Source organism: Schistocerca nitens, chromosome 1 (genome assembly GCF_023898315.1).
Source record: "Schistocerca nitens isolate TAMUIC-IGC-003100 chromosome 1, iqSchNite1.1, whole genome shotgun sequence".
Taxonomy (NCBI): domain Eukaryota; kingdom Metazoa; phylum Arthropoda; class Insecta; order Orthoptera; family Acrididae; genus Schistocerca; species Schistocerca nitens.
In genome coordinates, this window is record NC_064614.1 from 872,035,797 (window position 1) to 872,107,885 (window position 72,089).

A 72,089-nucleotide genomic window follows, 5' to 3' on the forward strand; every position below is an offset into this window, starting at 1 on the left:
TTCAAAGTTTTCTCACCTCCCGCTTGACTCTCATAGTGCTTGTAGTGGATCCTGGTGCAGTTTAAAATTCCTGTGTGATGGTCTGGATAGATGTCTGCCTATTGCCCATTACGACCGTCTTCAACTGTCGGCGGTGTCTGTAAGTCAACAGACGAGGTCGGCCTGTACGGATTTGTGCTGTGCGCGTCCCTTCACGTTCCCACTTCACTATCACATCGGAAACAGTGGACCTAGGGATGTTTAGGAGTGTGTAAATGTCGCGTACAGACGTACGGCACAAGTGACACCCAATTACCTGACCACGTTAAAGTCCTTGAGTTCCGCGGTGCACCCCATTCCGCTCTCTCAAGATGGCTAATAACTTCTGAGGTCGCTGATATGGAGGACCTGGCAGTACGTGGCAGCAAAATGTATCTAATATGAAAAATGTATGTCTTTGGGAGAGTCTGGATACTTTTGATCACATAGTGTATCTTTCACGTACAATACGCTGCAAATGGAATCTCCAGACCACGTGAGAACAGATTAATTGGTACTGCCAAGTTATTAGGTCTCGTGAACAGATATTTTCCAAAGGTATCATTTGCCAAGATACGCCTCTACATCTGTTCTCTTCTGTTTTTTCACTCTGTCTCTCTCTCTGTCCCTCTGTTTCTCACTACATCCAGTAATGTCCAAGACAGCATATTTTAGGAAACTTTGGCTCCTCTTGTGGACTACGGTTGCATCAATACCAAATGTAACTGAAGCAGCTGGAAGTTTGGGAGTGGAATGGAGCTTTGGATTGTTTACCACTGGTCAGTCTGTTGGACTGGCCAGTTTATTTTCTAACTTTTTATATTTTCTCTCAAATTTCATTAATAAATATACAGATGGGACGTCAGCTTGGAACGCTCGACGTTCTTGGAGTGGGCCAGATGCCAGATGTGAGAAGCTGGCCCCGCTGGTCCAGAGCGGCGTCAATGGGAAGCAACCCTCAACTAGTGAGAGCGTCTGAAACTGGGAGCTGAACAACCACGTGACCTCACCTCAACCAAAATCACCACTGTCTAACGATATAAAACCACACCAAAAGATTCAGTCCACCTGTGCACTAAAACATGACCAGAACAATATCTACGGGGGGATTTCAACATTTCTGGCCTCAACGAATATTAATCTAGACGTCAACACGTAGTATGATTAAGGAAAAATATTCACATCCAAGAAGTTATATATTTAACGTACTTTTGAACGTCCCGAGTTAATAATGAATGTTACTAGCATTGGTATACAATAGGAGCTACTCTCTAAGCCTCATCCAATTATTTAAGCTACAGCTTTCACAATTCATTAACTTTAATGGGCCTTAACGTCGCTTACAGCTGTGCCCCTAGAGCTTACGATCTACCATCACCAAACTAATCGGCACTAGCTGTAACTTAATTTACATTTTTCAGTACACAGCAGTTACGTAAGGCGTCTATAAAAAACAGGCACTAGCCTGATCAACACTAATAGTAAAAGCCAGCATACGGCTGTAGCCTTAAAAGTAACCATCGCCATAGGCTAATTTATCATTAAAAGAACTATAACAGGTCTTGCTGTAATACTTTGAAGATGAGAGCTGAAGATAGCCACATGGAAAAGTGGACATCGTCGACGACGATGTTGTGCATTACGCAACCCAGGGCACAACTTAATAAATATGGACATGTCCATAAAAGAACCTGCTCGGAAAAGTGTACCAAATGTTCAGGTAAAACAAAAAATGGTTCAAATGGCTCTGAGCACTATGGGACTCAACTGCTGAGGTCATTAGTCCCCTAGAACTTAGAACTAGTTAAACCTAACTAACCTAAGGACATCACAAACATCCATGCCCGAGGCAGGATTCGAACCTGCAACCGTAGCGGTCTTGCGGTTCCAGACTGCAGCGCCTTTAACCGCACGGCCACTTCGGCCGGCTCAGGTAAAACAACCAACAATGATGTCGTTCCTCAGAACCAGCCAAAGCACACAACGGCCAGCCTCAGGTGACAGGTTGACCAACAAATGTTAACGGTTTAAAGTAAATGCGCGAACGTTTGTTCACCACACAGTATCAACCAACCTATGTCGTTAGATCAATTTTTGACAGCCCGCAGATACCAGTGGTGGCCCGCCTGCGTGGAATATTATCGGCTGTTGGCAGGGGGCAAACTAATTTTTACATTTATCTTTTAATTAATTTAGAAAGTACACAAGTTGGTGAAACGCTTTGAAGTCCCGAAGCCGTTACGTTTAAAATTTTGAGTTGAAGTCACGCCTCTGAGGAAGTACATTAATTCCTCCCTGTTTCAGAGAACTAGCACCCAACCAGGTGTACCAACTTGAGAGCAAAAAGACCGCGCTTCTCCGTTGGGCTCAGCGAGGCTGCCTCAGTGGTTCCACCTTGACCTCCTGTCATGTTTGCAACGGGGACCTGTTTGTTTAAAGCAGATGCACACCGTCGTCCAGCATCTTAGGTTATTCTCCAGTCTCATTCGTTTGTCGACCATTACGCCCTTAGGTCGCCGTTGGTATCGAAGCAGTAGTCACCAATTTCGTATGCAGTGGTTTCCTTACATTGTTGTTGGTGCAGTCTTGTAATAAGGCCATCCAATTTCGCCAGCATGATCCACGATGGGAGGCTTACAGCAACCACATTCGTAGCGTCAGTGCATTCACGTTGTTTCCACTGCAGGTATTCAGCATCACTATTCCACCGACTATAATGTAGTGAGATCCCTCGTTCGGCGCCAGGCTCCGTATTCGTAATTTGGAACCAAAAGCTAGCATTTCTCATCCTCTTAATTCCTTTCAGTTTAATATCCCTCGCTCTCCAAATGGTTCAAATGGCTCTAAACACAATGGGACTCAACATCTTAGGTCATAAGTCCCCTAGAACTTAGAACTACTTAAATCTAACTAACCGAAGGACATCACACACACCCATGCCCCAGGCAGGATTCTAACCTGCGACCGTAGCAGTCCCGCGGTTCCGGACTTCAGCGCCAGAACCGCACGGCCACCGCGGCCGGCTCGCTCTCCAAAGGGACTGGATATATTCTATGATAGTTTTCATTGTGTTACGATGTACTTTATATTACATTCTTTGGCTAGTAACCTAATGGCTCAGAAATGTGAGTGCTCCCTATAAAACATTGTGACAGGTTTACCTCACGTCTGTGTCTTATTCTGCAATCGCACTCACAATCATTGAACTGTAACTACCAATTAAGAGACGAAACACGTGTTAAGAGTACAAGCCTAGCACCCATACGTTCGAGGGAAGATTAACAGGTGATTGTAACTCGCTGTCTGTGAGGGAAACAGTGCTACGCAATATATTCTTACATTCCAGTCATCTGGCGTTACACCTATGCTACTACTTGTTCTCAGGTCTGATATTAAGTTTTAGTCTTGTCACAATTTCGAGTGGAAATTTAGTCTGGAAAATTTTGCCAACGCAAATGTCATCACTACGACTTTTCAGTTACAGAACATATTAATGTCCTTTGACAGCCAGTGTAGAAAAAGTGGTTGGGTCTGTAGCTCTATCGACTTAAGATTTTGTGTTTCTCAATTGTCGTATTCGTCCTGAAAATGCCACTCAGTATCGTCAGGCAACAATGGATAACGATGAATATGTTCGACTTTATGATCGGAGCAGTAATAAAAGTAAAAACGTAGCATCGAATGCACAACTAAACTACAACTGATTTCCTCAATATTTCATAGAGTATACATCGACTGTCTTAAGGCCCGTGAAGTGGTTATTCGTCAGTACACTGCTGCTTTAAATTTTGCATTATACAGGATGTTGTAAAAGTATGATCTGGTTTCTTAACTCCAAAATTCAGATGTGTATGAATTCCTAAGGGACCAAACTCCTGAGGTCATCGGTCCCTGTAATTACACACTACTTAAACTAACTTACGCTAAAAACAACACACACATCCATGCCCGAGGGAGGACTCGAACCTCCGGCGGGAGGGGCCACCCAATCCGTGACACGGCGCCTCAAACCGCGCGGTCACACCACGGGGCCTAAACTCCACATTTATTGACAAAAGTATACTACGAATATGGGATGGATTGTAAAACACTTACAAAATCTTAAAGTTTTAGTTATGTTATTACAAATGCTCGACGTGTCTATCAGCAACTGCAAGAACAACATCTAGACGATAACTAAATTCCTCATAAACTTTACCTAATGTATCTGCTTTTACAGAATTTTTGGCGGTTGTTATTCTGTTCTTCACTTCCCCTATGTCATGGGGTTAAGAAGAGATGAATACATGTGCCCACAAGAAAAAATTCACATGAATCATATGTGGGAAACTGGGAGACCAAGAATGCAGGGCAGGGTTTCGTGTTCCCTGTACGCCCTAGCAAGCGTTGTGGCAGAGTGACATTGACAAGCCAACGCACGCTGTTGTGCCACTATTGTGGGGTTCCATTCTGTTGGAAAATGAAGTCATCAGAATGCTTGTGGGAAAAGCCAACTCAGCAGCACTTGAAGAGAGGTCATGCCAGTCATAATGTTTTTCTCAAAATAAAAAGGGACCGTACCCTTTCTCACGAGAAATGGTACAAAATAAGATCACTTTAGGTGAGTCTCTTTCGTGCTTGGTAACGTCTTGAGGGTTCTCGAGTCCTCATAAGCGCACGTTATGTCGTTTACTTCACCACTAACATGAAATGTTGCTTCGTCACTGAAAATTAACCATGTTAAAAATGTATCGCCTTCCGTGCACTCAAGCATAGCATTGTTGAGCTCAATCCGTTTCCTTCTATCACCAACCCGAAGAGCTTGCACTAATTATAGTTCGTATGATTTATAGGCGAAACGACCCCTTAAAACCCGTCGGATAGTAGTACAAGGCATTCAAAGTTCTGTGCTTGTCGAACGTTTTTCACCATCTCATCAGACATGCGAGATCATTGTCTTTGCTAAAACGCAGTTCGAGTCCTGTCTGTACGGCGGGTGATCAAACACCATCGAAAACGCTGCAGAAGCGTCTCCTTACGCCTGCAGTATACAGCCGAGGATTGTCATGAAGAAGGAAAAGCATGAAAGCTACAATATGTGGGCTGTGGGTAATCAGGTTTCCAGAAAGGTTTTTCAACAGAAAATGCCATATATGCTTTCACCAGTCAAATTTTGAATGATCTGAATAACCGAACACCACCCATTGGGATTTTTTGTGATCTCTCAAAGGCTTTTGATTGTGTAAATCATGAAATTCTGCTAGACAAGCTCAAGTATTGTGGCATGAGTGGGACAGTGCACAAATGGTTTAATTCGTACCTAACTGGAAGAGTGCAGAAAGTAGAAATAAGTAGTTCTCGTAACATGCAAAGATCAGCACATTCCTCAAACTGGAGAACTATCAAGAATGGGGTTCCACAAGGGTCAGTCTTGGGTCCTTTGTTGTTCTTATTATATATTAATGACTTGCCATTCTATATTCATGAAGAGGCAAAGTTAGTTCTCTTTGCTGATGATACAAGTATAGTAATCACACCTGACAAACAAGAATTAACTGATGAAATTGTCAATACTGTCTTTCAGAAAATTACTAAGTGGTTCCTTGTAAATGGACTCTCACTGAATTTTGATAAGACACAGTACATACAGTTCCGTACAGTGAATGGTATGACGCCATTAATAAATATAGACCTTAATCAGAAGCATATAGCTAAGGTGGAATATTGCAAATTTTTAGGTGTGTCCATTGATGAGAGATTAAATTGGAAGAAACACATTGATGATCTGCTGAAACGTTTGAGTTCAGCTACTTATGCAATAAGGGTCATTGCAAATTTTGGTGATAAACATCTTAGTAAATTAGCTTACTACGCCTATTTTCACTCATTGCTTTCATATGGCATCATATTTTGGGGTAATTCATCACTGAGGAATAAAGTATTTATTGCGTGTAATCAGAATAATAGCTGGAGTCCACCCAAGATCATCCTGCAGACATTTATTTAAGGATCTAGGGATATTCACAGTAGCTTCTCAGTATATATACTCTCTTATGAAATTTGTTATTAACAACCAAACCCAATTCAAAAGTAATAGCAGTGTGCATAACTACAATACTAGGAGAAAGGATGATCTTCACTATTCAAGATTAAATCTAACTTTGGCACAAAAAGGGGTGAATTATACTGGCACTAAAGTCTTTGGTCACTTACCAAATAGTATCAAAAGTCTGACAGATAACCAACAAGTATTTAAGAAGAAATTAAAAGAATTTCTGAATGACAACTCCTTCTACTCCATAGAGGAATTTTGAGATATAAATTAAGAAAAAAAAACAAAAATATTAAAAAAATTAAAAAAAATAAAAATAAAAAATAAAGAAAAACAAAAAACACAATAAAATAAAGTTGTTATATTTACTTAAGTATGTTGTTAAATTAACCTAATTATGTCATGTATTGGAAAATTCGACTCGTTCCATATCATTACGAAATATCGTATTCATGATCCATGGAACTAGTATTAATCTAATCTAATCTAATCTAATCAGGCGAAATCCCTCAGCAGTATTTCACACTTGGTGGAAGACCTATTGTCTATGCTTCTCTACGTGCTCGCTGTGCCCTCGGAACTCAAAAAGGAGACCTGGCGCAATAGAGATTTTCACTGTGTCTTTTATTTCCTCCTAGATCCAATAGAACATTTGGTGGAATAACAGTGACAATGGTACATTAAGAGATTTTGCCACGTTTCATCGTTCGATGATTACAGATACCTTCTTGTGACTCCGTCATAAGCTGCATTAAGAAGCACCTTTTCCATTCCTTGATGGTGGCTAGTTTCGTGTGACAATACAGGCGAAAGCCTATATGCGTAAACTGCCCCTGCAATTGACCAAGTCAACAACAGTAGATGTCTGTATTATGTGGTCTATTTATTGTTGTTGAGTCGGCCATAGAGCAACTTTGATCATCACTCCAGAGCTTTCGCCTATTTTGTCTCACTTACAGTACATATGTTTCGAAAATGGACTTAGGCGTAAAAAATTACTCACCATAAAGAAATAACAAAAATACTTCTTAATGCAACTTATGACGGCGCTACCACAATTTACTTCAGTTTACTATTTGTTTATAATCAGACAGTTACACAGGGAAAAATTATGATTTACAAAGAGAAGTATCCAGATTGAGTAAAAATCCTAAAATGAGACCAAAATAATACTTTTTAAATGAACACACTGCACTGTTGTTTACTAAAGTTCAGGTGATTGAAAACCTCATAAAAGGCCGAAAATTGGGTCGTAACTAAATAAACAACAATACAGTCAAATAGCAGTATGTTAATTTCAAAATTATTTTATGACTGTTGCTCAGCAACATCAGAAAGTGTTTACAAAAATAATAGCTTTCAAGGGGAAAAAGGCTAACTAGATCGAAAATCATAATAAATGAGACAACTACAACAAGTATCCCGCTTCAGTTATCTGGGAAATGATATAGGTTTCAACTAAGGCAAAGAAATTGAGAAGAATGTTAATAAATATAAAGAGTTAATAAATTTGAAGCCATCTGCGGAAATATCGAAAGAACGTTGAACAACGATGGAAGCTTGATCTCAAACAGTGCGATTATTGGCTATGGGGTCATCCCAAAAGTATCGTGTGTACGGATCCCATTCCACATGTGGAGATATTGGAGTAGCCTATTCATGCTGAATTTTAACACTGTTCGGATTCACATACTGTAACCGTGGCGGCATGGTACAGCGCGTAACAGACCACAGACTCTGTAACAAGTAAGACTGAATAAATGGTCTCCAGTATGGAAACCACGCATTTCCGGACATAAGTTGCTTGGATCTTTTGTGCTCCTTTTCCTCTTATCGGTCAGTCTCTATAATTTGAACACGGTGGAAAAGAGTCACCCTCTATAACAAGAGAGGAGGATCCACTTCATAGCCATCACAATGATGTTGGAAAAAGGGCAAAATTTCGTTACTGAGAATGTAGAAATAAACATCATGGTCGATTTTCATGTTAACTTAAACGACCAAATCATGGAAAGAGAAATTTCTCCAAAAGGTCACTGAACTTCTTCTGGCTTCCACTAGATGCACCCTAAACCATCCCCTCTGCACCCTCCCCCATCCGCTCGCTCCCCCCCCCCTCCCCCCCCCCCCCACACACACGCGCACGTAGACATATCATAAATCGTCGTACCATACTATACGCATTCTGTCACGTTCTTCGTGTCTTGTTTTAATCCGACTGGCAATGAAGCTAACTGACAATTATAATTTGTGACACCCGTTTCCGGCCCCTGTCGGCAAGGATGTTCTTATCATCACACCTCTTAGGTGACTTTATGAGGGGTGTGAGAAAAGTTATTAGATTGATAACTCCGTGAGCGATCTAGCAAAGCTGTATTGTTCTACGTGAAGTTGATGCTGCATGATGACACCAGTCCATGTCACGCGACCATTTCCCTCCATCACGGAAATTTTGACCTCAAAAGGCACTCCTGTTGTTCCACAGTCCCCTTATTCACCTCATCTGAGTCTCTGTGATGGCCGAGCGGTTCTAGGCGCTACAGTATGGAACCGCCCGACCGCTACGGTCGCAGGTTCGAATCCTGCCTCGGGCATGGATGTGTGTGATGTCCTTAGGTTAGTTAGGTTTAAGTAGTTCTAATTTCTAGGGGACTGATGACCAAAGAAGTCCCATAGTGCTCAGAGCCATTTGAACCATTTTTGAGCCAAGTCCCTGTGACTATTTTCTTTCTTAGAAATTGGAAAAACTCTTAAAAGGATTTCGATTTGGGACTCTGGAGAACATTCAAAAGAATTCGACCGATATGTCAAAGGAATTACCAGGTGAAGCCTTTCAGGGCTTCTACCAAGACTGGGAGCAACTACTTGGCCGACCTATTCGTGTAACCGCAGAAGGAAATTTTGAAGAGGGCAATATTGTTATTTGAAAAAAATAGAAACTTTTGTAGATAAAAATCAGTCTCATTACGTTCCCCACACCGCTCGTATGTAGTTGGGAGTGGTACACGAAACACGTCGCACGCACCGTATTGACACCAAAAATTAAGAAGTTTTATTCACTGAGTTCCATGGACATGCCGAAATACGATGGCTCGTTTCTGCCATTCTACTACAGTTCTCATTGATCGCCATCCTTCACTGGTTACATATAACTGGCTGCCACATGAGAGCCACCTCACTGTCATGTTAGCTTCCGAAGATCGCACAGGTACCAGTCCCATGCCATTTACAGCGCTTCAAAGCGGTCAGTGTGGTCCTTTAAGTTACCGACTACAATTTTGTCGAGAGAGCTTCATTCTAAGGAGAAATGACGATGTAAGAATCCGTGATCTCAGTGAGAAAGGACAGTGAAATTGTCCTCTGGAAAATGTTCTAAGGTTTTCGATTGCTACTGACTTCCCACAAATGATTGTGCAATAAGGCATACACACCTGTATTCCCTGAATTATGCGTCCCTTGCACTGGACAATGACCTAAACTGAAAAGAGGACAAAAATACACTGTGATCCTCTGTTGATATAAGGCAGTCTTGTGGTGTCACCGCTTGCTAGGTGGTAGCTTTAAATCGGCCGCGGTCCATTAGTACATGTCGGACCCGCGTGTCGCCACTGTCAGTGATCGCAGACCGAGCGCCACCACACGGCAGATCTCGAGAGACTTACTAGCACTCGCCCCAGTTGTACGGACGACTTAGGTAGCGATGCACACTGACGAAGCCTCGTTTCTTTGCAGAGAAGATAGAATAGCCTTCAGCTAAGTCAATGGCTACGACCTAGCAAGGCGCCATAGCAGTTGATAGTTATCGTATGAAGCATGTCTCATCAAGAACGATGTATACAAATGATGGATTAAAGTTAAGTATTCCAGAAGCTACGTACTTTTCTTTATAGCATTCATTACGTATCCTGTTTCAGACCTCACGCCATCCTGCGTGAGTTTAAGCGCGTGCCTTTCGGTTACCCGTCACTGTGGACTGGCTGTCTTGTCAGTCCACAACAAGTCTGACCTCGAAAAACGATACACTGGCCACAGAAAACTAGTTCACGTCCCAATGGCAGACTGACTTCAATCCTTAAGACGTGGAGAACTCTTTCTCACACCTTTAGGTTTGCCCAGAAAGCCGCCCCATCACACAGAAAAGTGTGACAAGGCTTTTTCCGTTGCCAAGAGAATAATGTCAGTAACAATCTTTTGTTACTCGTCGACAAATATTTGTAATAATAAGAAGGAACGTCTCATTTTTAACTTAAAACACACTCCAAGACAAGAACAATTGACCAGAACGGAGGAGATCTGGCGGCCGATGCATGAATGTGTGACGCTGCTGCCAAGGATAATAAACAGGGGGCATTCCGATACCAGGTCACAAAAACTTTTTGAATTCAATTCCGTGTAATCAGTTGAACGTTAACTATGCTTCGCAGATAGGCCCGTGAACAATATGCGCAGATTTTAGCACTGGTTGGCCTCAAAGAAGCCGGTTAGAATAATTGGCGAATCGCTCGATATTTGAAGTTATGTCACTGTTCGACCGTGTTGGCAGGAATGGATGCACCATGGCCGAACACAGTGTCAAGAACGGAGAGGATGATCTACAGGGGGACGACAGAACGTGAGGAACGAGATGTCACCATTATCATCGATCCGATGTGTAGTTGGCGTTTCAGCGACCGGATGAACCATTAACAAGCAGCTGACAGAAAGGGGACTAAGCTCACTGTGCCCCTTGCGCCAAGTACATTTCATCCCTGTACACCAACAACCCCTTTTGCACTGGTGTCGGCCACATTAGGGATATAATCTAATTGACTTGAGTAGAACTGACTTGAATTGTCTTCGATGATGAGTCCCTCCTAGAACTGAGCCCCGATGACCAGGGAAAATGTATCTGGAGACGCCCCAGATAGTGGTGCGATACCAACCTGACTATATCCTACCGTATGTCGCGACAGTATGAACTGATGGTCTGAGGTGTCATTTCATTTCATAGCAGGACTCCTCTGCGGCATCCTTACAGCAAAGTGGTTCAAGGACGATATTCCGGGTCCCGTTTTGTCGCCCTTCATGGTAAGCCATCCCGGACTTACATTCCTATACCACGTTTTGTCGCCCTTCATGACATACTATCCTGGGCTTACTTTTCAGCAAAATAGTGCCCTCCTTCACACAGCGAGCGTTCCTACCGCCTGGCTTCGTGCTTTCGGCCGACAACTTCGCTTGCTCTCTCTCCAGTTGAGAAGGTTTGGAGAATAACGTGCACATGCCTCCAAGCAGCAAAGGACTTTTACGATCTAATGTGCTAACTGGACAAAATATGGCACGGTATCCCTCAGGAGGACCTGCAGCAGATCTATCAATCAATGACCAACGCAATAACTTCTTGGATAAGAGCCCAAAGTGGACCAACCCATTATTGACTTGCTCAATTTGTGAAGCTTATTCCCTTGAATAAATCATTCATTTTTTATGAAAGTGTAATCATTCGTTTGTCTTTACTTGTAAATGTACGGATTTCCGTTCTTCCGTGGTGCACCGTTTTTGTTGTCTCATAGCGTACGTTTTAGGGTTAAATTATAAACAATAAGAAAAATTTAAAGCTGTAAAGCCTGTCACCCGTCATTCGGTTAACAGGCTGAAAAGTTAGAGTAACCATGCAATGGAAAGCAATTGTTTCATAAAAAGCTGTGTTTTCCTTTGAAACTCCAGTGACCTACAGTAGTCGCTGTGAACGAGTTCTTATATTACAGCAGTACTCCTGCTAATTTTCTCCTTTATCTTCATCACATCCGTTTAAAACGAGTCCCGCGAAGGAGTCACGTGGCAGCAGTAATGGTACAGGGCTTTGGAGGGTGCAGTAGGGAGATAACGAGCACTAGGAACGTGCCAACGAATAAAGGAAACTAGGCAATAAAACTGGTGATAACAGAAACAAGGAGCGCATGAGGGACGAAAGTACGCTGATAACCAAGTTTAAATTAATGTTTCCTCTACAAGCTCAGCAGCAAAGGTCTTTAAGTGCCCCGCCAGCTGGGCTCTTCATTACACAAATGAGAAAGAACGCGAATGAAAAGGTCGTCGCTAGTGCAGCGCGAACAAAAACAGCCTGCAGTATCTCCTACACTCTATAATCCCGGAATACGTTTTCTGGAACTACTTTACGCCTACGATTACACAGAAAATTTATTTTAGGACTCCGCCTTACAGCCACTGACTTAGATGAATGAATATGAGGCTTTACAATCATCTACGTCTACATCTGTGCGATCGCTCAGTCATTCACACTGAAATGTCTAGCAGGAAGTTCATTAAACTACTTTTACAATATTTTTCTACTGTTCCACTCTGTAACAGCGTGCGGGATAGACAAACTCTTAAATAACTCCTTGCCCCGAAATCTGATTTGTCTAACATTATTACGATTATAATTTCTTCCTATGTACTTGGGCATCAATAAAGCCTTTGTTGATCGAAACGCAGGTTCTGACCTTTACCAACGAAGAATGGATTCCATCGGTGATTGTGTCTGGCACTACGTTATCCTTTGTTCCACATCTTGAGCAATGTGAAAAATAAAATATGTTTCAGGTTACCATTATTTCCACGGCTGTGTTATTTATTTCTTGCATTTTAACTAATTGACCAACAATATTTTTACTTTACGGTAAAAATTAAGATCTATATTGCCAACCGTAATCAGGGCGGTCGATGGTTTAAACGACTCTTGTAACGAAAAGGTTGTGTTTTATGTTCCTGCACATTGTCACGTCACTTTGGTTTCTTTTAGATTAATTTGTGATGGGGTACAGATATTCACACCACATTATATTAAAAAAGTTAAACATGCTTTCAAACTGAATGAATAACTCTATAACACTCCTTTGCGTCTATGGTACCTCTAGTGAAGAAAGTAATCAGACAGACTTATCAACCTAGTACGCTTCGGGTTTACTATGTATAACACATGAAGTACTTATTTTGTCGACTTGCTATGTCAGGATGAACAAAAAGAAGACAGTTTTTCTCAAACAGTACGTTTTAGAGAATTGAAAACCAAACGTTCCTTCAAATATTAAAATTGGTACAAAAATAAAAGGAATCAGATCGAGACGCAAGGAAAGTGCCCCTTCTGACGCTTTCAACAGCATCATACTAGATTTTTCGTGCGAAAGGAAACAATAATACCATATTAAGCACATGCCATTACCATTCATATCTGTTCTTTCTGAATAGGAAATGGTGACCAAATGAAACTTAGATGGTTAAACACTTTTGAGAGGAATCTCCCGTGGTTTGCGCTGTCAACCGCGACGTATGTTATTCAGACCATTAATCACATCTAGGAGTACATCAAAGTCGGAAAGAAATGAGTGGTCCCTTTATGGGTTCATAATTTCATTTCCCATCTTACGTCGGTGATTGATTGGCTTCGTAACACTATAAACCGACAATATTTATCACAACTGCTGTCAGTATTTTTTTCTCCTTAAGGCCTCGTGTTTTCATCAACGCACTGTATGTAGCAGGACGTACCTCCGACTGTTTAAAACAGTATGTTCATTCCCCATCAAGCACAGCTAGAAACTTCACTGCAGTTATTACGAAAATATTTCGGATTTTGTACATAATTTTTGAAGTTCATGAACTGCATTATTTTTGTTTTCAGTTTCAGTGTAACATGTAAGATATATAGTACATCTTCACTGAATAAAAATAGCCCTACTGCAAAGAAATATTTTTACATTCCAATTACCCATTTTGGTTGACGGACTGCGATTGTGATTTAAATCAAACGGAAAACTTAAATGAGTCGAGCTTTGCATCACGTGTTGCCCATTTTGAATACTCAGCTGGTGATATCAATGACAATCTTTCTGTGCTACACATTGCTTATAAAAGAATGCAGAAGTATCTCCTCGAACAATTAATAATTTATATCCACAAACTTAAATCACCTCAAGAAATCGTTAATCAATAAACTGAATCAACACAGAACTTTTTCTTCGAGAATTTCCGATACATCCTAGCACGAAAACACCAAAAATGACAATAATAACACGTATTCATATTTCTGCAAAAACAATTTTATATTCCGGGCAACAGCAGCTGTTACGAAGAACTCTACTTACACCTGCGAAAATTGTTGTTTATGAAAACTCTTTGTTGTTGGTGCGGACCGCTTTTACCATGCCCTGCACCGAGCAGCTGTCGACACTGATGCAGACAAATTTTAAAGAACAGAGGTCATCTGTTTTGGTTCAAATGGCTCTGAGCACTATGGGACTCAACTGCTGAGGTCATTAGTCCCCTAGAACTTAGAACTAGTTAAACCTAACTAACCTAAGGACATCACAAACATCCATGCCCGAGGCAGGATTCGAACCTGCAACCGTAGCGGTCTTGCGGTTCCAGACTGCAGCGCCTTTAACCGCACGGCCACTTCGGCCGGCGTCATCTGTTTTACCTATCGCTGTACGTAGTATGGACGATATTCACTGAATAGCAAATTTTGACTAGAAGCGGTGGGTATGGCTATGATCTTCTTAACGCCGTGAATATATTTTAGACATTTTTTTATTATTTTAATATTCACATAATGTGATGACACTCTACTTTGCTTTTTACCGTGTAGGTTGCATCTGATGATGCGGTTCTAAAAAGCGAAACCTGTTGTGTGTTAATAAACAACAATTTTACTAGTTGTAAGCGGAGTTCTTCATAACATAATTCCTGCATAAATGTTGTTCTCCTTTTAATGAACAACTATGGAATTCTGTAACTCATAAAAAAAAATGTAATGGCGTTGCAAATATTCCAGTCTATTTGTTTACCTTTCCTATAACTGTTAGCCCATACATTTATATTGCCAATGTGAAAACAATCCTGCAGCTAGCAAAATTTACTTAAATATAGTGTCTGTAAGAGTAATATTTCTGCTGTTATACAATGTATCCTGTGCCAAAGACCATGATGTAATAAAGTGTAATACCTATCATATCCATATTCTTACCTTCTGTGAATCAGTTTAGAGGCACGTGCTGCTACATATTGTGTATATTTGTATACATAGTTTGATAATGTAGAGTATAGGAACAGATTTGATGTGGATACCACAACGTAACGTTCTCTATGTACCCAAAACATAACAAACTTTCGTCATCGCTTAACTACATTTCCCTCATTTCCGCCACCAGCATCAGCTCGGTACCTAGCTACCTTTCATCCATAACATAAAGTTCTTGTAACACCATCTGATGAGCCTGCAGTGGCTCTAAAACATGTTTATGGTAGAATGAATCGTATCAAATAATTTTAAAAAAGCGACTGGTTGCATATTTATTACCAGATAAATCGACAAATTTTCCATTCCGTTCTTAGGTGATATTGTGAGGTTATTTAAGACATACGACCTCAATGTGGAGTTGACCACTAATAATCTCACTAAGCTTCTTTTTATACATAACGAGAGACCTCCTACTGATAAATTTCTAAAATTCGCGATATACAAAATTCAGTGCTGGGTTTTGCCCAAGATTTTATGTAGGACAAACGGGAAGCTCATTAAGACTCGGTCTCGCGAACATTTACTGAATGAAGACGGCGAGAATGCTTATAAATCAACTTTCGCAAAACGTCTTAAAGCTAAGAAGCATTTACACCATCGCTTTCGTTCCTCAATATGGGATCTTGCACTTAGTGGATAAGGGGTGCAAAATGCATCGTTTAGAAGAGACAGTAATTTATAAGCATTCCCGTTCGGGCTCCAGAGATCTGGTGAATGATCAGCTCTCACTTAGAAATATTCTGTTATTTGATTGCATTTTCCCTATTTACAAACGATTTGTAACTTCTTGACAGATTGAAACTGTGTGCCGGACCGAGACTCGAACACAGGACTTTTGCCTTTCGCGGGCAAGTGCTCTACCGATCTATCATTTCCTGTTTTTCATTTTGTTCGATATAGTTCGTTGCGTTTGGTCTGGGCGGACGTCAGAAGACATCCGTACAAGTTGATCGTTAATTCCTTGACTCAGGTTTTTTATTACAAACAGCACGCAGCCCTCTGACCGAACACGCTGAGCTACCGTGGCGGCGCCGACTGAGTTACCGAAGCACGACTCACGTCCCGGCCTTACAGTTTGGAAGGTAGGAGACGAGGTACTGACAGAATTGAAGCTGTGAGGAGGGGTCGTTAGTCACGCTTTTGTAGCTCAGCCGGTAGAGCACTTGTTTGTGAAAGTCAAAGATCCCTAGTTCGAGTCTCGGTTCGTCACACAGTTTTACTCTGGCAGGAAGTTCCATATCAGTGCACACTCCGCCGCAAAGTGAAAATTTCAAAAAAATGGTTCAAATGGCTCTGAGCACTATGGGACTCAACTTCTGAGGTCATTAGTCCCCTAGAACTTAGAACTACTTAAACCTAACTAACCTAAGGACATCACAAACATCCATGCCCGAGGCAGGATTCGAACCTGCGACCGCAGCGGTTTTGCGGTTCCAGACTGCAGCGCCTTTAACCGCACGGCCACTTCGGCCGGCTGAAAATTTCATTCCGGAAATTATTTGTAAATTGCCTATTGGCCTATCCAATGGTTTATGTCACATAGTGCTAACGAACATTTGTATCTGTCGATTCAAATTACTTTTAACCTCCCTATTCGCTTAATGCTTTTTACTGCATGTTAAGAACGACCATTTGCATCTATTGTTTGCTTATTTTTTTCCTGAACTATATATATATATATATATATATATATATATATATATATATATATATATATTGACTAGACAGCAAAGTTCAGGAAAAAATAAGCAAACAACAGATGCAAAGGACCTCCCAGTCACCATCGATTCGGATGTCTCAGCCGGAACGGGCCCACTTCCTTGCGTCGCTGAAAATTCCTATCCAGCGGCCGGCCGCCGCGTCAGGATACTGGAAAGTTCAACGTAGCGCCGCTTCTCCATCGACCCACGGCACCACCATCAGCTGAAAAATAAACCTCATTAGTTCTTCAGCCCTTTTTTACAAGCTATGTCATTTTTTGTGTAAAACTTTAAACGTCTTATTAACATGTGACAAAAGGTGTTAATGGCGTTTTATTTCTTTGAGACCGATTTTCGGTTTAGTTTGACTTCCGTTACAGTCACGAGCGCTCTTGTTGTGCTTAGTCTTCGTAAGCTTTTAGGCACACCAGCGCTCGTTTCTTCATATATAAGTGAAATGTTTTCTAGTGAAACTATATGTCTGCTGGTGCTAATCGTCATATGTCTCGTCTTTTTTTAAATATTTTACTTAAGATCCGAAGTTTATTTGGTCACAATGCCTTCGCATTTTTACATCCTTTTTAACTAATTCCCTACTGTGTAAGTATTTTAATGGAGGTACGTCTATAATCTGTATATTACAGTACACTTATTATTAATGTGCTCTTAATTGTGAGTTAACCCTGGTAATACCTAAATTCTTAATCTATACCCATTTCTGTAGGACTCTATCGTCCAGTGTCAGCTTGACGACTGCTTTCCAATGTAAGCTTAACTGTAGGGCCTGAGGATGGCAGATTAATTTGTCGAAACCAGTCAAGTTAATTTAATAAAAATTTGTGCAGCAGATGACTGATTATTTCTATTCTTAAAATGTTCTTCACAGCTGCTGACTGACAGCCAAGAATAAAGTTCAAATAATCTATTCTCACACTATGTTAATGTTTTTTACTTAGTCCGAATACTTAAAGGTGTTCCTGTCGAACTGTTTTGGTTGTAAAGTTTTAGAGGAACAAATATGTGCTTTTACTTTGGACTTACAATTACTGTAATAGGTTCATTCTTATAATCAATAGCAGGTTTACATCAATTCCCATTTGTGCCTGTACATTAAATAGAATATCACGGCTGATTAATTAATCTGGCCTTTTAAAGTCAAAGACATTTTGTCTTCCACTCAGCATATAACGATTACTGCTTTGTTCTAAAGTGCGCCGGATCTTTTCGGGACCTTCCTCGATATTCTCGACCTAGTCTTTTAAAGAATAAGATGCCATTGTAATCATTCATCTCTGTAGTGTTTCCTATCTTACGCATTTGTTAACTATGTGAAATATCCATTGGTTCTTAAGTAGCAGTTCTGTGCTTTGTAATTCTGCAACAGATTAATTGCTCTTTTAGTTTTTATTGCGTAGTGTCACATTGCGATTCGGAGAAGGATATGGTCCTTTTCGATCTTTTGATTTATTAGTTCTAATTCTGTTACCTGTTCTTCAGGTTTTCTTAAATTATTTGACAAAAATATCACAATTTTTTTTCAACTCAATTTGGTAAAGTTACATTTTTCTATCAAAATCTTAGGGGGTGGGATATTCTAATCTTTGTATCCTCTTTTTAAAGTTTCTACCATGTCTAGAAGATTCATTTCGCTGTTAATTTTTCTACATTTCGTTCATTAGTTTCTCTTCCTTTTTATACCCTTGACTGCACATTTGCTTGTTTGTTCTTAGTAATTGTATTTAATCTTTATACCAGTCCCCTTCTAACTCGGATTTGTTCTATTATCTCCAAGCAGTTAAATGATCCGTCAAAGCATGTTCACAGTTTCTTTCTGTTTTAGATCCCTGCCTTCTGTACATCAGCTGTCCTTTCGCATTCTCAATGTATATCGCTGTGGAGAGAATTAGTTCTGTGAATTTATGTTCTTTTTCTTATAGTGTTTTGACGTCGTATCGAAACACAGCTGTTCGGTTGGTTTCTTGTTTATAGGTATAGCCCTAAACTTTATAACTGAAACACTGATCGGAGTTCATTTTAGTCCCCTTTGATTTTTGCCTTAATTTTTTGTGGGTCTCGCCTGAGAGGTGAAACGACAGAGCCTATTGGGAATTCTCCATTTGCTATTTTGGTTACTTTCTGGATCGGTGTTAAAATTTTTGGAAATTATTTGAAGATTATGGCTCTCACTTAATGAGATGTTTTCCATTTTGTTACCCTTCTCATGTACCAGGAACGGACGAAAAGTAATCCTGTATGTTATCTCCCTACTAAATTGTACATAAGTCGCCCCCTAAGACCTTAATGTAGAGTGTCGGGGCCTTCGCCAATATGGCATCCATTGCATTTCCAGTACTGTGTTTTAAAAGTGCTTCTTTTTCTAAATTTAATATGTACAGGGAAGTTAATAAGATGTATTCCCATCTCATGATTTTCAAACAGAGTCAGCCACTTCTGGGTTCAAAGAATAACGGAACATATGCGTCCCAAAGACCAATAACGTTAAATAAATGAATCTAAATACTTATTCTAACATGTCACTATTGTGCTGTCGTTTATCTCATATTAAACCTAGGGATCGAGACCTCTTAGAGCTGATTCGAGAAATATAATGCAGTGAATAGAGAATACAAAGTGGTATAGTATGATGAAACACCATACAGCACCCAGGGCGCCACTTAAAAGTTCCAGTTATTGTAGAGCACAAATATCGGCCTGCTGTGGATTCCTGCTCATTCTAGGATAAATTTTAATGAACACGCTGACTGTATAACAGGAGAAGCTAAAGGAAGTCCTAGCTATTCAATCACTGCAGAGTGTTAAATTTTACCACGGGTTATGAAAAAAGAGCCTGATAAACGTGGAAAGATAATGGAATGAGCTTAAATGTCATCATAGACCACTAATATATCGCCTGCAGCTCGTTTAAAACAACTTATTATCAACGACATTGTTAGCATACATCTTTTCGGAAGCATATCTGCTCAGAGAAGGTGAGAACAATTGCCAGTGAGACTTCTGCATTGAGTGTACTATAAATTATGTGTCTCTTTGGAAGACAGATCTGGAAGCTTGCGAGATCTGGAGAGATTGAATAAGAGTCTCTGACCGTGCTTTCCGCCAGCTTGCGGGGAGCCACTTGCCCAGGTTAGTCTCTGCATTTACAGAGGGCAAGATCGGTTGTACTGAGAATGATGATAGGCGACACTTCTCATTAATGTATCCTGTTTGGTTATTATTCATATATTTACACATTTACACTATCTTTTACACACTCGACATAGCTTTCTTAATTGTAAGGTAACTTTTCCATCTAGATTCCGAAATATGACACTCATATCCGGCTCACTGGTACGCACCAGACAGTGAGTATTACATAGTCACGGCTAAGTTACACCCGCTATAGTGTACAACATGTCCGGCTCTGAAGAACAACCGAAACAGAGTGACTATTACATATTCACATCTAAGTAACGCACGACGCTGAGATACGTGTCCGACCCTCCAGAACACCTGAAACGGTGCGACACGCGCAGCCGAACTGCTTTGTTTCCCAGGCGCACCAAAGCGACCAGATGGTATCCAAAGCACTTCCGTTGCAATATCGTTACTCTGATGTTTCTCAAAACTATTGAAATTTAATAAACAAAAACGATGGACTTGTAGGGTAATCAAGAGAGATAGTCGTACTAACAAGTGAGTTAAATACAATAAAAAGTATATAAGAGAAGTTTGACGTTATGGTGACTGGCACCCGCACGTGCCGACCAATCAGATGCAAGTTCAGTACATCTGGCGGACTCCCCAAGGGAGCTTCACTCCAAGTTTAAACGCAGCCAAAACCTCTCAGACAAACAGAAGCTAAACGATGTCAAAGTTAGCGTAAGGAGGGCTATGCGTGAAGCGTTCAGTGAATTCGAAAGTAAAATTCTATGTACCGACTTGACAGAAAATCCTAGGAAGTTCTGGTCTTACGTTAAATCAGTAAGTGGCTCGAAACAGCATATCCAGACACTCCGGGATGATGATGGCATTGAAACAGAGGATGACACGCGTAAAGCTGAAATACTGAACACCTTATTCCAAAGCTGTTTCACAGAGGAAGACCGCTCTGCAGTTCCTTCTCTAAATCCTCGCACAAACGAAAAAATGGCTGACATCGAAATAAGTGTCCAAGGAATAGAAAAGCAACTGGAATCACTCAACAGAGGAAAGTCCACTGGACCTGACGGGATACCAATTCGATTCTACACAGAGTACGCGAAAGAATTTGCCCCCCTTCTAACAGCCGTGTACCGCAAGTCTCTAGAGGAACGGAAGGTTCCAAATGATTGGATAAGAGCACAGGTAGTCCCAGTCTTCAAGAAGGGTCGTCGAGCAGATGCGCAAAACTATAGACCTATATCTCTGACGTCGATCTGTTGTAGAATTTTTGGAAACTCAGAATCTACTATGTAGGAATCAACATGGATTCCGGAAACAGCGATCGTGTGAGATCCAACTCGCTTTATTTGTTCATGAGACCCAGAAAATATTAGATACAGGCTCCCAGGTAGATGCTATTTTTCTTGACTTCCGGAAGGCGTTCGATACAGTTCCGCACTGTCGCCTGATAAACAAAGTAAGAGCCTACGGAATATCAAACCAGCTGTGTGGTTGGATTGAAGAGTTTTTAGCAAACAGAACACAGCATGTTGTTATCAATGGAGAGACGTCTACAGACGTTAAAGTAACCTCTGGCGTGCCACAGGGGAGTGTTGTGGGACCATTGCTTTTCACAATATATATAAATGACCTAGTAGATAGTGTCGGAAGTTCGATGCGGCTTTTCGCGGATGATGCTGTAGTATACAGAGATGTTGCAGCATTAGAAAATTGTAGCGAAATGCAGGAAGATCTGCAGCGGATAGGCACTTGGTGCAGGGAGTGGCAACTGTCCCTTAACATAGACAAATGTAATGTATTGCGAATACATAGAAGGAAGGAGCCTTTATTGTATGATTATACGATAGCGGAACAAACACTGGTAGCAGTTACTTCTGTAAAATATCTGGGAGTATGCGTGCGGAACGATTTGAAGTGGAATGATCATATAAAATTAATTGTTGGTAAGGCGGGTACCAGGTTGAGATTCATTGGGAGAGTGCTTAGAAAATGTAGTCCATCAACAAAGGAGCTGGCTTACAAAACACTCGTTCGACCTATACTTGAGTATTGCTTATCAGTGTGGGATCCGTACCAGATCGGGTTGACGGAGGAGATAGAGAAGATCCAAAGAAGAGCGGCGCGTTTCGTCACAGAGTTATTTGGTAACCGTGATAGCGTTACGGAGATGTTTAATAAACTCAAGTGGCAGACTCTGCAAGAGAGGCGCTCTGCATCGCGGTGTAGCTTGCTCGCCAGGTTTCGAGACGGTGCGTTTCTGGATGAGGTATCGAATATATTGCTTCCCCCTACTTACACCTCCCGAGGAGATCACGAATGTAAAATTAGAGAGATTAGAGCGCGCACGGAGGCTTTCAGACAGTCGTTCTTCCCGCGAACCATACGCGACTGGAACAGGAAAGGGAGGTAATGACAGTGGCACGTAAAGTGCCCTCCGCCACACACCGTTGGGTGGCTTGCGGAGTATAAATGTAGATGTAGATGTAGATGGACTGGTACATACTGTACCATCTGTAGCTTGCACCTCACTCCACTTTTGTACAATATGCTACTTGACGTGTATCAAGCTGTATCAAGACAAGCTCCTACCAAAATAAAATACTGGAGGCCACAGCCAGGAATATCATACTACGATCTGCTCAGAGACAGTGTTGTGAGCAATTTGCGGTGACGAATCAGTTGGAAACGAAAATGTTTCAAATATTGCAACAGTTACGGTTGTTGTGCTCAATTACCACCACAATGGTGTATTGACCTCATGTATACCGTAAAGGGGTTACTATAGACAATAGTATAACGTAGTAAATCGCGCCCCTTCGCTGCTGCTCTGGGACTTTCGGAGCTGCGTGTGCCGTTTCTCCTGCAGCTGCATTATCTTGCTATTCTGTTTACCAGCGCCCAGCCGCCACCGATCAGACTCTAGTTAACGAGGATGAGAGGTGCTTTCTGCGTTTCACGCAAAATTTGTTTGAATATTTCGTTACAGTGATGAGCTGTAAGTCTGGAAGTATTACATCGATAGGTAAGATCACTGTGACTAATGTCACTTTTATTCACTCAAGGTTCCCGTAACTGTATATGAGAGCAGTTGATGTAGCTGTAGCGTCGTCGTTAGTCGGTAGCTTCAGTTGGCGGCACTTTTTACTATCAAAACAATTACAAAAAGGTTACCATGGCCAGTAATGATATGAAAGATTATCTCGGGAATGCACTGTGAATACAACATCGTTGCTTCTAGTAATTCTAGAACGTGTGTCAGTTGCGAAAAGCCAATAGACCAAGTGAAACGAATTGCAGGTTACTATCACTGTTTCAGAGCAACATCCTTCCATTTGAAAATTTAGGAAGTTTTATATTCATAAAGAGACACGTTGTCGTATTGAGCAGCACGGTTCAATTCTCTTAGCAACTGAGCGTGTTCTTTCCGTTAACCAATGTATACTCATGTACAATAGCCACAAATTAAAATAGAGGGCGTTGGAACAGGTTACAATATCCACAGCTTCCGATGCGGAAAGTAATCACACATTGCACGAAACTGGACGAGCAGACTCCTTATGGCGTTTCCTCCTTAGTAATCGTTAATTATCAATATACATGTAAGGTATTCTAGGAATATATGATAATGTTTTGTTTTAATCTGCGACTATTTTGTCGACCAGCCTCTCAACTTAGTAAAAATTTCACCATAAATTATAAATACATGAAAGTAGATTCTAAATTGAGCTGTGGTTTTCCTTATGTTTTATGACTATTGCGTATACTCTGTATTAACCTAAAAGCAAGTTTCATGTTTCTTTTGATACAGAGTGACAATGAAAATATGAGGTTAGAAACACCAGTTTAAAAGAAATGAGAAGTAACGTGTATGAGGTCCAATTTCTTGTATGGTATTAGTTCTGACCAATTTGGCCGTTATCATCTTTCTGACCTAGCTTAAAAACTTGAGCTCAAATTTCTGGGTCCCACACTGAAGAACAGTCCAAGAACAATGAAATCAGTATCCGCTGCGGTGAAATTATACCAGGCTGTTTCCGTAACTGCCTGACTCCTGTAATAGTATAGTGGTCGCGAAGAATGGAGCAGCTCTAAGTGCGGTAACAGATTTCATTAAACCGAATCTACTAATTTTAAATGACCAGAACACAACGCATAGACGAATTCCCCGGCAGAAGTATTTACTTCTTTCGCAGTAGTGATCTCTCGCTTCAGTAGGTATCCAGCAAAGTCCGTACATAATGATGAGGGCTGACATCGTCACGTTGACGGTAACAGCGATCCAGTATTTGAGAATAATCAGAAACCGAAACAATATTTGATCGCGAATTGCAATGGCAGCACAGATATTTCACTTGTTTCCTTTACTAAGTTTACAGTGAATCGATGTTACTACTGATACTTTATCATAATGTTCCTACTCATAAGTACTCATATCAGTCATTCAACTGAATAAAAGAAAATTGTGATCTAGGACTGTTTTGGTCAACGGAGACCGAAAGCTCCGCCTACGGAAGCCCAGCACACTAACAGGCCGAAGGCAGAGCAGCGGCGCTGGAAGGAACAAGCTGCAGTTTCCTCACAAAGTTCAGGCACTACACATAAACTTACTGATTTGGCATGGCACGTCAATCATATAGAAATGATTACGGTACACATTGAGATAAAGTGTTGTTAGATCGCCAGTATTGGCAACCACCTTACACAGACATATCCCGATGTCAAACGTCCACAGTCAGTTTCAACCGATCCTGAACTAGGGAGCTCTGGTTCAGGACGTTGAGAACAAACCACGATTGACAAGCTATGAATAGGTTTCTTACTCATTGGTCCCTCCGAGTCGTCAGCTTGACAGATCCTCATAGGGGTGCCCCGGTTACATTCCTGGCATTGCCATACTGGTGGGAGGACTGGTCCAGGCCAGCCTCGCGATGGAAAATGATGGGCTACCTGTTTGACAGGTAGCGGCTCGAAGATCGGAACGTGAACAACGACCGGGAGTGCGGTGTGTTGCCCTGTAGTTCACGACATCATTAGAGACGGAGGAGAAACTCGGATTGGGAAAATATAGGGAAGGATATCAGCCATTTGCATTTCAAGCCAACTGCCCAGAGATTGCCCATGAGCGATTTCGGGAAGCACGGAAAACGTATTACTGAAGGACCAGAGTGGGATTTCAACTGCCTTCCTCATGAATGGGTGTCCAGTGTCTGAGCACCGCATCGCATAGATCGCTGTAGGGAAGAGACTACTTGTCCTCACACACTCGACTTAAACGGCGGGGGAAATTGCGCCGTGTTTCGGTTATGGGCAATGATTTCCACCCTGTTACACAGGTAACGTTAGTAGCTACCGAAATGGGCCGTTAAACTTGGCGAAAGGTCCTCGAACTACGCGTACGCTGCGACAGTTTCCGCTTACGGTGGCCCTCACCTCAGCAGTAACTTACTTACTCTTGGAGCCGCAAGCGATTAACCATTCAAAATTGATCCTTGTGGATGACAAGTTAATTTATTTCCGTTTCCTGCCTTTTTTGAACGCAATTATAGTTGAAACCCGTCACTAATCTACTCCAGATTTTCTTATTAAAATCACATAATGGACACCTGACATTGCCAACAGGTGAGCGATCTTTTACTATGGAAGACTTAATCTTTCAGAGGTTACATATATGGGCCACTAGTTTCGGAAAATTTTAATTTTCATCTTCAGATCATCTACTCACAGCAGACTCTAGGTAGACCACTGTTGTCTAGTGATGATGAAGATACAGGAGCTCAACTCGCTGGATCAACGCGCTAGTACCGTGACATGATCAAGTAATACCTTACGTACCAAACTTATTTCATCAGAAACTTTTGTGAGTAATTACCACAGTTACGTTTCTTTTGCTTGATATATGACGCTACAGTTGCGCGTCTGATCCAGCGTGTTGATCTGCTTTATGATGAAGAGTAGATGACAGTGCACTACACAGAGTGGCACAATATTTGATGTATGTAGATGATCTGATGGCAGTTAAATTTTGCCCAAATTAGTAGTCCATATTACTGGTATCTGGGTAAATGAAACACCTCTGACAAGATGATTATATTTCCCAAAATCATGTAAGATGGGAAAGTGAAATTAGGTTAACTTAGATGCATGAATCTGCGAACCAAACTTGTAAGACAGTAGTCGTGGTGAATAGTATAAAATGTAATTAATAACATCAAAGGACGCCAGTCCAGGCAGAACGACATAAGTAAAAAATAAGGCGATCCTAATAATTTTAATTTTTTAGAAAAAAAATGAATCTTTTGAAACGAGCCAATAGTTTAAACAGAAACAAGTGTAAGTAGGCTGTTTATGTTTTCTTATTGTTCCCGGGTTCGATTCCCTGCGGGGTCAGGGATTTTCTCTGCTTCGTGATGACTGGGTGTTGTGTGCTGTCCTTAGGTTAGTTAGGTTTAAGTAGTTCTAAGTTCTAGGGGACTGATGACCAAAGATGTTAAGTCCCATAGTGCTCAGAGCCATTTTTTTTTTCTTATTGACAACGTTACGTAGCGCTCTGTATGAAAATCACTGGCTGTGCTGTGTGCAGTCTGTGGCTAGTTTGCATTGTTGTCTGCCATTGTAGTGATGGGCAGCTGGATGTGAACAGCGCGTAGCGTTGCGCAGTTGGAGGTGAGCCGCCAGCAGTGGTGGATGTGGGCAGAGAGATGATGTGAGAGCGGATGACCTGGACAGAGACAGTAACTTTGTAAGACTGGATGTCATGAACTGATATATATATAATATGACTTTTGAACAATATTAAGGTAAATACATTGTTTTTTCTCTATCAAAATCTTTCATTTGCTAACTATGCCTATCAGTAGTTAGTGCCTTCAGTAGTTTGAATCTTTTATTTAGCTGGCAGTAGTGGCGCTCGCTGTATTGCAGTAGTTCGAGTAACGAAGATTTTTGGTGAGGTAAGTGATTTGTGAAAGGTATAGGTTAATGTTAGTCAGGGCCATTCTTTTGTAGGGATTTTTGAAAGTCAGACTGCGTTGCGCTAAAAATACTGTGTGTCAGATTAAGCACTGTCATGTAAAATTTTTCTAAGGGGACGTTTCACAAGCAGGAGGTGCCGCACAGTTTTAAATACTCTTGCGGTGTTAGAGGTACTTACTTTTTATAATAGTTACAGTCTCACTGCACACTTCTTTCGAGATATATAAATACTCAAATGTTATAGAGTTGGTATAAATTATGACCCAAAGCAGTTAATTGCGACTTATAAAATTGAGTAACACTACATTAACTCATAGAAAAAATGAAACTTGGAAGAAAGAAATTTTCAACAAGAAACAATATAAAAAGCGGAGAAATACCGTCTATAGCCCATATTACTTACATGTAAACCTCGTAATTTCGAAGGAATCTAGAGAATGACACATAGTTTTTTTCACACTACATATGTAGCGTGGAACCAATCTGATCTCAACCCCGAAAGGGCACTGGTGCAAGCCGGGCGTCAAGTACTACAGAATTATTATAAGTGCGTAACCCTAGGCATTTAATAACTGTACTAGATACAAGGTTATATGTACTTTCAGCACTGACCGAATTAAGAGCTGTCGATGCCTCGTGATATGTGACGAAAGGTTTCTGTCATTGTCATCGTCTTCTGCTGATTTACTCATACGCACTGGCGCACTGGCAACACTAACAAATTCCCCATGACAAAAATGTTAAGAGCTTTCTTCAATAGCGTACAGCCAGAGAATCACTCGTGAACAGCACAGGGAGTGTGATAAATCATGCACTCATCGCAGACCGGTTTTGGAGAAGCCCTTGTTTCGACGAGCAGAAATCGGCCCTGAAAGTTCGAAGAATTGGATTTGCCGAAGGCATTAACCCCGCTGTTGCGCAAGACTCGTAACCTCAATAAAATGGTGACCCCCGCATGCTCCGACGCAGCCGTCAGACGAGAATATTTACGATACCATTAAATCTATATAACTGTTTTTGTGAGAACTAAAATATAAACTTTATAGAGAATGGTCCACGTTCCAACAAATATTTGTTTTTAGACATACGTTCATGGACATTTTGCTTTTGTTTACCATCACATATAAAGAGATGGGAGCAAATGTTCTATATAATTTCGCCCATTTGGGAGTCACTGTATGACCATACAGTATCATTGTTGCTAGGTTCCAGTAGTAAGTCTAGAAGATAAATAGCCACGGTGTTTTCGTCCGCGATATTTTTGCTGCTATAGTAACTTACAATTTTTATTTAATGTAACTTGCATACGACCTGTTTTGGGAAATAATTCATGTTATCAAGGAGATAAAGATTGGAAGTATTGGTGCTCTCTAAGAAGGGCAGTAAAAACAAACAAAATGCATTGTTAAAAATCTCAAGCATGAATGACTACAGACGGCAGGTTCGTAATTTATATAGTGTAATCACAATTTTATTAAAATGTATGTACTGAAAACTGGGAATCAAAGTAAGAAAATTCAAAAGCTCCTAAGGCATCAAATTAAAACTCATAACCACGGAAGTGCTAATCTCCAGTCACCAGAGTTATTTCTGAGCAGCAGATCTTCAGTTCTTGCAGGCAGGTCGTTGAGAGCCAGTCACACACGAACGTCGACGACCTATAGCCAGACGGTCCGTCCGAAAAATTTTCGCAAGGAAAAATTTATCATAGGCTACGTTCTTGAGTCGACGAATGCGCACACGTGGTGATTGCAAGGTGCTGTTATAGGTGTGGAAGGAGGCCCACAAGTATATTTTTAACACTTGTTATGCACTTGACTTTTAATCAGGGCCCTTACCTTGTGTGACACGCTGCAACATTCCAGAAACCTTGTTGCAATTTTAATGGTCTAATGGTGACTATATTTCTATGTTATTATTAATGAAAAAGTTATTAGTAGTGTATGTGAAAAGTAATCAAGGAATAAAGTTACCAAGAAATTACGTTACATTAACGTGACGACCACCTACGCTCGACGTCAACGTGCAACAGTCACTCACGGATGGCAGGCGGCATCAGTAGCAGTGGACAGTGTATATAGCAGGAAAGGGGGGAATGGGAGGGATAATACTGCAGTCATTGTGTTAAAGCGGAAACGAAGTGATTAATCTGTCGTTGAAGAGGGCATGATCATTTGCTTTCAGGCAAAGGGTGCAAACATTTCCAAAATGGCTAAACCTGTAAACTGTTCACGACGTGGTTGAAATACACCGTGCACGGCAAATAGCGCAATCCAAAACCGTCTCCGAGGTAACTGTGGCACACCGCGGCTCTGAAATGGCTGAATGACAGCTGTGGAGATGTGTACGGGCAGTCTCCCCTCAACGACAGCTCAGAGAAAGTTATTGCGTATGGGCGGCCGCAGCTGGTGCCTGATTCAAGCATACTGATCGCTGTACATCAGCGACGAAGGGTGGAATTTGCACGCGAAGATTGCTTTCGTGATATTCCGTGGGCGATCTCGTCATTCTCCATGGCACATTGCTTCAACACAAGTACGTTCGTATCCCTGAGGGCCATGGCCACCCCCTCCTACAATTCGTTTTACCTCGCACGATGGCACATACCAGCAAGACAACGTATCATGACTCACAGCTCGCTGTGTACATGCGTGGTGCGAACAGCACCATGATGAGTTTACCGTGATGCCATAACCATCAAACTCTCTGAATTTAAAACCAATCGAAAATCTATATAACCATGCAACCAAGAAGCCTAGACTACCTGGCCAAGGCACTACACTCGATGTGGCTCCATATCCAAGTCGATACCTTCCAGAACCTCGACGACTCTCTTCCTGCACCGCTCGCAGCAGTCCGCTCTACAATGGATTGTTATTCAGACTTTTGACGGGAGGTTACATTAATGTGTCTGGCCCGTATAATATTTATGCACTTTTTACGATGGGCATTATAATATTCTGGTTTGGATTTCTTTTGTGTTTTTAGGGCGTACGAATAAATCGTGCGGCAATTTCTACATAATGAAAATCAAAAGTAAGAAGTTTAGCGGTGTTTTCATTACAGTGGAGTTTTTGGAAAGTTTCAGGAGCTCACATATGGTAAGCGTCACTGTAGTACCTCAGTATCAGTCTCTGGTGGACAAAACATTTAGTGTCTTGGAAGTTCGGTAGGGAAACATCGAACGAGAAAGGAAACAAGGTAAAAAAAGTGTGTGAATTCCTAAGGAACCAAACTGCTGAGGTCATCGTCCCCAGATTTACACACTGCTTAAACTAACTTAAACCATCTTATGCTAAGAACAATACTCACTCACCCATGTACGAGGGAGAGGCTGCGCAATCCGCGACTTGGCGCCTCTAACCACGCAGCCACTTCGCGCGGCGAAACAAGATAGTGCGGTTCTTTAGTGATCCTGGTCGCTGTGGTACCTCTACATAAACAGTTAAGAGGGCTTGCGGATGTCCCTAGTAGCTTATTATTAGTGTAGGGCTCCATAATTTATGCGCTACTTTACACTGAGGTGTTCATGTATAAATATTTTATTTTTGTTAAGAATTTATGATTTTATTTATTGTGTGTTCTATATCACTGGATAATCCCCGGAGGCTCCGAATTATAAATGCAATATAGTTTCAGTGTTAATTTTTCATTTTATTGTTACATTTTATTTAAATGAAATTTACCGGCTAAGATCCGATTATTATTGTCTGAATATCTATGCTGAAAACAGTCTGCCGTGCTATTATGAGCCGGCCGGAGTGGCCGAGCGTTTCTAGGCCCTACGGTCGGGAACCGCGCGACAGCTACGGTCGCAGGTTCGAATCCTGACTCGGGCAGGGATGTGTGTGATGTCCTTAGGTTAGTTAGGTTTAAGTAGTTCTAAGTTCTAGGGGACTGATGAATCCAGGAGTTAATTCCCATAGTGCTCAGAGCCATTTGAACAATTTTTTTGCTGTTATGCCATTAAGTGGTGGTAAATAAAGGAAATAAAAAGCGTATTGTTAAATTGTATCTCTAAGTGGGTTTCGTACCGCTACTTCTGCAGCCATGTGCTCTGAAATCACCTATCACGAACGGCGATGCTGAACGCCTGTCTTGCAGCGTCTGCTACTGGAGTAGGCTGAACATCTCCGTAACGCTTTCGCGCTTAGTTGATGAACCCGCAACGAAGCGAGCTGTTCTTCTTTGAATCTTCTCTATTTCATCTATTGGTCCTATCTGTTTATATTGACTATGAAGAAGACCTATAAAGTGGCAACTGAACATTTCACTACCTTTTTAACTGAGAATTTCGAATCTCGTTTTACATTCGTTTTGCTTCCTTAAACAGACTTTTCTGTTCATGATAATTACTACTTCTGCATTTTACTTTAGATTATTTTCATACAACAATATAACAATAGTTAATCTGGTAATTACAGTAATGTCAAGTGGCTCATTGGCCCGGTGTATGTCTTTCTATTGGACGCCACGTCGGCGACTTGCAAGTCAATAACCTACCCTAGCTCTACAACCGGGGATAGGGGACTTACCCAACTAACACGGAATCCAAACCACCCGTTGTTCCTGGTAACTCTTCACATCGCTGAGACGTTAAAACACAAACCGAGAAGTCCGTGGTCCGACCAACATTCCATTGCGCGACTTTCGGGTTACCACGGAAGCACTTTACTAGGCCCCACTGGTGTCTTTTCCTCTCTACTTCCACGACAATAAGAGAGCTTTGGGCTTATTGAGGATATGCACTGGGCCTTACTTGGGACCCGTGGTTTTTAAGGCCCACTAAAGGACGAACTCTTAATTATTTGTACCAGTAAAAATTATAAAATTCTAAATTTACCATTTCTTCCTCCAAGAGAGATACCAATCGACTTCTTGTTAAGACATAATATTTCTCTGAATGTCCAGTTTAAAATTAAAGAAGCTGCCGAGCATTAACTAAGGCGTAATATACATAACAGCTTTTACAAATTAAAAATCTCACCGTAAATTTATCTGTCTTGATCGGAAAATAAAGAAGCAGTTTGATAACATGTATCAGTTGAAAAGGAAACATCGGGTCGTCACAACGATGAAAGCTCAAGAATTAACGGATAATTTTTTAAATAAATAAAACTTTTGACAGGATGTCGTACTACAGGTCGTAATGCCCAGTGCATTTCGAGCATGACAAGCAACACCACAAGAGAGACGACCGTTTACCGCCGTGCACCACAAGAAGGGGTTTCCAAGCTGAATGCCGGCCGCGGTGGTCTCGCGGTTCTAGGCGCGCAGTCCGGAACCGTGCGACTGCTACGGTCGCAGGTTCGAATCCTGCCTCGGGCATGGATGTGTGTGATGTCCTTAGGTTAGTTAGGTTTAAGTAGTTCTAAGTTCTAGGGGACTGATGACCACAGCAGTTGAGTCCCATAGTGCTCAGAGCCATTTGAACCATTTTTTGAACCAAGCTGAATGAAGAGGGGACTTTCAGAGTCGCGCAGAGAAGAAAATATAGCTGAAATTGCAGTCAAGAGATACAGAAAAATCCAAAAGCGTAAAGTAGAATTTTTAATAGTAATGAAAACAACGTATTAGATAAGTGCAGATATCTTAAGAACATAATATAATATCCTTATTAGAATGTATACAAAAAGCATATGACTCAGGAGGTTGTAAAAGTAGATAAGTATAAACACACAGACAAGGGCGATGTTGGAAATTCAAATGTCAAACTGACTACAGAAGCCAGGATTGTAAAATTACACAACGTAATCATACTTTTCTTTATGTGCATGTTATTAGGAGAGAGTTAAATAGGAAATGTAAAAGTTCTGAGAGTGAAGTAGTAAAAGTACATAATAAAAGTACATAACCACAGACGTTGTTAAATTTCAAAAGTGAACTGTCTTAAGGTACCAGAAGTCGTTCAGAGCAGCGGATGTTCACTTACTTCCAGAACATGCCGAGCGACAACCGTACATGGACATCAGTGGGCCCCAGGTAAATGCCTCCTTTGGTTATAGAGTCTTTCTTTTCTTTTCTCGCCATGCTTTGAAGGTACACGACTTGGTAACAGTACTGTATAATCTACGGAGAGTGAAACCACCATAAGATGGTTTGATAATTTACTGAGGCCACTGAAATGTTTCTCAAGGAAAAATGGTTTCTTCAGAAAGAATACGATTCACGAAGGAGCAGGCACATAACATCAGATTTAAGGTGTCAGAACTAGAAATCTCTCATTGCAACGAGAAATACAACGCTTGGCAGAAAAATGTGTAGCATTCAGAAGGCGAGAACGAAGCTAATTATCATGATGACTTTGCACCCCATGTGCCCTGGATATATGGGCTGATTGGGTTGTGAAAGGCGTCATAAATCCATTGGATCCTCTCCGGAGACAAGCTGGCGAAAGAAATGTGGATAAAATGCCTAAAATTGTTGGTACACAGTGAGAAGGAAACCTGTAAAATGGTACTCTTTCACTGACTCCTACCTCACTCGTGTTGACTCACACAAGCATTCTATCTCACAGACCTTAATACAAAGATGTTACTGATATACCTGAGATTAAAACAGTAGTAAATCCGCAGAAGAGCTAAAAGACTATGACGAATGGTACGGCATAACACAAAATTTTGCATAAAGCCCATTTCTTATTCTCATATGACAGATGTGAAAATGCTTATCGCCCAATACAGTAACCCTCGCTTGTGGTGTTTTTACTCGGTGAGTTTGTCTTTGGTTAAGTTCTTTCCACAATTCAGGCCGTGGATTCCCAGTTGCTTTATTTAATTGTAGGTGATTCTTGCCTCACTAAATTGTACAAAGGAAACTTGTTTTTCCCCTCAGATGTCTGATAATATACGTACGAGAGTAAAACGCGTCACGAATTAAATAAATAAAAAACGATTTTGCGACCGCGACTGCCTGTTCTTTCCTGAAAATCTCAAGAGCTTGCTGTACCAAGAGCCGAAAGATGGATTGGTGTGTTTTTCACAGTGGTAGTGTGTATGTAATGGAGACGGAATTTGCAGTTCTGCATAAAATTGAGCCAGCTGTTATTGCTGGAGTCTATGTGTGATAAAACTTCTGAATACCCATAGGCGGTTTGAGACCAATGATTCGTCTTGTTCATGGGTGATTTCTAATATTTTTTTTCTTTTTAGTGAGATCTGGGAGACGTCTTGTGAAATTGCATTCGACGCATGTACAGCACGCGCTTAGGCTCACCATGACCCATTTCCTCCAACGTTGCCCAACGTTGCCCTTGACTCCGCCAACACCGCTTCGACGTCGGTCTCAACCATTGCATCTTTCGCTTCATTATTCTTACACGCGGTTTATAATTTGATGATACAGTCAACCCTAGTAGCAATTCTGGTTGACCCGTTTGATAACCAGCACTGAACTTAATGGTTATTTGCAGTAAGCCATTAAATAGCAGTCAGTGGTGTCTGCCTCTGTAGCTGAGTGTTCACTGAGGCTGACTGTCACGTGGAGGACCGGGGTTCAGTTACCGGTTCTGTCAGGTATTTTTCCTCGGTGGGAAGAGTGGAATGGGACGCATTCAGCCTCGCGATGCCAGTAGAGCAGCTACTTGACCATGAAGCAGCGGCTCCTGCTCACTAAAACCGACAACATCCGGGAGATCAATGTGCTGACCCCACGCCCCTCCATACCGCACTCATTGGCTCTATTGACAGGATGACACGGCGGTCGGTCGGTACCAATGGGTATCCCGAAGATCTCTGCACCCCACAAAACTGCAGTCCGCAATACATTGTGTATTGGCCATCAGCTGGTGACCCCTTATTGTGTTTGCATTTAGAAATGGGAGAAGCATTAAGACTTACAATGAACTCAACAACATGTTGCTCAGTTAGCAGAAGTCCCCATAAAAAGTTTGAAGATCATGATTACGTCAGCACAGTTTTGAGATTGTGTCATATCAGACACAGCTGTATCCACTGACGTTAGTAGGATAAGGTATCCATCGATCAGTTCCGCTTCTTTCTAGCCATTGGCTACGCTTACAGACACTTCCACAGCCAATACAAGTATTCGTGGATGCCGTAAGAGTGATGCCACAAACATATACCTTCGACAAGTAAGAGTCTTCCATAGAGCTCTTTCCACAACCGTTGCTGTTAGCACTCCGTAAATTAATTGCACACTTTGTTTTATTATGCCATCGGTAGAGTTACATTCGTCCAGCTTCCGTTAGATCATATTTGACTTCCGTATAGTCCTCTGTTCCACAGATACTACTCGTTTTCTTCCTTAGGTAATATCAGTATATTTCAACAATATTATTGGAGAAAGCTGTCTTCATCTATGCTAACTTACTTCCGATCTTTTCCTGGCATGGAACACCCTCTGTAATCCTACTTACTATGTGGGAGACTTATTTCCTTTCACTACTTCGCCAATCACTATTTTGATGTTCAGTAAATATTCATTCTTCATCAGTGTTCGCCTTATACTACACTCCTGGAAACTGAAATAAGAACACCGTGAATTCATTGTCCCAGGAAGGGGAAACTTTATTGACACATTCCTGGGGTCAGATACATCACATGATCACACTGACAGAACCACAGGCACATAGACACAGGCAACAGAGCATGCACAATGTCGGCACTAGTACAGTGTATATCCACCTTTCGCAGCAATGCAGGCCGCTATTCTCCCATGGAGACGATCGTAGAGATGCTGGATGTAGTCCTGTGGAACGGCTTGCCATGCCATTTCCACCTGGCGCCTCAGTTGGACAAGCGTTCGTGCTGGACGTGCAGACCGCGTGAGACGACGCTTCATCCAGTCCCAAACATGCTCAATGGGGGACAGATCCGGAGATCTTGCTGGCCAGGTTAGTTGACTTACACCTTCTAGAGCACGTTGGGTGGCACGGGATACATGCGGACGTGCATTGTCCTGTTGGAACAGCAAGTTCCCTTGCCGGTCTAGGAATGGTAGAACGATGGGTTCGATGACGGTTTGGATGTACCGTGCACTATTCAGTGTCCCTTCGACGATCATCAGTGTTGTACGGCCAGTGTAGGAGATCGCTCCCCACACCATGATGTGCCTCGGTCGTATGCAGTCCTGATTGTGGCGCTTACCTGCACGGCGCCAAACACGCATACGACCATCATTGGCACCAAGGCAGAAGCGACTCTCATCGCTGAAGACGACACGTCTCCATTCGTCCCTCCATTCACGCCTGTCGCGACACCACTGGAGGCGGGCTGCACGATGTTGGGGCGTGAGCGGAAGACGGTGTAACGGTGTGCGGGACCGTAGCCCAGCTTCATGGAGACGGTTGCGAATGGTCATCGCCGATACCCCAGGAGCAACAGTGTCCCTAATTTGCTGGGAAGTGGCGGTGCGGTCCCCTACGGCACTGCGTAGGATCCTACGGTCTTGGCGTGCATCCGTGCGTCGCTGCGGTCCGGTCCCAGGTCGACGGGCACGTGCACCTTCCGCCGACCACTGGCGACAACATCGATGTACTGTGGAGACCTCACGCCCCACGTGTTGAGCAATTCGGCGGTACGTCCACCCGGCCTCCCACATGCCCACTATACGCCCTCGCTCAAAGTCCGTCAACTGCACATACGGTTCACGTCCACGCTGTCGCGGCATGCTACCAGTGTTAAAGACTGCGATGGAGCTCCGTATGCCACGGCAAACTGGCTGACACTGACGGCGGCGGTGCACAAATGCTGCGCAGCTAGCGCCATTCGACGGCCAACACCGCGGTTCCTGGTGTGTCCGCTGTGCCGTGCGTGTGATCATTGCTTGTACAGCCCTCTCGCAGTGTCCGGAGCAAGTATGGTGGGTCTGACACACCGGTGTCAATGTGTTCTTTTTTCCATTTCCAGGAGTGTATTTATTCTTAAGGCAGTACCTAAGTTAGTTAAACTTTCCATTCCGTAGATTTGGTTCGACGTGCACAAAGCCAGGAGATCCTTTCGAGGACATAATTCAGGCGCCTGCTACCGTTCTAGTATATTTAGCATGACCCAGAGTGCACGTACTTTATAACTTCACATTTTCGACCTGCCTGAACCGATGATAAAGAAGTTCAGCTATGTTGATTCTACGTTTCTATCTGTCCAATCACAGTAGTTCGAAGTTCTTGAATACATTATCAGTGCTGATCTAAACAAAGTGCATGAGTATTTCACTAAATGGAGGCTACTACAAATCCCACCAAGACCGATGTCAGTTTTTGTTCTTTGAACAACAAAATACTTAACCTTAGAACTCCACATCCCCTGCGGAGACAGGAAGGTCAGATGAAGGACTAATTCTCGACTTTCCATCCACGAAGACGCTCCACTTTGGAAGCGACTCCACTTCGCTCTAGAACACCCCCCCCCCCCCACCACCACCACCACCACCACCACAACCCCCACCCTCTGAGGGTGGCCTAACAACTGATAGCTACTAACTTCAGCATGGCTACTAAATGGCATGAGGGATGGATGGCGTGTCACAGCCTCCACCAGGAACCATAACCACAGCAACCCAGTAGAAAAGACTCAGAACTTTGAACGTCCACGGAAGACATGTAGCCGGCCCTGTGGCCGAGTGCACGTACTTTATACCTTTACATCTTCGACCTGCCTGAAGGAACCGCGCTACTGCTACGGTCGCAGGTTCGAATCCTGCCTGGGCATGGATGTGTGTAATGTCCTTAGGTATCAGTAGTTCTAAGTCTAGGGGACTGATGACCTCAGATGTCAAGTCCCATAGTGCTTAGAGCCATTTGAACCATTTGAAGAAATGGAATAGGCTAAACAGTATGCAAACAAGATATATAATAAATGCAAACAGTCACAACGGGGAAAAGCTACATAGCGCTAGCAATGACTATAGGGTTCCAAATCAAACTGACCAACACATGGCCCGGGTCTGTTGACTAAAGGACTTATTATGATAGCCTACCTGAATCCTTCAACGCCAGATCGTTCTACCATGAATAGGTCGCAAATCTGGACGTCAGGATTTGAAGATAACAGTTACACAATTTATCTGCTGGCACGTTATACTTTGCTTTATTGTCTTAATGAATTCTATATGTTATCTCACTACATCTTCATTTGTTTTCCATCCTTCTTTGATGTATTTTACAGTGTATTTTATCACTGGTCGTATAAACAGCGTAAACTACGTCTTTAGCACCATTCTTGTTTGGTCATCAGTCTTCTGACCGGTTTGATGCGGCCCACTACCAATTCCTCTCCAGTGCCAACCTCTTCGTCTCAGAAGAGCACTCCTATGTCCTCAATTATTTGGTGGATATATTCCCATCGCTGTCTTCCTCTATAGTCTTGGCCCTCTACAGCTCCCTCTAGTAGCATGTATGTCGTTCCCTAGTGTATTAACAAATGTCTTATCATCCTGTTCTTCCCATTGTTAGTGTTTTCCACAAATTTGTTTCCTTTCCGACACTGTGCAGAACCTCCTCATCCCTTACCTTATCAACCCACATAATTTTCAACATTCGTCTGTAACACCACATCACAAATGCTTCGATTCTCTTCTGTTCCGGTTTTCACAAAGTCCATATTTCACTGCCAAACAATATTGGGCTCCAAACGTACATTCTTAGAAATTTCTTTCTCAAACTAAGGCCTATGATTTATGCTTGTAGATTTCTCTTTGCCACAGTTGCCCTTCTTACCAGTGGTAGTCTGGTTCTGCTGTCCTCCTTGCTCCTCCTTTATTGATTATTTTGTTGCTTAGGTGGTAGAGTTTCTTAACTTCATCTACTTCGTGCCCATAAATCCTGATGTTAAGTTTCTCGCTGTTTTCGTTTCTCCTACTTCTCATTGGTTGCGTCTTTCTTCGATTTACTCTCAGTCCATACCCTGTACTCACTAGACTGTTCATTTCATTCAGCAGATCATGTCATCTTTCTTTACTTTCACTCAGGATAGTAATGTCATCAGTGAATCGTATCATTGATATCATTTCACCTCGAATTTTAATTCCGCTCCTGAACCTTCCTATTATTTCCAGCATTGCTTCTTCGATGTACAGATTGAAGAGTAAGGAAGAAAGACAACATCGCTGTCGTACACCCTTTTTAATCTGTGCACTTCGTTCTTGGTCGAATTCTCTTATTATTCCCTCTACGTGTTGTATATTAGTCGTCCCTCCCTATAGACTACTTCTATTTTTCTCAGAATTTCGCACATCCTGCATCATTTTATATTTTTCGAAGGCCTTACCCAGGTCGACAAATTCTATGGACGTATCTTGATTTTTCTTTAGTCTTGCTTCCATTATCAACCGCAATGTCAGAATTTCCTCTTTGGGGCCTTTACATTTACTAAAGCCAAACTGATTGTCATCTAACACATCCTCAACTTTCTCTTGTATGTTATCTTGTCAGCAGCCTAGATACATAGGCTGTTAAGCCGACTGTGTGAAAATTCACACACTTGTCAGACCTTGCAGTTTTCGGAATCGTATGGATGATATTTTTCCGAAAGTCAGATGGTATGCCGCCAGGCTCGTACTGTTTACACACCAACTTGAATAGATGTTTTCTTTCCACTTCCCCAATAAATTTAGAAATTCCGATGGAATGTTATCTATCTCTTCTCCCTTGTTTGATTTTATGTTCTGTAAAACTCTCTTAAATTCTGATTCTAATACTGGATACCCTGTCTCTGCTAAACTGGCTCCTCTTTGTTCTTCTATAACATCAAGCAAATGTTCCCCTCGTAAAGGCGTTCATTGTCCTATTTCCACCTATCCGCTCTCTCCTATGCATTTAACAGCGGAATTCCCCTTGTAGCCTTCATGTTACCATCCTTGCTTTTAATTTCTCCGAAGATACTTTCGCCTTTTTTGTTTGTTCACTCAGTCCTTCCGACAATCATTTCTTTTTCGACTTCTTCACATTTTTCATGCAGCCATTTCGTTTTACCTTTCCTGCACTTCCTGGTTATTTCATTCCTCATGTCGGAATCTCTGTCTGACCGTAATGTAAACTAACTGAAATCTTCCCGTACCACCCAGCCGATTCCAAGAATACCTTCTCCTCCCGCGATCCTTGAACAGAGCATTCGCTATTACTAGCTGAAACTTATTACGGAATTCTATTAGTCTTTCTCCTCTCACATTCTTTGTCCCAAGTGCATTTTCTCCTGTCACCTTTTCTTTTACTCCCTCCTCTACAACTGAATTCCAATCCCCCATGACTATTAGATTTTCATCTCCTCTTGCGTACTGTGTTACCGTTTCAGTATCCCCTTATACTTTCTCTGTCTCTTCATCTTCAGCTTGCGAAGTCGGCAAATATACCCGAACTATCGTTGTCGGTGTTTATTTTCTATCGATTCTAGTAAGAACAACCCCGTCGTTGAACTGTTCACAAAGTACACTCTCTGCCCTCCCAATTCATAAACATTCCTACTCCCGTTACACCATTTTCTGCTCCTTTTGATGTTACCCCATACTCAGTTGACGAGAAACCTTACCTTCTTTCCATTCCAATTTACTGATCCCTGCTGTATTTACATTGAGCCCTTACATTTCCGTTTTCAGATTTTCTATCTTCCCTACCACGTTCAAGCATCTGACATTCTACGCCCCGACTGGTAGAATATTATCCTTTCGTTGCTAGCGCCACACGTTACACAAATACATACATCCAATCTGTAGAACACGTCTTCTAAATCCTCTTAACGAATAGCCAGAAAGGCTCTGTTGTTTGCGAACGATAACGTTGGTATATTTTACCTTTGCACTTTTAATTATTCACCAGGACTTGCTTCATTGCTTCTTCGAAGTACAACTCAACCAATACTGGTATTAAGCAGTATCGCATTCCTTTAATTTTCGAAAACGAACCTGTCTAACTCTAATCTCCCATTTCATTATTGTTACTTAGATTATTAGGACGTTGTAGACTATTTGTCTGTTCGTGTAATTCAGCCCCAATCACCTAAGTGTTTTGAACGTCTTATTACCACTTACACTGACGAAAGTTTGCTCTATACCCACAAGAATGAGGAAAGTATGCTCACATTTCTCCAGTCTGCCTTACAGCACCAAGCGCAATCTCAGAATGGTTCTCTGATACCTTTTCCCTTCCTGAAATAAACTGACTTTATTCAGTTTATCTTTACTTGCAGCAATTCACATGCCTTACTTGTTGGACCCTACCTCATATCGCAGTATATTTCGAAACGTTTTCTCTAGATGCCATCTCAATTTTTGAAAGTGTGTGTGTGTGTGTGTGTGTGTGTGTGTGTGTGTGTGTGTGTGAATTCCTAAGGGACCAAACTGTTGACGTCATCGGTTCCTAGACTTACACACTACTTAAACTACCTTAAACTAACTTATGCTAAGAACAACGCACACAGTCATACAAGAGTGAGGGCTTGAACTTCCGGCGGTAGCGGTTTTTGAAAGTGTGCAACGGTTTTACGGAAAGTGATGTAGGACCTCCAAGAGTGTATAGCTGTTAAGTAGTAAACGCCAGTCACTTCAAACGCAAAAATTCAGCAAAAGGTGAAGCTCATGAACGAAACTGCGTATGATACATATTTTTGCCACATAGAAGTAGCATCTGTGGCATACGAGTTATGTGAATTAGCGTGGGAGTAGAAGTAACAGAGTTTAAAATAATGTTTCAGTGCTAATGGCAGCAAATGATGATAGTTGTATTTTTAAGGCAGACAGTAAGTAAATAATACTGACTGCAGTAATATCACGTTACGTGTGAATAACAGGCTACATACACGGAAGTTCCTACAAATGGGTGTAGCTTCAATACTGGAAGAAAACACAAAAGAATAAGTCAAGCCATTGTACTATCTAAAAACAAAATAATTGAATACTGGTGGACAAAGTAGTATTTAAAAAGTAGGTGGTAGAAGGGAATAAATTGTCGTTAAAGGGAATCTGCTGGCGGCAAGTACAATAACATAATTGTGAAAAATAGACGTATTAGTGTATCTAAGATTCAAGAAAATGTTGAAGTCAAAGCGAAAAGTAAGACGAATTACATAACACAGATGGTGGTGCAACGTGTGAGAAACGCTCTCCAGAGTAAATCGCAGATTCATCGGAATTATGTTCTGGTAACTGGAAATTGCTGGTGGTTATAGTGAAATACAAAGACAGTAAATCTGCATCCAACTGTTTCTCTCCGAGCAGCTGGAAAATTTTTCGTAGAATAAATACACAACTATGTAACAGTGTGTTTATCCTTGTGCTGCACATTAATTAATGCATAGATAGACGTGTTTTAATTAAATGATAGTTCTTCAGTACTATCCACAGTTATTTTGAGATTAGTTGATACCCTCAACTGCTGCAATGGCTTCTACGCAGCAAATTTATCATATATTCATGACTGATGTGATGTGTGTATGTAATCCGAGACTAATTATCTCGTTGGCGCGGTAGAGCTACTGAAATTAATTGTCTTAGGTGGAAAAAGACCGTGTTCTAATCTCCATGCGACCATTTCTATGGCAACGTATCTAGAACTCTTCCCCTGATGGTACCACGATCCATATTTTCCTCCCTTTCATGGCAGCTTGTACGACCTTGTCATTTCCGAAACTTCGAGTCATAATGTAAGCAATAGCATAGCTGTTGATATGTAACTTATAGCGTGGTTTACATCGACTAAGTTTATATGCAATCACAATAATATGTGAATCCCGACATTTTCATTGCTTTATGCGAATGGTAAATGAGGAATCACATGAAGATAATAACTTCCGTAGCGTACTGTTTATATGGTAACCACTCGTTATGCCGACACTTCGCTTGAAGCAACTGAAATGAGTCATATCTACAAGTAACATATTCATTTTAAATAGTAGTGAAGGAAACATGTAGAGTCTGAAGAACAGTATACATCGCAAGTTCGGATGTAAATTTCGATAGTGAAATCACTATAGCTATGAGAAAAATTAATGAAACTATTGTTTATAAAACCTTTTTCTTCAGACCTAGTAAATTCTGTACACTCCCTGTGAAAAGCAAGCGGCGACTGCACTTATAGGAGGATTTACATTTGATAAACTGGTAATAATTGTTAAGAAATCCACTGATGGAAATTACTGTGATATTCTCACAACAGGCCTGCGGCATGATACCGTTGTATGTGAGGAGCCTAAAATGATATGTTTAAGGAATCCGTCTGCTTCAACTTACACGAGTACCTCTCGAAATCTTGTTTTAGGGCCCTTAAAATTGTTACGAAAGGAGAAAGAGTCGATTTAGCCCTCCGATGACCGGAAGGCTTTCGTGGACTTTATTTACCGTTAGAGGTAAGCACGCCGTAATCCTTATGGCGAGTTCTTTGGTAGAAGTTTTAATACCGGGTCGTTAACTGAATCAAGTTCATGCGGAGAGCCCTTTCCTGCAACTTTATGGAAGCCTAGGTAGGGGCAGTTTATGGGCACGTATTCGATACTGCGCACTGGCTAAACCGTAAATTATGTTTATTAATGAGTTCCTCGTGCGCAACTAGGACCGAAGTGGAGCGGTATACTTCATGGCTAATGACTTTAATACGAACAACGCCGATGCTCGCGTGTGCATTTACGTTGCCTAGGACGTAAGACTTATAGCACTACGATCAATATTCAATATTGATGAGCTAAGACATTATGACCGTCCTTGGAACGCAATGTATAGTGATTCTGCGTAACAGGGAAGTGACTAGTTCTCGGAGTAGTCACAGCAGTTACGTTGCGCAACAGTCGTAATTGACGATGCTTTTGGATCAGTGTAGGAAAACATGGCTATCATCAGCAGCGGAGCCACATGTTCAACAACGCAAACTCAAAAGTGTGCTCTGAAACAGTTGCGCCTTTTCCAGCACTGTACTCTCGTCATTCAGTCTACCGTATAATAGTGTCTACCCGGCTTCACAGCGCGGGCAAGCCTCCGATCCCCAACTTCTTTGAAGAGGTGTGGACGTCCAGCACGTCGTCGCCTTTATGTTGTTTTACCGTCCTTCAAACACTTGCCACATATACTCACGTCTGTAACATGCGAGGAGTCGATCACCTTCGTCTATGCCGATACTCACCTTCGGAGCCGCTAGACCATAACAATCTGATCTTTTACATAGTCGAGCATATCACTGAATTTCTCCATGTGTGGACAGTCTGGACACTAGAACCTTTCCCCATTGGTCTCTGCTCCGCTGAAATACCTTCCTTGCTGCGTCAAGTATCTGAAACACCACCAGCGGTAATCAGAAAGGAGTTCCGTACCCCGTACGCCTGTGCGTATGCATCGGGGGCCACATACTGGGTGATCAAAAAGTCAGTATAAATTTGAAAGCGTAATAAACCACGGAATAATTTAGATAGAGAGTTAAAAATTGACACACTTGCTTGAAATGACATGGGGTTTTATTAGAACCAAAAAAACAACCCCAAATTGCTAGAGGCGTGCAAGATCTTTTGCGCGCGTTGTTTGGTGATGATCGTGTGCTCAGCCGCCACTTTCGTCATGCTTGGCCTCCCAGGTCCCCAGACCTCAGTCCGTGCGATTATTGGCTTTGGGCTTACCTGAAGTCGCAAGTGTATCGTGATCGACCGTCATCTCTCGGGATGCTGAAAGCCAACATCCGACGCCAATGCCTCACCATAACTCCGGACATGCTTTACAGTGCTGTTCACAGCATTATTGCTCGACTACAGCTACTGTTGAGGAACGATGGTGGACATATTGAGCATTTCCTGTAAATAACATTATCTTTGCTTTGTCTTACATTGTTATGCTAATTATTGCTATTCTGATCAGATGAAGCGCCATCAGTCGGACATATTTTCAACGTTTGTATTTTTTGGTTCTAATAAAACACCATGGGCAAGCAAGTGTGTCAATTAGTACCTCTCTGTCTACATTATTCCATGATTTATTCAGTTTTCAAATTTATACAGACTTTTTGATCATCCGGTATTTCTGGAAACGTACAAAGGACTCAATAAAAGCCGGCCGTGATGGCAGAGCGGTTCTGGGCGCTTCAGTCCGGAACTGCGCGACTGCTTCGTTCGCAGGTTCGAATCCTGCCTCGGGCATGGATGTGTGTGATGTCCTTAGGTTAGTTAAGTTTAAGTAGTTCTAAGTCTATGGGACTGATGACCTCAGATGTTTAAGTCCCATAGTGCTCAGAGCCATTTTAACCATTTGAACTCAACAAAACTGCTGTTCTTTTACATTCCAAAAGTGAACTAACACGCTGTTTATGATCATAATGGGTTTGCTCATCGGTGTATATCATACAAAAGTAAACTAATCAGTAAAATTTTAATAATTAAGTGACACACAGTTATGGTGGAAGGATTCTTCAGTCAACTACTTTCAGTCAAACAACAGACTATTCTCACGTATTTATTACGTGAGGATGCTCTTCTGTCTGACACTGGTTGTTCTTAACAAAATGCCATAAGAAATATTGCGCAATTCGTGATTTTCCAGAAAAAACAAAATATCTAAAAATATCTAATAAAACATTAGGCTGTCTTCAGAGGTAGGAACGAAATTTTGGGATGCAATCCATGACAAATAGCGCGACAGCAATTGATGTCTACGAAACAATCGTTGGATGCACTTCAGCTAGTGAAAACCGTAAAATCTGCGTCAAAATGACTGATTAATCACGACTAGTATCACTACATTACAATCGCACTCTCAGGTGGCAAACTGTCGACCTAAAGAAGATACAAAAATCGTAATTAGATCTTAAACCAGGACGTACCGAACTGATACAACGCAGATTAGCAAGTGAGGAATAGAGGCCTTTCAATAGATTAATATATATTGTCCTTAAAATATCTGTAAGTGTAAATAATACATGTCCCGTATGTTCTTGTACAAAACTCTTGTCATGAGGTACGCAACCGTCCTCAATAAAATAACCAGAGAAACAACAACATGACGTAACCCCACATAATTTTTAATATCAACCGTCATCATAAACGTGGAAAAGAAACACCCAACCTATACAAGCTTACCAGACATATGCAGTGCGTATTCTCAGGGACTTTGGCCAACCCACTAGTGCAATATATTGAGTATGCGGGCTCCGTAATCGGAATGTCGCTCAGCAGCCTAAAAAACCGACAGAGGCGGCCAGAGTTCACTAGTACGACAAAGGCGACCACAAGGAACCAAACCAAACCGATATGCTTGGTGGTCAGAAACAATCTGAAACGCTTGTAAGAGTGTTGTAGGGATGATAGAGCTGAGAAATAATTCTTAAGATAAAAATTCGATACCTCACGCCGTTTCCGAGTTTATTACCACCGCAGTTAGAAACCAGGCCACTGTGCCCGCAAATTGAAACAGCCCGTCAGATACAATTAGTATCAGGTATTATCATAGAGTAGATGATAGCGCACAAGACTGCGCAGCCTTTGACTCCCGTTCGAGCCTTTCTGACGTCTAATGTCAAACTTTTGTATCGCTCCCTTTTCAATTTTTGGGACACCAAACGAAATACACGTCAGGAGACACCGTCTCAGGCCGGCCGCTAGAATTTGCGCTCCCAGAAGCATGATTGGCTAACATCAATGGTAATTTACTTGGAAACGGCGCAACGTTTAGAATTTATTTCGTAACAGTTATTTATTAGCACACCATATCCCGCAACACTCTCGAAAGCTTTTCAGGCTCTTCCTGAACACCTCGTATAAATACGAAAAATCATCGAAGGATAGGGAAACTTTAGTAAAAATCAACAACCGAGACAGTCGGTCTTAACGTCATTACACGTAACAACAAGATATCAAATACCATGGCTCAGACACCGTATCATCCACCTTATGTGCTACAGTGGGGGAAAGTACACATTAGTTGTGTAAAGAGGCATAAAATGACAGGTCAACGAAACGCGAAACTTCAGAGGTAAAAGATATCTTTGAAATGCAATATCTTGATAAGATTTTTAGCTTTCTTATACTACAGAGAGGAATTAAAATGAATACATGACAACAAGCCTGTATCACAATAACATGCCAAATGTCAAACCACAGAAGGAAGAGAGAACGATGAACACACTTGTTAATGTGTCACGTCTCCCCCTCCCTGCTCCCCCGTCACTCGTGTGTGCTTCGTGTAATCAAAACTTGCCAAAGCGCCGGCCGGAGTGGCTGAGCGGCTCTAGGCGCTACAGTCTGGAACCGTGCGACCACTACGGTCGCAGGTTAGTTAGGTTTAAGTAGTTCTAAGTTCTAGGGGACTGATGACATCAGAAGTTAAGTCCCATAGTGCTCAGAGCGATCTCAACCATCTGAACTTGCCAAAGGGAATAGTGCCTCAATTCTGTTTGCCAATTAAGGCTAAACTAAGGCATAGTTATACGACACCTCGTTTTTTCCACTTCTTTTCATATGTTAGGCAGATGGCTGTAAGGCTCCCCCTGCAAAATAGTCGGATTTTGAAAACGTTAGTTACGGAGTGTCCTTCAGAACGTAAACGTACGTCATGTTTCGAGATCGTCTTATCTAACACTGGATCTTCGGTCCGTCTGAACTCCATATATAATTTCCCAACAGTCGCAACAGGTAGTGTGAACACTCGTTACATTGAAGGGGTGTGATCCGCACGTCTCTTTGTGTCTAATGGAAGCACCAAGATTCTTTGGTATGAAGAAAAACGAGTATAAAATTCTTATTTGTGTGAGAAGTTAAGGATCTTCCATTATTTGCCCTTATGGAGATTTTAGAGACATTATGTGTCGAATGGTCTGAATCTTCACTTGTTAATTAACAGTGTACCAACTCGGCACAGCCTGGTGTAATGTAGTTATAATTATGAGTTTTTTTATCTTTTTTTAGGTCAACTGTGTGTCACCTGAAGACATGACTATAATGTCATTTTACTACTAGTGATTAATAAATCATTTGGGTCCAGCTGTTGAGGTTTTATTAACTGAAATGTATTATTAGCGCAATGGATGCTCATGATACGAATTGATTTGTAATCATTTGATAAATGTACACTGTTTGACAAAAAGAAAGCATTGTACCCAGAAGCATCGACAGAAACGAAATGAATCTACACATCTCGAGACTATACGCGATGTTATCGCAGTAATTACAAAATCGAATAGAATTTACTTGGAGGCATGACCACACTTATCAGTGTGACTTTGCACGCGTTCTGGTCTGCATGCATGATCCGACTGGTTGGAAAAGGGTGTCATACAGTCGCTTAGTGTCTGCTGACACATGCTGCCCTGTGTCTTGCTGGCCACGAGAGTGCCTTAACACCACGTAGGTGGTTAATAGAGACACATACCATGTGTGAACGAGCATTATCCTACTGAAAACGTGAAATTGGAAGAGTGGAATCTCTCCCAGGTCACCGCCACACTCGGCGACGATGGCCATCGACCCATGCTTCCCGACACGCTGGGTAGCCACGCGATCTGAGCTGAGGCGTCTTGTCAGGGTCGGCGCGGCTCTCCCCGTTGGAGGTTCGAGCATCAGCACCACAGTCCAATCGCAGACTCACTGTGGTGTTAACGGAAGCCTACGCACTGGATTGTAATTCCCTAGTCTGATAGTTTTCAACCAATGTTGTGCAATGGTACAGAATTCCATAGTTGTTGTATTGTATTAAACTGGTTACCTAGAAACGACAGAGAGGCTTCGTCCCGCCGTAGGCCTCAGTGGTTCACAACCCACAACAGGTTACAGCAGTCCACCCACCTCACCGCCGCCCCACACCAAACCCAGGGTTATTGTGCGGTTCGGCCCCCAGTGGGCAAAATTACATTGCTTGAACTGTATCTGGCTGATGTTGAAGAAGTATTAATGCGTTTTAGGCACATAGAGTGGAAATGTGAAGTTACAGAATTTTTTGGTGCCCCAAAATCAAGTTCTTATGATTTTCTACAGTAGCTTTTTCTCAGTCCAGGCTAAACACATAATGTAAATCGAGGGTTTGTCTTGAAGGTATCTATTTGTGGTTGTAACAAGCTACAACTACTGTGGCCGTACAGTGTGATATGGATTTTACGAACAATGATATTTAGGTTTTCAAGCGGGCGACCTTGGGAATAACAGTGGATGTAGTGGCGGAATCAGGTGTTCCCTCGCCAGCCATAGGCAAACCGTTTTTCAACAGGCCGAACATTCATTTTCACACCCGTGCGCGCTGTTAATCGCTAGGTCCAGCACGCACAGGACCAGTCTTAAAAATCACTCTTCGTACAACCTGTATTACACTGTACGGTTACTATGATGGCATCTTCCTACAGCCACAAAAGAGATCTTCACAACAACCCCACGCTTTCTGTTACATGTTTATTCTGCGCTGAGCAAAGTTACAGTAGAAAAAACATAAGAAGTATTTTGTAGGTGTTCGAAACGTTCTGTAACTTGAGATTTCCGATACCAGGCCTGTGCTTATAAATCTACTAAAATGTCATCACAATCGGACAAATACATTTTAAGGCATGAGGTTGTGAAGTGAGCAGCGCGCAGCGAAGACACCGAAAAAAACCGGTCAATCCTTAATGTAATATAAAATGAAATATATACACTGGTTCCAAACTTAAAGCGACAAACCGCTATTTCCGTGTCCTGTTTCTAAGTCACGGTATAATCATACCAACTGTCAGCAGGTATACGTACGATCGTGTTCTGCACGGAAGACGACTGCGGTCAAAGGACAGCCACTCCAGCGATGACGTCAAGGCACCAGTCAAACGGGGTGCATGTGTTTGGTAGTCCCACAGCCACAATCTTTGTTTACACAGTCACAGACGGTGTACTATGGCAAGGAGAAGGCGCCCTCCACACTCTTTGCAGTGGAGAGCCGTAAGAGTAATGGAAGCCGGATAGTCACAAAACTGATGTCGCCGAATGTCTTAAAGTGAATCATTCTGTTGTTTCACGGATGTGGCAACAGTTTTTAGAGAGCGGAACTATGTCCCAAAGACCAAAGCACGTCCAACCATGTATGACATCAGAAAGAGAAGACCGTTATTTGGCTGTAAGGATACAACGGTGCCGCCCTAGTACTGCACATAAACTGCCATCTGACCTCGCAGCATCGACTGGACGTGTTGTATTGAGGCAAACGGTGTACAGAAGGCTTTGACAGAGTAGCTTTTATTGTCGGAGTCTTGCTGTATGTGTAACTATGACGCGTCTTCATAGAGGAGAACGTCTAGATTGGAGTCGTCAACATGCCACCTGGACGGTCGAGCAGTGGGCCAATGTACTTTTCACAGATGAGTCCTGAATTGATTGAACAGGGACTCTCGTCGCATTCGCATTTTGAGGGAACGTGCAACACGATTTTGGGGCGCAAAAAGTGTGTAAAAAGATCGATATCGAGAAGGATCCCAAATTATGTGGCAGGGATTATGGTGACCACACGAACAGCTCTTTATGAAATTGTACGGGTGAATCGACATGGTTTAACTGCTGTCGGGTATCGTGACGAGATCTTGACACGTCATGTGCAGTTGCTGCGAGGTACTGTGGACCCAGACTTCGCGTTAATGGACAATAATGCTCAGCCTCGTAGAGCACAGGTGGTTGATGTTTTCTAGGAAACAGAACATGTTGCACGGGTGGCGTGGTCTGCCCGCTCTTCAGATTTGAATCCCAAAGACCATGTCTGGATTGCACTGCGGAAGCTAATTGCATCACATCAGCATCCATCAACCTCAAGACTTTCGAGCAGCTCTGCAGGAAGAATGGGAGTTATTGCCTCAACATGAGACTGATGACGTCATACACAGCGTGCTCCGTCGTTGTCGGGCCTGTATTGCTGCAAGAGGTGGTCACACGCCATACTCAGCAAATTAGTCAGTTGTCAGAACAAGTGCGCAAAGTTGAGATGAAACGAAGAACATTTTTGTCTACCGTTATTCATATTGCAGTTGCTTACGTTCAGTATTCTTTGCATTTTTTCGACTTTACTATCACATGTTTACACTGTAATATGCAAAAATAAACGCAACCTTGCAAAATTTCCGTTTGGTACTTTCATTTTGGACGCCAGTGTACATTGAGCTTTAAAAAATTGCACCATATCGCCTTACGTAGAATAAAACAAGAGAGGTATAGGTATACCTCATTTAGTGATAGTTAACAAAATCAGACAATCGTCCACGCGTGAACCGACACCGCAGACTACTTCCCAGCTGCTACCCCATGTTTTACTTGAACAAATCAAGGTTCTCCTGCTCGCAAGCTTCCAAATTTGGGAGCGAAATCATCACACAACATTTCAGTCGTCACGTAATTTGCGACACACTATTTACATTTCCCAGAGGAGAGTGAAACCACGCGCGAAATATTAAAACCCTTGCCAATCAGGCGTTTCCCAACCAGCACTGTTACATTATTTCACTTCATGTAGACTGACTGACAAGAAAAGTGAAGCTTCCAGAACACATGCTCGGTTGTCAATGTCACTTCATGCCTGTGCACACCACTAGTCATTGAGTAACGTTTAGATGTCTAATATTCAGTGAGAGGTGAGATAACCACCAGAGTCTGCTCGTGTTTAGAGTTATACACCCTGTCCGTTATACAGGGTGTTCTCAAATTTCCATTACAAACATCTAATACTTGTAGAACGAAGTGAGTATGTCATACTGGGAATAGGAACCCATGTCCGCAAACACTCCGCTTCAGTTCTACGACTGTTTGAATTCATCCACTACTTTTTGAGGAATTGAATTAGGTTCAAAATGGCTCTGAGCACTATGGGACTTAACTTCTGAGGCCATCAGTCCCCTAGAACTTCGAACTACTTAAACCTAACTAACCTAAGGACATCACACACATCTATGCCCGAGGCAGGATTCGAACCTGCGACCGTACCGGTCGCGCGGTTCCAGACCGTAACGCCTAGAACCGCTCGGCCACTCCGGCCGGCAATTGAATTAGGTGTGATGCGCCAATCTTAGTGTTTTAAACTATAAACAAGTGGTTGACCCGGTATATTTTTTAACATTAACAGTCGTAGAACGGAAACTGTACTCTTTCAGACATTGGTTTCCATTCAAAATATTATGTTCTCACTCCCCTCTCTAACTCTTAGAAGTTTGTAACAGGAATTTCCGAACACCCTGCATAAATGGCGTGAATCGCATTAAATGTTGAATGGCCACTGTCAAGAACACGAAGGATTCGCTTATTCCCGTGAAACAGCGTTATTTTCACCTAACAGTTAAGAATTTTTAAGATAACGTCATAATACCTGCGAAAATTTAGGTAACGTATCTGCGTCCTGAAATTAAATTGTAGAAATAAGAATTCATACGGTAAATTTGTAAATTCGCCTCTTTAGCGCATTCTGGACTTCGCGATAAACAGTGCCTGAAAATCGGCTGCGTGATCTAACATCGCTGTAATTTTCATCCACGTGAGTGGGCAGTAGTTCCATTAGTTTACCTGTTCACTGTTCATAGATGAATACTTTAACACTTTCTATCGGGAAAAAAGGGTGTTAATAAATTACATCGGTGGTCGGTGCGGTGTTGCGCGTGAATTGTAATTACTGATGCAGAAAAATGCGGGCTTTGATTAATTACTGCATTAAAGCGCTAGTGCATTTCTGTGCTGGTAAAGTGAGTGGATAACGTTCTTTTGCGTTCGATTTTGCAAATATGTTATGTGACGGAAACCCTTTTAGTGGTAGTCAAATTTCCAGAATCGTCTGACTCCTTACACGAATTCCTATAAGAGAATCTTCAGTTCCTTTAGAGCTGATTTGTTGTAAGCGAGAGTTTGTTACTAAACTTGGAAGCTCTTTGTGCACTTATGACAAACACATATGTTTTCATAGAGAGATTTATATACAGGATGTCGGCACTGAAATGCCCTATGTTTTTAGCCTGTTTACACGTAGTAAATATTCCTTTTTTCGGGTCTGACTACTCCGTTACACGTACAGGGACCTAAAAAGTTGCTGCCTAATTTTTGCCAAGTTTTGAGCGTTTTCCTTGTAGTATTTTCCCACCAAACGAAAACGGCGTCAGTTTAAGAGAAGGCACAAAATGTACTTTGGTACGCCGAGAATAAATCTATTCTTATGGACGCTGAATAAGTGAATTAAAATGGAAATTATACAGCTTCAACAAGATTAAACAGCCAACTAGTTGCACATAATCGATAGCTGGGAACAACATCAGATCAATTCAATTTCCACTTGTCTGATGTTGTTCCCAGATGGACACACGTGGCAAAGGCTAGAACGTTATATTTCACTTTTGACATGAGCATAGCTGCTCCAAATTCTGACTGTTGCTTTCTAGTAATGTAATTTTATGATTAGCAACACTTCATTCTATTGAAGTTAAGAAATACCGCCTACAGAGAAAAAGAAAAATAACGTAAAAGGTTAATGTACCGAACGTTTTGTCCTGTTGACAAGAAAGTAGCGCGAGGCGACCACGGGACAAGAGCATGCCATAGCCATAATTTTATATAAAATTGTCGGGGAACAGCGATTTAATTGCGACCAAATTATTCAAAAGCAGTCTTGATCTCAGCCGATGTTAACTTGGGACCTGCTTCGGCCTCTTAATAGTCCGCCATCATCAGAGTTTGCACCATCTGGATGACGACGATGCCAATTGTGCCGCCGTGGATACCTTAGTCACTGTAATCAGTAGCTGTAATGAGTGACAGTGGCTGAGGCATCCACAGCGGGCCAGGCGTCATCGCCATCATCCAGATGGTGCAGACTCTGATGATGGCCAAAAGACCGAAACAGATCACAAGTTAACGTTGGCTGCGATCAAGACCGCTTTTAAATCATTTTATGGCATAGGCAGTTTCTGGATGTGGGAGCATCCTGAAGCGGCATGCAAGCGGTCGGCAAGTCTCTGGAGAACAAGTTGCGAATGTCTGCATCGGTTCGAACAAGTCCACGTCAAACAATTCTTCATACTTAACAGGAACTTCAGTTGTCTCGAAAAGCGGTTGAGTCTCTAGTCATACAAGGTACAGATTCTGCAAGCCATAAAGCCCGATGAACACAACGGCGATCTGGATTTGCATCTGAAACGCTTAACCCAGTCAACCGAAATCCTGCTTTCTTGCCCAGTGTAATGTATTCTGAAGGTGCCACATTCGCTACCTCTGGATCTGGCCATACGCATAACGTCCGCATTTGTGGATCATAGAATCAGAGGAATTATACGAGGTAGCCCGAAACTGCGCGTTTGGTGTGGCTTCATGCATGACAAGATAACTGGATCGATATTTTTTGCTGTGGAGACCGTCACAGGAGCGATAAACCTAGACATGTTAAGGTGTTCTCTTTTCCCCAGACTGAATACCTGAAACTAAACCTTTGATGTCAACAAGATGGTGCTCCGCCTCGCTGGTCATTGGACGTTCGGATAATTCTGAATCGAACATTACCATTGGTCTCCACGTTCTGCTGACATCACATCATTTTTTTTTCTGGAACACAGAACAAATGAGGACGTAAGGGAAATAACAGACCTGAAAGATACCGTCATGCATGAAATAGAACACAGGCAACTTTTTGGTTTGTATACTTTAGCGCAATGGAACATGGAAGAATATCCAAAAGTGTATCTGAATACAGGCAGACAAACAAAGTCGTAGAGGAAAACAGCAACAGAAATGGATTCAGGGGATAGGAAGGTGCATGGTTAATAGAAAATTTGCCATTAAAGGGATAATGAGAGTACTGTACAAATTTTTCAATTTTAGAAGGAAAGTACGTTCCGTTGCATTAAATAAATATTAATTAATGGCCTTCCTGCTAAGTATTCAAAGTTACTGCAAAAATCACCTGAAAAACATGAATTACATGAAAGGTCTATTATGTTGAGCCAATAAATGTGAAGGAGAAGGACTGATAAACTCAATACTAAAAGGGTTCTTGCAAGAATGGAGATAATTGCGTGAGTACAGAGGCTCATGGATAATCGATTGGAGGTCGTACTGACTGAAACCATGAACTATCATTGAACTGATAGCGAAAGACCTGATCACCATAATCAGTCATCTGCAGAGATTAACGAGTACCTATAACCTGCGAGTCAACGTACAGATATATACATGGGATGCACCTCCTGATAATAGTGAAGAACACATTTACACTTGGGAGAGTAGCATGTAACCAAACTGGAAGGAACTTTAGTGTTTCCTGGACGTAGGTTATGCCAAACGGTTAAGTATGAAAGTGGGTTGGGTTGACCTGCTTTGCTGAGTCACGAAATTTGTGTCCTCAACCCAATGTACTTGTAGTTCATTTGCCACGACAGTGAGTGATGAAACCGCTAAGATTCAGGTCCACGCGAAGGACATGGTAGTTTTTTGTCCCTGCATCAGAACACAGTTACTTTCACCCTCAGGTAATACCATCTAAGTTAAGAAATACTGCCTACAGAGAAAAAGAAAAATATCGTTAGCGCTATCTCTCTCTGGAAAGAAATAGCTATCTACCTGTTAGTATATTTTGTGTTAAAATGTTTTGAATTACTGAAGATATCTTTGGGAAGTGTAATGGTAAATGAAGCCTATTGCGCCGGCCGCGGTGGTCTAGCGGTTCTAGGCGCTCAGTCCGGAACCGCGCGACTGCTACGGTCGCAGGTTCGAATCCTGCCTCGGGCATGGATGTGTGTGATATCCTTAGGTTAGTTAGGTTTAAGTAGTTCTCAGTTCTAGGGGACTGATGACCACAGCAGTTGAGTCCCATAGTGCTCAGAGCCAATTGAACCATTTTTTGCTACGGTCGCACGTTCGAATCCTGCCTTTGGCATGGATGTGTGTGATGTCCTTAGGTTAGTTAGGTTTAAGTAGTTCTAAGTTCTAGGGGACTGATGACCACAGATGTTAAGTCTCATAGTGCTCAGAGCCATTTGAACCACTTTTTAAATCTATTGCCTCAAATTATTAGTATTTCGAGGGTAGGTTTAGACTGATCTTGGCATTGAGTTCAACTGAAGTGTTCCGCGCAATTTTCCAGTACCAATAAGTATTTTTTTCTATTTTATCTCAGAAGTGAATGAATCTGTGTAACAGTGAGAAATCGTATACTAGTTTCATATTAGGTACATTGACCTTTTACGTTATTTTTCCTTTTCTCTGTAGGCGGTATTTCTTAACTTGGTATCTTCAATAGAATGAAGTGTTACTAATCATAAAATTACATTACTAGGAAGCAACAGTCAGAATTTGGAGCAGTTATGCTCATGTCAAAAGTGAAATACAACGTTCTAGCCTTTGCCACGTGTGTCCATCTGGGAACAACATCAGACAAGTGGAAATTGAATTGATCTGACGTTGTTCCCAGCTATCGATTATGTGCAACTAGTTGGCTGTTTAATCTTGTTGAAGCTGTATAATTTCCATTTTAATTCACTTATTCAGCGTCCATTTTAAAATACACGATGTCTTTTCACATAGCTTTAGGCGCTCAATGAACTGTTGCAAGTCTTATCTGAGCAGACCTCAGATATTGCTTAATTAACACATTCTCATTACTGATGATGTAATCCTATGCATGCAAACACAATTTTAAGTGCATAAAACATTTTGCATATACACTATATAACCTTCGTAAACATTGTATACACAATGTCTAATACTTAACGTACTCTCGTAATTGGTTTCCTTGGCTATTATGCGTTTCAAGTACAAGTTTGAATGTTTCAGACATTTGACCTACATGCTACAGATTAATTTTATGACGTTATTTTACTCTTTAAGCACAAGATGGGGATCATGAAAAACAATTATACTATCCTAAATGTTCAATCATTCTTCTAAAAATTGATACTGATAATCCATTATAGTTATTTTATCATACCTGACAAAATATTTAGCAATAGCGATATACTGGTAATGTAGAATGTCCCTGGGTGAGTATCTCTGCTCCACATTCCAAAGGGTTGAAGTGAAAGGTGCCATTTGACTATTTAATTCTCTCACATTTCAGCTTTTTCAAAATCTACAATATTTGTTTTATAACAGTCTGTTAGGTATTAAGCTACGCAGTTTCACCGCATGTCGATTCTGATGTATTCGTAAACTCTTTGCGTAACCACTGCATCGAAAAGCTTGTCTTTGAAGAGCAGCCAATTATGCACGTGTGTGCTAGAATTTGGAAGTGCTTCTTATTCGAAAGAACATCAGCCGTAGATTACATAATCTGTTCTGGAGTGTCAGATTCAATATCTCGGTTTCATAAATGACATCAAACTGTGCTTCCAGTGATGTAAACTTGTTCTGCAGTGTTGCCGGCCGGAGTGGCCGAGCGGTTCTAGGAGCTACAGTATGGAACCGCGCGACCGCTACGGTAAGAGGTTCGAATCCTGCCTCGGACATGGATCTGTGTGATGCCCTTAGGTTAGTTAGGTTGAAGTAGTTCTAAGTTGTAGGGGACTCATGACGTGAGCAGTTAAGTCCCATCGTGCTCAGAGCCATTTGAACCATTTTTTTTCTGCAGTGTTCGATCTGCAATCGATTCTCCCCGTAACCTTGGAGTTTGTGTATGTGAATATTTGACGATCAATATATTCATATTATCTTTAAGTTCCAGATAATTTTCATTTATTGTTTCATCTGTGCTGCACATCGTTAATTAGGCAGCATGTTTCGATTTTTCTGGACCATTTTCAGATGTGAGTAGTTGTGTTCGTAACCCGTCTTGCCTACTCAGAACCACCATGTGTTTAACAGTCATTTCTAGCTAGATGATATCCTTTGGACATGTTTTGATTAAATCCATTGAACTTAGGGTTCCGCCATCTTGTCGAATAAGAGGTGGATAAACAGTTACATATCTATTTTGGCGCATTATCTCTCAGAGGCAGTTGGCTTTATATACTCGAAGAGACAGCCCGAGTGCAGTGTGGATCACTATCAGCATGAAACTAATACAGATTAGTGACACTTGTTTCTTTCATGAATCTCTTTGCTTTCGCATTGTATTCTGTACTGAGATTAGTGACACTTGTTTCTTTCATGAATCTCTTTGCTGGCTTGCGAACCAAGGTTGGTCGCTCCCTATATAAGCGGGCAGTGCACGCCAGCGGAATCATTCCGCTGTGAGCTCTATCTGCAACAGCATTGAAGTACTATGCCTCGTCGACGTGTCTATCGTCAACGTCGCCATCGCATGCCAGTCTACAAACACGTAATAAGCCTGGAAAATAAACTTGGCACTAATGGCACTGCACGAAGTGTCATATTAAATGGACCCATTTTTTTCCGTGGTTGTCGACTTAATTTCAATTTTGATGCTGGCACAGGGAGTACTTGAAGTCGATTGTTTACTTTAGCTGTTGTTCTATGCGAGAATGCCTCTCTACCTGTATTGGCATCATTCGCCGACCGAAATGTCATCGCTTCCAAGACCTGGCATTGTGGAATAGATGCTAAGTCCCAATCTACACCTAGTTATGTATATAGTAATATGCATTTTACACTGTATACCCGCTCCTGTGGTAAAGTTAGTAATGATGAAAAAATACATATATGGATGAAAGTACTTGGTGTGCTTGCTGAAAATGTAACTCTAACTGGTGATGCAACCCTGTACTATAATTATTAATAAAGTGTGATCTGGATCAGGTAGAGGTTGACGCAGCTCGTTACAATTTCTTTCGATTGCAGAAAAAACCAGAACAGACACAACGTCAGTTGGCCACTGAACTTCAGGTTTCGGCACGACAATGTAATGTGGGCAGTACTACAACGACGCAATGATTTCTGATGCAATTACATACGACATACCAGACGGTCGGATTCGTGAACAGATTCTCAAACACTGTTATCATACTTTGAAAAAGAGTTATAAATTATTGAACATCAGGACTCGTGTGGTAGCGCCATGGAAAACTTTGAGGTAGCTCCCGTCTGCAGTGTAACAGTGTAACACGAAGTGACAAACAGGTAGAACCTTGCGACCGATCACCGCGTGCAAACAGGTCACGGCGCCGTTGGCAGAGTAAACTAGTGTAACGCATATGCTTGTTGTGAAATCGTGTCCCCGCTGCTTTTCCACGCATGAAAGACAAAATTGCCCTTCTTGGAACGCGACTTCTTTTGCTTGTGGAAAGCCAGGTCACGCAAAGTCTGTGTGCTTGCGACAGAACTCAAGTTCGCTATCGTAAGCTCGGAGAAACTTCACCTCGAGTGAATGTCGCTTTTTTCTAAGGCGGCTACCGGTATTAGTGATGCACAAATTCAGGCTCTGCCTTCACCCGGCCGATTTTCTGTGCAATGACAGTCAGACAAACTGTTTGTGAACTCAGCCATTGCTGGACGATGTGTGCGACTTCACTTAGACACGTGTTTCCTTTACATTGCTTGATCGTGCCACTTACGAACAGTTGGGCTCGCCACAGTTGACAAACTTTGCACACAAGGACATTCCAATGCTTGGTACATGTAGTGTGTCAGCCACATTCCACTCTCACAGCAAAAAAGTGATATTTACAATTTAGCGTTAGTGACAATGAGAGAATATTTTTTGCTTGGATTCATTTGATTTAGAGGTTTCAGGAATTACTGCAACCAATAGCCGTTTGGTTGCAGTAATTCCTGAAACCTTTAACAAGACAGTCGCAGTGTTCCAAATCCAGAATGGATAAAAGTTTCAGTTGATTTATTTTGTCTCTGTGTTTAGGACAATGTAGTTTCTGTTTCTGCTTTCAACGAAAAGGACAGTGTTACTAAATTGACTGATTAGATTTCTGAATTATTTGCTGAATGTCTCGGCAGATCAAATAGATTTGTGGCACACATTACAAGAAAGGACAATGCACAACCTAAGCATGCACTTGTAAAAAAATTTGCCAGTGCCCTTAAAGAATGGCGAAACTATGGTTTATTGCTGATATCCAGGCTCGTTGAAGGGCGTCTCTTAGTAACATCAGCAAAGCCTTCTGGAAGATATCGTCTTTGTGTTGACTTTAAAACCATTGTAAATCACAATCAATAATTGATACCCATTCCTTTCGTCACCCTGATGAATTACTTTACAGGCTTGGTGCAGGCAGCTTAATTCCAAAAATTCACTTACACGATGCGTATTTGCAAATTCCGCTAGATGAGGAGTCTCAGAATGTGTTTGTGGACAACACAAATTTACGGTTGTTAAAATTTTCGGGCTTAACCTTTGGCAGCGCTTCCGGGCCTGCCATACTCCAACGCTACTTACAGTTCGAACAGCTAATGCCAAAGTTCAATTATGTTCAAATTAGTGGAAGCTGTGCTCTCGTACAGATTTGGTTCACAGCACAGGCCGACTGCTTTTGTTTCCAAGTTATCGACCAAGACTCAATGTAACTATTAACAAATCGAGAAGAATGCGCTGGCTATTAACTGTGGCGTGAGAAAGTTGCACCATTATCTGCTTCGTTAGAAAATATACCTAAATTTTTATTTCAAAGGTTAAAAGTACTGAACCGTAAACTGTGGCCCGTTGCCTATAATCTTCACTTCAGGCAGACCTTCCAAACACAAAAAAAGATGAGGAAGCCAGAATGATACTACAGAACCTAGTCGATTTCATGGGCACTGCAAACGGATATTTGCTAAAGGTTGCGAACGCTAGGTGTTTTCTTTGATTTAACGAAGTCTTCCGACTGTGTTGACCAGAAAATATTACTGCAGAAGTAGGACCATTACAGAGTAAGGGGAGTAGCTTACAATTGGTTCGCCTCTTACTTTAAGAATAGAAAGCAGAAGGTAATTCTCCGCAATATTGAGAGTGGTAGTGATGTTCACTCCCAATGGGGATCTGTTAAGTGGGGCGTTCCCCAAGGGTCGGTGCTGGGGCCACTGCTGTTTCTTATTTATACACTCCTGGAAATTGAAATAAGAACACCGTGAATTCATTGTCCCAGGAAGGGGAAACTTTATTGACACATTCCTGGGGTCAGATACATCACATGATCACACTGACAGAACCACAGGCACATAGACACAGGCAACAGAGCATGCACAATGTCGGCACTAGTACAGTGTATATCCACCTTTCGCAGCAATGCAGGCTGCTATTCTCCCATGGAGACGATCGTAGAGATGCTGTATGTAGTCCTGTGGAACGGCTTGCCATGCCATTTCCACCTGGCGCCTCAGTTGGACCAGCGTTCGTGCTGGACGTGCAGACCGCGTGAGACGACGCTTCATCCAGTCCCAAACATGCTCAATGGGGGACAGATCCGGAGATCTTGCTGGCCAGGGGACTTACACCTTCTAGAGCACGTTGGGTGGCACGGGATACATGCGGACGTGCATTGTCCTGTTGGAACAGCAAGTTCCCTTGCCGGTCTAGGAATGGTAGAACGATGGGTTCGATTACGGTTTGGATGTACCGTGCACTATTCAGTGTCCCCTCGACGATCACCAGTGGTGTACGGCCAGTGTAGGAGATCGCTCCCCACACCATGATGCCGGGTGTTGGCCCTGTGTGCCTCGGTCGTATGCAGTCCTGATTGTGGCGCTCACCTGCACGGCGCCAAACACGCATACGACCATCATTGGCACCAAGGCAGAAGCGACTCTCATCGCTGAAGACGACACGTCTCCATTCGTCCCTCCATTCACGCCTGTCGCGACACCACTGGAGGCGGGCTGCACGATGTTGGGGCGTGAGCGGAAGACGGCTCAACGGTGTGCGGGACCGTAGCCCAGCTTCATGGAGACGGTTGCGAATGGTCCTCGCCGATACCCCAGGAGCAACAGTGTCCCTAATTTGCTGGGAAGTGGCGGTGCGGTCCCCTACGGCACTGCGTAGGATCCTACGGTCTTGGCGTGCATCCGTGCGTCGCTGCGGTCCGGTCCCAGGTCGACGGGCACGTGCACCTTCCGCCGACCACTGGCGACAACATCGATGTACTGTGGAGACCTCACGCCCCACGTGTTGAGCAATTCGGCGGTACGTCCACCCGGCCTCCCGCATGCCCACTATACGCCCTCGCTCAAAGTCCGTCCACTGCACATATGGTTCACGTCCACGCTGTCGCGGCATGCTACCAGTGTTAAAGACTGCGATGGAGCTCCGTATGCCACGGCAAACTGGCTGACACTGACGGCGGCGGTGCACAAATGCTGCGCAGCTAGCGCCATTCGACGGCCAACACCGCGGTTCCTGGTGTGTCCGCTGTGCCGTGCGTGTGATCATTGCTTGTACAGCCCTCTCGCAGTGTCCGGAGAAAGTATGGTGGGTCTGACACACCGGTGTCAATGTGTTCTTTTTTCCATTTCCAGGAGTGTATAAATGATATGCCCTCTAGTATTATAGGTGATTCAAAAATATTTCTGTTTGCTGATGACACCAGCTTGGTAGTGAACGATCTTGTGTGTAATATTGAAACAGTATCAAATAATGTAGTTCATAAAATAAGTTCGAGGCTTGTGCAAAATAATTTGATGCTAAATCACAGTAAGACTCAGTTCTTACAGTTTCTAACACACAATTCAACAAGAACCGATAATTTGATCAGACAGAATGGGCATATTATCAGTGAGACGGAACAATCCAGGTTCCTAGGAGTTCGGATAGGTTGTAAGCTGTTGTGGAAAGCCCATGTTCAGGATCTTGTTCAGAAACTAAATGTTGCTTTATTTACCATTAGAACAGTATCTGAAATAAGTGACGGCTCAACACGAAAAGTACTCTACTTCGCATATTTTCATACGCTTATGTCGTATGGTATTATTTTATGGGGTAATTCTTCTGATTCAAAAAGGGTATTTTTGGCTCAAAAACGGGCTGTTCGAGATATATGTGGTGTAAGTTCTAGAACCTCTTGCCGACCTTTGGGAATTCTGACACTGCCCTCACAGTAAATATTTTCTTTAACGTCGTTTGTTGTTAGCAATATTAGCTTATTCCCAAGAGTTAGCAGCTTTCACTCAGTTAATACTAGGCAGAAATCAAATCTGCATGTGGAATGCACTTCCTTGACTCTTTTGCAGAAAGGAGTGCAGTATTCTGCTGCATCCATTTTCAATAAACTACCAAAGCAGTAGCCCAAACACTTTTAAGTCTAAACTGAAGAGTTTCCTCGTGGCTCACTCCTTCTATTCTGTCGATGAGCTCCTGGAAGAACTGAAGAATTAAGCAAATTCCAGTGTTACATTGTTGATTTTCTTTATTTAAACTTACGATTTGTCACCTGAATATGTTTCTTATATTTCATTTTACCTGTTTCTACTGTTGTTGTTGTGGTCTTCAGTCCTGAGACTGGTTTGATGCAGATCTCCATGCTACTCTATTCTGTGCAAGCTTCTTCATCTCCCAGTACCTTCTGCAACCTACATCCTTCTGAATCTGCTTGGTGTATTCATCTCTTGGTCTCCCTCTACGACTTTTACCCTCCACGCTGCCCTCCAATTCTAAATTGGTGATCCCTTGATACCTCAGAACATGTCCTACCAACCGATCCCTTCTTCTAGTCAAGTTGTGCCACAAACTTCTCTTCTCCCCAATCCTATTCAACACCTCCTCATTAGTTATGTGATCTACCCATCTAATCTTCAGCATTCTTCTGTAGCACCACATTTCGAAAGCTTCTACTCTCTTCTTGTATAAACTATTTATCGTCCATGTTTCACTTCCATACATGGCTACACCCCATACAAATACTTTCAAAAACGACTTCCTGACACTTAAATCTATACTCGATGTTAACAAATTTCTCTTCTTCGGAAATGCTTTCCTCCCCATTACCAGTCTACATTTGATATCATCTGTACTTGGACCATCATCAGTTATTTTTCTCCACAAATATCAAAACTCATCTACTACTTTAAGTGTCTCATTTCCAAATCTAATACCCTCAGCATCACCCGACTTAATTCGACTACATTACGTTATCCTCGCTTTGCTTTTGTTGATATTCATCTTATATCCTCTTTTCAAGACACTATCCATTCCGTTGAACTGCTCTTCCAAGTCCTTTCCTGTCTCTGACAGAATTACAATGTCATCGGCGAACCTCAAAGTTTTTATTTCTTCTCCATGGATTTTAATACCTACTCCGAATTTTTCTTTTGTTTCCTTCACTGCTTGCTCAATATACAGATTGAATAACATCGGGGAGAGGCAACAACCATGTCTCACTACCTTCCCAACCACTGCTTCCCTTTCATGCCCCTCGACTCTTATAACTGCCATTTGCTTTCTATACAAATTGTAAATAGCCTTTTGCTCATGTATTTTCCCCTGCCACCTTCAGAATTTGAAAGAGAGTATTCCAGTCAACATTGTCAAAAGCTTTCTCTACAAATGCTAGAAACGTAGGTCTGCCTTTCCTTAATCTAGCTTCTAAGATAAGTCGTAGGGTCAGTATTGCCTCACGTGTTCCAATATTTCTACGGAATCCAAACTCATCTTCCCCTAGGTCGACTTCTACTAGTTTTTCCATTCGTCTGTAATGAATTCGCGATAGTATTTTGCAGCCGTGACTTATTAAACTGATAGTTCGGTAATTTTCACATCTGTCAACACCTGCTGTTTCTATTATCGTGTTATAATTTCATGTATTGACTCGTTCCATGACCATGGAGACTTCTGCTTAATTTGATCCCATGGAACAATAAATAAATAAATAAATAACTCTACAACATTAACCTAGCGAGTGTTCCATAAGAGACCATTAAGGCGATATTCACCCGTTGCCATGGCGATGGAAACTTTAGCCAAGCTGAAAACATTTGCTGCAACGCCGATATTGTTTCAGCACAAGAGCAATACTGTGACGCGATACGTTCAATATGGGACTCCATCTCGGCTAACTACAATGCGGATGCGTCTATTGTTTGTGGGTACAGTTCCAGAATGTCCTTGGTGGAAGAATTGCAACAGATCCTTTTAGAACTCTTTAGCAATAAGGACACGCTATGGTGCAGAGTCATTTTGGAATAAAATTTTACTGTGCTGGACTCATAGGTTATGCTGACGAGCATTGAATTTAGAATCGGGACCAACTGGAAGAAAAGATGGGCGTCAGCATTTGCATGCTTCGACGAGGGCCGGTACATTATTTCGCAAAGTATTCAAAATTTTTTTTGTCAGTCGTCTGACTGGTTTGGTGCGAGCCGCCACGAATTCCTCGTCCTGTGCCAGCCTCGTCATCTCAGAGTAGCACTGGCAACCTAAGTTCTCCGTTACTTGCTGGATGTAATCCAGTCTCTGTCTTGCTCTAAAAATTTTACCCTCTACAGCTCCCTCTAGTACCAACGAAGTTATTTCCTGATGTCTTAACAGGTGCCCTGTCATCCTCTCCCTTCTTCTTCTCAGTGTTTTCCACATATTCTCCTTATCTCTCCGATCCTGCGCAGAACCTCCTCGTTCCTTATCTTATCAGTCCAACTAATTTTCTACATTCACCTGTACCACCACATCCTAAATGCATCGATTTTCTTCTGTTCCGGTTTCCCCACAGTCCGTGTTTCACTATGACACAATGTTGTGATCCAAACGTACTTGCTCAGAAATTTATTCCTGACATTAAGGTTCATGTTTGATACTAGTAGACTCTTCTTCACGAGGAATGTCCCTTGGACAGTGCTCGTCTGCTTTCGATTTCCTCCTTGTTCTGTCCGACGTTCGTTATTTTGCTGCCTAAGTGGGATAATTTCTTAACTTCATCTGCTTCGTGACCATCTCGCTGTTCTCATTTCTGCTACTTCTCAACACTTTTGTCTCTCTTCGATTTACTCTCAGTCCGCATTCTGTACTCATTAGACAGTTCATTCTATTCAACATATAATGCAACACTTCTTCACTTTCACTCAGGGTAACAATGTCGTTAGCGAATCCTATCACTGATACCCTTCCACCTTGAGTTTTGATTCCACTCCTGGACCTTTCCTTTATTTCCATCATTGTTTCTTCGACGTTCAGATTGCACAGTAGGGGGCAAAGACTATAACCCCGTCTTACACCCTTTTGAATCCGAACACCTCGTTCTTGGTCGTCTACTCTTATTATTTCCTCTTGGCTCTTGTACATACTGTGTGTTATCCGTCCCTCCCTATAGCTTACCCCTATACTTTTCAGAATTTCGAATATCGTGCACCATTTTACATAAACGAACGCTTTTTCCAGGTCGACAGATCCTATGAACGTGACTTAATTTTTCTTTAGTCTTGCTTCCTTTATGAACCACAACGTCAGGATTGCCTGTCTGGTCCCTTTACCTTTTCTGAATCGAAACTGTTCGTCATCTAGTACATAATTTCTTTTCATTCCTCTACACGTTATACTTGTCAGCAACTTGGATGCAAGAGCTGTTAAGCTGATTGTGCGATAATTCCCACAGTTGTCAGCTTTTGCAGTCTTTGGAATTGTGTGGATGATATTTTTCCGAAAACCAGATGGTGTGTCGCCAGACTCTTACATTCTACTCAAACGCGTGAATAGTCGTTTTGTTGCCATTTTCCCCGATGATTTTAGAAATTCTGATGGAACGTAATCTAGCCCTTCGGCTTTATTTGATCTTAAGTCCGCCAAACCTCTCTGAAATTCTGATTTTAATACTGGATCCCCTATCCCTTCTAAATCGACTTCTGTTTCTATTTTGTCACATCAGACAAAGCTTTCCTCTCACAGATGCCTTCATCGTATTATTTCCACCTATTTTCTGTCTGCTTTTAACGTTATATGCAACCTCAAATGAGTTATGCACAGTACTGTTTTTCGAAGATATAATATTCTTTAAGTACTAAGTCAAGTTTTCGACAGACCTTATATATGTGGCTACTGACAGAGTTCACTATCAGGTGAAATGGAATATCATTTTTGCGTACTTCCGTTGCGTCAGGAATTGATGTTTTTGCGTCAGGAATTGATGTTTTTAAATTCTTTTACTTGAGTATCAATAAAAAGAAGTATCATTAAAGTCTTTAATGAGGTCTTTTTTAGCTTTATTACTTTACTGAGTTCTTTATATTAATATTCTGCTATAGTTACGACAATATTACCTTTGTCTACCTTAAGGCTAACAACATTTAGTGTTATTAGTTTCTCATTGACGTTTCAAAGAGTCAGGTGGTTGTCATATATCGTTTGATTAAGCTCTGCCAATTTAATGCTGTTGTATAGTTTCGGCTATTTTTATATACTGTTAATTTTGCACTTCCAGTGGAAATTGAGCAGTATGTAAGGTTTCTTTAGTAGTCACATGGGATTGCTAATCACACTAACCTTAAGCCTAATAGGAACACTGAACCTCAGTACCCTACTTAAAACATATTCCTTATCAATAAATTTTCAGCTGTTTTTAAAATAACTTTGACTATTTTTATAGAACTTTGTCGGCTTTCTCGTACTTTCTCATTATAAAATTCAATATTTTCTCGGAATGCATTGTTCTAATCTCTTCAACAGCGTAATGAGTGCAATCATTATCATATAATCAAACTGTAGTTAAGAAAAACTTTTGCTAAGTGCAAATGGACTAAATACAATTTAACACCAAGCCATTTTTCACTTAAAATTATGTATAATCTGCTCTTTAAGCCACATTTTCTCACGCACCTTTTTAGATCAAATTACGGTTGTCGATCGATTCTAAATTTTAACTCTGACGTATTTTGGAATTTTGTTTATAAGAAGATCAAACCCATGATAAGAATGAAGAGAACATTAAAATAGCTGAATCACCCAATATAATTAGAAAAGTTTACAAGATTCTCTGAAATTCCTATGCAAGGTGAGTTTGGCCTACAAATTAAGTAATGTAAGGGACATCACCGAATCCACTGCAGAAACACTGCACAATGGGGTGGAAGAACGGCTTCATTGTGCCCCTAACATTGCCACTGTGCATTCTCTTCACAGATGAATGTAAATTTACTAGGAATTGTGTTGTTATTTCTCGAAACAACCATGTCTGAGCAGACTGAAACCCACATGCCAACCACGTCCACGGGTTCCGACACAGATTTGTTAACAATATATGGGCAGTTATTTTGGATGGTCAAGTAATTGGACCCTAGATCGTTCCACCCAAGCTGATGGATCCCATCTACTTGACCTACCTACAAGAATTACTGAGCTTGTTGCTGTCGACACATGTGGTTTCAGCATGACAACGCATCTGCTCACTTTTTGCATCATGTTCGAGAACATCTTTGAGCCGTGCCTCATCGCATCTATCAGTCTATCTCAAAATTGCGGTAATGGGATACAATCATTGGTGATTCTCCACTAGAGGAGCTTTAACCAGCAGAAAGGGTAACTTAAATGGCGGGCGTAATTGGAAGGGGCACTTGCGGGGCATGAGGCTGGTTACCTCTGCGACTTTTGCAGAGGACAGATCACCTGACTGTGTTTTTGGTTGTTTGTGGTGGCGATGGGGAAATGGAAATTTTGCCTGTGCCGAGGGTTTGGAGATTTTGAGGTCCACTTCGCTACCGACTTTCAAATATTTTTGGTGACACTATTTCTGTAGCTTTTGCTCCTTATTTTGTTAAAGTCGTAGTGCTGCAACTAATTGCTCCTTCCCGGCCAGCCGTTGAGTCCGAGCGGTTCTAGGTGCTTCAGTCTGGAACCGTGCGACCGCTACGGTCGCAGGTTCGAATCCTGCCACGGGTATGGATGTGTGTGATGTCCTTAGGTTAGTTATGTTTAAGTAGTTCTAAGTTCTAGGTGACTGATTACCTCAGATGTTAAGTCCAATAGTGCTCAGAGCCATTTGAACCATTTTTTTCCTTCCCGGAAGGTCTGCTCAGTTTGCTGAGTTATGCAGGTTCGCTCTGTAAGAACTCAAGTTTACCTTAATGGAAGCAATTGTTTCATTACTGGCGTTAAATCCTTGTTAGTGAAAGGTATGAAAGTTGTGTGGTCTGTATTACAGAGCTGTTACAGTTATATTAATCTGGAATGCTTGTTGAAATACGCCATATGTTTAGTGGTTTACCGTGGACCATGTTGAGCGGTGAATATTGTCGTTCTTCCTTTTAAATGCACTGAACTCGAATTTGCAAGAATTTTTAGTGTGGTCTAATTTAATTAGAGTGCGTTTCATTGCAATCAATTTAGTTAAATATTTATAAAACATTCTGTTGGAGGTTGAGATTTTCTGTGGTAAATTCTGCTAAAACAAGAATGTACTTTTCCACTGTAGTTACTACGGGAAACCTTTTAAACCAAGTTTGACACCTGAGTTTCGGTTGCTTAACTGTCTGAAATAATGTATTCCCATTCGTTAATTATAGGTAACGTCTTGCTCCGAGTTTGAATTTTATTCCATTTCAAAATAGTGCATAATGAGTGTTCCTGCTGCATAATTAGCATAAGTAACTGTTGGCCAATTAATCTTTGAGCACATGGGTCTTATTGGTAGTCTCAGTCTGACCCCTGTAGAGCCAGATGAACATTTCGTTTACAAATTGTGGTCGCTGCAGGACAGATTGCAGAGACTCCTGGCGTGGTCACGCGTGTTACATCATTCATAGGTGCCATGTGTACACCGATCTTGGCGGTCACCACTTCAAACTTTATTTGTCCTGGATCAGAATGCTAACCTTAATTGAAAAGGACAAACAGTGTTGTGGAAACTAATCAAGTTTTAAAACGAGATATGTACTGAGTGACGACTAATAAATTTCCTGTAGAAGTGGTCGCTTTACCAACACGTTTTCAAATGGTTGTAGCGTGGAAATGGTATGTGTCACGACATGGGGTCGAATTCAAAACATTATCTACTGAGTCCTCTCTACAAGATCAAGAAGATTGTAAGGGGAATTTTGGAGCACCACGTTTAAGCACTGACACGTAGGCAACGTATTATTGGGGCATTCATGTCTCTTGGACACATTCGTGCGGTGAATGCGGAAACGTGAACTGTCGTGACGTCGTTACCACATGCGTCCAAAGAGAACGAATCTGGTGCCGTTCTTCTCTTGGTTGCCAAAAGACAAAAACCATTAGACCTCCAACTAAAAATGAGAATGTCTATTTTTCAGCACGTCTTTCGAAAACCGTCACTGTGGAATGAAAACTGTCAAAAGGTGTGCTGCTGCTTGATAATAACGCAGAACTTACACCTACTCAAGCGGGAGACACTCGAGCACCTGGTCTATACTTCTGATCTCTCACCACGTAGGTCTTGTCGACGGTTCGTGTCTGGGGAGGATGTGCAGCAGGCAGTTACGGAATTCTTCACGCAGCAGGACACGCTGTTTTACCGAACGGGTATTTTCTGCCTGGTGCGTTGATGGAATGATTGCCTCAATGCTCACGGTGATCTAGCCTGCTCAGCGTACCCGTTCTCTATTGTTTAGCCTTCGAACGGAAACTTTTTGAGCGTCACTAATATTTGCCATAAAATGATCAAAATGTACAACATATCCGGCGCATGGCAGAAAGAAGTGTCGCATTGTAAGTGTTCAATAAACATAAGCAAAAACGTACCCCAAGTTTGGCATCATCTAGCCTGGGATTTAGATTGGCCATAATCCCCGCTGCTTCGTGTGGAGGAACTCCCTGGTTGGGACTACTTACCTGGCGGTACGCATGTACTACAGAAACGAGGGAAAGCAGTCAGTGGAGCGAACAGCAAGCATGTTGCTGATGGAAGAGTCCGGCATGGCCCCAACCCGAGAGTTGGTCCTAATTGCCTGTGGTCACCGTACCTACAGCAGCAAATGTGCGTTGGCTCGTCTGAACGGTCTTGAGCCGTTGTAGCCTGTTACAGAGTCAGTGTTCCTGTTATGAGAGACACACTGAGTATACGGGACATGTGTTTGTAACTTCCGGTGCTAGGGAGTATTATCTGCCGAGTAGGTAGTATAATCTGCTTCTTTTGTAAATCGGCACTACCCGACAGCAGTTCGTGAATGGTGCGTCGGTATATTGTGCTTGAACTGAGCACATCAAGTTAGCTGCCCGCTGTATATTATGTTACTATATACGATACAGATTTCATTTCCTTGCTGTTCGATGAAGAGGGTAGTCGGCAGCCCAGATATTTTGGTACACTGTGATTAATGGCGCCGTATGACTAGACGCGATCGACAGAACAGCTTTTATCTAGTAGTATATATGGTTCTCGGGCGAGACGTCGGATGTCATAGTGGAAACTCCACAATACTTCATCAGCGCAACTGGCCGATACCTTCAGGTGCGACGAACACACTGCTAAGGCCAGTCTTAGGCAGGAAGTGCGCCTGCGTGAAGGCGCCAAATTCGATGGCCAATAGCGGCGATATCAACCGATAGCTGGAAGGACAGCAACGCCACTTACAGGATGAAGAACCATATATACAACATGTTCGCCGGGAAAGCCTCGAGTAACACAGCTTTAGTCTACATTGATACTCTGCAAATCACACGTAAGTGCCTGGAAGACGGTTCATCGAACCACTTCAAAAATATTTCTTTATTGTTCCAGTCTCCGACAGCGCACGACAGAAACGAACACCTATATCTTTCCGTGCGAGCTCTGATTTTCCTTATTTTATGATGATGATCGTACGTCGGGATCAAGGAAATATTTTCACATTCAGAGGAGAGAGTTGGTGACTGAAATTTCGTGATGAGATTCCGACGCAATGAAAGACACCTTTTTCTTACCTTTTCCACCCAAAATTCTTTATCTCGTCAGCGACACTCTCTCCACTATTTTTCTTCTTTTAACGTTCTCGATGTGTTTCGTTAAGCCAAACTGGAAAGGATACCACACCACGGATCAGTACTCCAAAATAGGAAAGACAAGAATAGTGTAGGCCGTCTCTTTAGTAGATCTCTTGCATCTTCTAACTACTCTGCCAATAAAATGCAGTCTTTGATTCGCCTTCCACACAATATTTTCTATGTGTTCTTTCTAATTTAAGTTGTTCGTAATTGTAAATCCTAGGTATTTCATTGAATTTACAGTCTTTACATTTGACTGATTCATCGTGAAACGGAAGTTTGACGGATTCATGTGGATGACATAACACCTTTCACAATTTAGGGTCAATTAGCAACTTTGGAACCGTACAGATATCTCTTCTAAGTTGTTTTGCTATTTCTTTTTGTCTTCTGATGACTTCACTAGACGATAAACAACAGAATCATCTGCGAGGAACCTAAGACGGCTGTTCAGATTGTCACGTAAATCGTTTATGTATTTAAGGAACAGCAGAGTGTCTATATCACTACCTTGGGGATCGCGAGAAATCACTTGTGTTCCACTCGATAA